Raw genomic sequence first — 72,089 nt, forward strand, 5'->3', positions numbered from 1 at the left:
CAATCTCAACTTAGTTCCCAAAGCCTTCTGCAAACCTTCCCAGAACTTCGATGTAAATCTAGGATCTCTGTCCGAAACAATACTCAACGGAATACCATGCAAACTTACAATCTTCTCAATATACAACTCGGCTAATCTCTCTAACGGATAATCCATTCTGATCGGAATGAAATGAGCCGACTTCGTCAATCTATCAACAATCACCCAAATAGCCTCAAAATTCTTACTTGTCCTCGGCAACCCAGAAACAAAATCCATACTGATACTATCCCACTTCCACTCAGGAATAGCCAACGGTTGCATTAGCCCAGACGGCTTCTGATGCTCAATCTTTGACTTCTGACAAGTCAAACAGGAATAAATAAAACTCGCAATTTCTTTCTTCATTCCCGGCCACCAAAACAACTTTTTCAAATCATGATACATTTTCGTAGCTCCAGGATGAATACTCAAACCACTACGATGTCCTTCTTCAAGAATACTCTTCTTAAGCTCAGTAACATCCGGAATACACACCCGACTACCAAATTTCAAAACACCATTCTCATCAACTCTGAATTCACCACCTTGACCTTGATTCACTAAAGTCAACTTATCAACCAAAAGCATATCGGATTTCTGACCCTCTCTGATCTCATCCAGAATACCACTTGTTAACTTCAGCATTCCCAATTTAACACTATTGTGAGTACTCTCACACACCAAACTCAAGTCTCTAAACTGCTCAATTAAATCCAATTCCTTAACCATTAACATAGACATATGCAATGATTTCCGACTCAATGCATCAGCTACTACATTTGCTTTACCCGGATGGTAATTCAAACCAAAGTCATAATCCTTCAGAAATTCTAACCATCTCCTCTGTCTCATATTCAGCTCTTTCTGATCAAATAAATACTTTAAACTTTTATGGTCACTGAAAACTTCAAATCTTGATCCATACAAATAATGCCTCCACAACTTCAGAACAAATACCACAGCTGCTAACTCTAAATCATGTGTCGGATAGTTCCTCTCATGAACCCTCAGCTGTCTCGAAGCATAAGCTATAACCTGCTTATTCTGCATCAACACACCACCTAAACCCAACAATGAAGCATCACAGTAAACCTCAAATAGTTCTGACGGACTCGGTAATATCAGAATAGGAGCAGTAGTCAACCTTCTCTTTAACTCTTGGAAACCTTCTTCACATTTTGAATCCCAAACAAACGCTTGCCCCTTTCTAGTCAACATCGTCAACGGTAACGCCAACTTAGAGAATCCCTCAATGAACTTCCTATAATAACCTGCAAGTCCAAGAAAACTTCTTATCTCAGAAACTGACTTCGGAGCTTCCCACTTAGACACCGCTTCTATCTTAGAAGGATCAACGGCAACACCACCTCTGGAAATCACATGGCCAAGAAAACTAACTTCTTCTAACCAAAATTCACACTTCGACAGTTTAGCAAATAACTTCTTTTCTCGTAGAACTCCCAAAACCACTCTCAAATGCTCAGCATGCTCTTCTTCAGATTTCGAATACACCAAAATGTCATCAATAAACACCACAACAAACTGATCTAGGTACGGATGGAAAATCCTATTCATATACTCCATAAATACTCCAGGTGCATTAGTCACACCAAAAGGCATTACAGAATACTCATAATGTCCATACCTTGTTCTGAAAGCAGTCTTCTGAATATCTTCAGTTTTCACACGTATCTGATGATACCCAGATCTCAAATCTATCTTGCTGAACACACTTGCACCAACCAACTGATCCATCAAATCATCAATCCTCGGTAAAGGATACCGATTCTTGATCGTCACTTTATTCAGTTGCCTGTAGTCCACACACAACCTCATAGTACCTTCTTTCTTCTTAACCAATAACACTGGTGCACCCCACGGTGACACACTCGGACGAATAAATTTCTTATCCAACAAATCTTCCAACTGACTCTTCAATTCAGTTAACTCAACAGCAGACATACGGTACGGAGCCATCGATATCGGCCTAGTACCAGGTACCAATTCAATCGAGAACTCAACTTCGCGCTCTGGCGGTAATTCATTCACCTCTTCCGGAAACACATCAGGAAAATCACACACCACGGCTAGATCGCCAATCACCAGTTTATCTTTAGCCTCCAAAGTTGCTAACAGCATGAACAACTCTGCCCCATCTGCCATTTCCTCATTCACTTGCCTTGCTGATAGAAACAAACTCTTTTCTTCCTCAACCTCAGGAAATACCACAGTCTTATCAAAACAATTGATAGAAACCCGGTTAAACACCAACCAGTTCATACCCAAGATAACATCAATCTGCACTAATGGAAGACACACAAGGTCTATCCCAAAGTCCCTACCAAAAATACTCAAAGGGCAACTTAAACAAACTGAGGTAGTAGTCACTGAACCCTTCGCAGGAGTATCAATCACCATACTACCACGCATCTCAGATATCTCTAACTTAAGTTTCACAGCACAATCCAAAGATATAAAAGAATGAGTCGCACCTGTGTCAATAATAGCTACAAGAGGAAAGCCATTAATATAACACGTACCTCGGATCAAACGCTCATCTGCAAAAGCCTCAGAACCTGATAAAGCAAAAACCTTGCCTCCCGACTGATTCTCTTTCTTGGGCTTAGGACATTGTGGACTGATATGACCCACCTCTCCACAGTTGAAGCAAGTCACAGTCTTCAACCGGCAATCTGCAGCCAAATGACCACCTTTTCCACATTTGAAACACTTCTTCTCGTTACTGGTACACTCATGGATACGATGCCCAGCCTGACCACATCGGTAGCACTTAGCAGGAGCACTAGAATCTCCCCCACTAGGCCTCTTCATCCCACTCTGCCTCTGAAAACCTTTGCCAGCTGCATACGGTTTTCCACGATCAACCTGATTCTTACCCTTCCTATCAACCCTCTGCTGATAGCTCTCAGCTCTGGCCTTGGAATCCTGTTCAAAAATCCTGCAACAGTCAACCAAATCAGAAAACACCCTGATCCTCTGATATCCAATCGCTTGCTTGATCTCGGGACGCAACCCGTTCTCAAACTTCACGCACTTTGAAAATTCCCCAGCAGCCTCAGCATAGGGAGTATAATACTTAGACAACTCTGTGAACTTAGCAGCATACTCAGTAACAGACCTGTTACCCTGCTTCAATTCCAAGAACTCAATTTCTTTCTTTCCTCTGACATCCTCGGGAAAATACTTCCTCAGAAATCTCTCTCTGAACACAGTCCAAGTAATCTCAGCATCTCCAGCAGCTTCCAACTCAGTGCGAGTAGCAACCCACCAATCATCAGCTTCTTCTGACAGCATATGTGTACCGAACCTGACCTTCTGGTTATCAGCACACTCAGTTACTTTGAAGATCCTCTCAATCTCCTTCAACCACTTCTGAGCACCATCTGGATCGTATGCTCCCTTGAACATTGGAGGATTGTTCTTCTGGAACTCACTCAACTGACGAGCAGCTCCCATTCCCATAACATTCGGATTTCCTCCAAGTACTCCAGCTAGCATACCCAGAGCCTCAGCAATCGCAGCATCATCTCTACCTCTTCTAGCCATCTCTATTCTGAAAACCCAACAACTAAAACAAATAAGTACTGATAGGGTTACACAACACCTATCCCGTACAGGGGAACAGAATAACTACGACTCGACACGACCGACTATGCTCTGATACCACTAATGTAACACCCTTCTAAATACCCCAAATTATTATAATTAAAATACACATATATTCATCAGAGTAATTATGCCCCGAAGGGTGTCACACAATCATTTCACTACATTCATCAAATATCCTGTCATGCTCATTTATTTAAATCAAAATAAGGTCTTTTGCATAATTCGCAGCGGAATCAAATTCAACATCAATGTAAAACATGTAACACTATACATGTAAATCATCCAACAACCAATATCAAATTAATTAAAACATTCCCTCCCGATGTTACATCTATCAGAGCATGACCCATAAGAACTACTCTAGACTCCAAGCATAAGCTTCTACTCAACTCATTTCTCGTTACCTGAAAAATAGGCGTAAGGGTGAGTTCCTCAATCAATATAATAAGCATTATAGAACAACATGTAATGCCAAGTAATTAACACATTAATTCACCCTAATTAGACTACGCATTCAGCAACAGTAATATCCATTCAAACATCATACTCAACAGTACAATCTCCATCATATTCAATCATTAACAACACAACACACAACACAACACACATATGATACTGGAATACATCCATTCATATCATATGCCATACATTCATTATGCAATGAGACTCTATGCATGCGGTACCGACTATTTGTGAACATATAGTTCAACCTCACCGTCCAAATCCAGGCACGGCTACCAAGCTCACTAGTCCCACTCATTTGAGACATAGTGACTCACTCACTAATTCCTCACCATGGGAATTAGCTACCACCCCAAATGGGCCATGAAATGCACGCTAATCACCTAGCATGCAAACATCACAACAACAATCAAATCATATACTCACTAATTCCTCACCATGGGAATTAGCTACCACCCCAAATGGGCCACAACATGCATTCTAATCACCTAGCAATGCAACATCAACAATAATCAAGAATAGACACATGCTCACACTCTAATCCATAATACAGTCTATTCACACATGTATGCATTCACATCATCATGTATACCATCACACATTATCAACATAATTAATCACAAAAGCACATCATATCATGCCACATAATCAACCACAGTATTAGCCCGCTCTACTAATACCTATACCACTCAAAACAACGGGAAATGATCCCTACAACATCATATCTCAGCTAAGTCCATCACTCAGCCTAAACAACCAAAGACTGCACAACAACAGTTCAGGAAAATCCCAACTCTGCCCATACACGTACTGCCCATGCCATACGCGTATTGCCCAAACCTGGCCAACTCCATACACGTACTGCCCACTCTCATACGCGTATTGCGCATTTCCTCGCCCAACTCATACGCGTACCACCTACCCCATACGCGTACGCTACGCGTAACAATATCCCATTACGCGTACCACCAGAGACCAATTCACGTTCAAAATGTCATCTTTCTCTCCCATACGCGTAAGCTTCCCCCCATACGCGTACCAACACCTCATACGCGTATTGCCTAGTGCCATACGCGTATGACCAGAGACCAAAACTCTCAGATCTGCTATGGCTTTCTCTGTTACGAAACCTATCCGATCCAACCTTCCACAGTCCAATTTACACAAAATAATCGTCCATATCATCTACACGAATCATATCCTATTCATCTTCACCAATCCTAACATTATCTCTTCTAATTCCTACGAATTCTTTTCCATTATTATCCAATTTCATTCATCCAATATTTCACAAATTCATCATGCATCAATCAAATCAGAGATACAACCAATGGTTATTACTACCCAGTACATATTATCATATAATACCCTTTAACCGATGATAAACCCCCCTTACCTGAGTTAATCCGGCAGCTTCCGAGCTCCAAGCTTCTCCTTCCTTCAACCTTCGTTCTCTGGCTCTCTTTTTGCCCTTTCTGCCTCTTTTCCCTTTTCACGTGAAATTAACCTTTTTACCAAAAATGGGATTTTTCTAAATTCCAACTTATATATTATTCCAATAAATAATTATCCCAATAATTATTATTCCAAAATAATAATAATAATTCAAATATTCTAATTAAATTAATAAACATATTATTAATTTAATTTAAATAAATACATATTATTATCGGGGTGTTACATGCACGGTATACACCATGTTCCATTTCCATCTTTATTGAAAAGGTGTTTAATAAGAATTAGGTATTTTGAGTTTTGTTGTGAAAATGACTTGACCCTAAATCAAGTATTGATGGACGTTTAGGAGAAATTTGAATGAGTGTTTGAGAGTAAACAAAGTGGATAAATTTGGATGATGGCGAGAGCTAGGATTGGCGAGATATACATCTCGAATCCTAGTCTCAGGAGTGCGCGGTATACACCATGTTCCATTTCCATCTTTATTGAATGCAATGTCTATCCATATGAGGAACATTCTGTCTTTCGATCCTGGTTTCATTGAGACAGATAATAATTTGCCGACAACATTCCGACATCAATCGTCTGGTTTCACCATACATAGCAAAGAATTATGATTTAGCAAAGATATCACCCAACCATGTGTATGCTATGTGAGTGCGCAGAAAAGCAAATAAAGCTTGAAGATCAATCAATGAATGAAAACAACCACTACATACCAAAAGTGCACTACACGTGCAAGAGTCATACATCAAGTCTGATACAAATCAAATTACACTTCTCCAGAATCAGAAAGAAAATACAAGCAAGTGAATTCCGTCAACAGGCCTGACGGTAATCCAACACATGATAACAAAAGTCTACACCAAAGGAGGTCCCACAGAAGGCCCGACATCATCAACCATCTTGGTAAACTTCACGGCGAACCTGAGCTCAGTGTTCTCCTGCTGCAGTCTTCCTATCTCCTTCTGGTGAATCTTCATCTGACGGAAATAATGATCCCTCTCAGCAAGGTAGTGATCTCTCTCAGCAATAACCTTCACGTTCTCTTCTTCCTTAATCTTCAGCTTTGCTTCCCATTCTGCAGTAAGGACTCTGACTCTGGCTTCCCTCTGATTCTTCACAAGGATCTGCCTCCTTTTCTCATCTTCAATGACTCTCGAAGCTCTAGCCAGCTTCTCCTTGGTGATGTCGTGCTCCTTTGTAGATGACTCCAGAGCTTGGCTGATCTTGCCATAATAAGCGGTGTCTATCTCAAAACGCTTCACCACAAGAGCATGTTTCTTATCCTGGTCTTCTATTTTCCCTTTGATTTCCTGATTAGCCATTTGGATTCTAGCAACACTCATCTCCAACTCGGTTTTTTCTGCATGCAACTGATCTCTTTCCCTCTTCATCTCTAGGAACTCTTCCATACTGACAGAAGAATGGGATTCCTTAATCAAAGGATACCAAGGATCACCCATAGGAAATGGTAGATGCGTGAGCTCCACTCTCTTGCTGAGCCAATCATCAAATGGAGGAAAAGACCTGTTATTAGCTCTACCCCAAGAAAACTTGCCTTTCCTTTGAATGCGGCGCCATGCATCAGACACTTGCCTTAACGATGACTGATTACCCTCAATCGGGAAGTAGCAAGACTCCTGAATCTCACACTTGAGAGGAGGAACCTCCATAGCGAATCCCATTTGTCTCTTAAGAAGCGTCGGGTTATAATTAATGCAACCCTGAACTCCTATAAGAGGCACATTGGGAAAACTCCCACAACTGCAAATGAAATCTTGTCCAGCCCCACTATTGTGAGTCCAAGCTATGTCTTTGGCTCGCAAACCCATCAACTTGGTTGCCTAGTTTACAGTATGGTCAAGAAGAACAAAGGCACCCCTGGAAGGCAAATACCCCATGAACCATTTGTACAACAGTTGAGCACAACATCTGATCAATCCCCCACGCCTCTTCTCGTTCCGATTATGGACTAAGTAATAAACATCCCCAACCAGAGTAGGAATAGGATACCTTTGAACGAACACCCGAATGGCATTAATATCCACAAAATTCTTCTGATTAGGAAACAGGATGATTCCACAAATGCTCACAGCAATCAAAGCACAAACAGCCTTCCAATCACCCAAAGCAGCATGCTCCTTGGCTTTAGCCTCCAGGAAACTCAGATGAAAACCAAGCAACTTTCCCTTCTCCTTCAGACCTCCTTTAGTCACTTCGGGGCTCAAATAAAGAGCACGGCAAATCCCACAAACATCAGGTTCTTCCTTAGTAGCATAAAAAGGAACCTGATTTCTGATCTGAATCCCCAGGATACCGGCATAGTCCTCCATCAAAGGCCCCAACAAGTAATCCGGGAAAACAAAGCATCTCAAACCCGGGTCATAAAACTGGAGAAAAGTATGGATGGCACTCTTATCCCTGTCTGTGAGCCTGAAAACCATCTTCAGAATACCACCATAAGTCTCACGGAACAACCCCACATGGTCAGGTGTAATCAATGCTATCATCTCTTTCAGCACATTGATCTCTAGATCAAAGAAACTGTAGACAACATCGTCCTTCAAACCGGGCCTCATATCTGAGTAGAGAAGTCTCTCAACCAGGATCTCAATCAAGAATGTCCCCTGCATATGGATAAACATGAGTTAGATGCGGATAAATGCAAAATGAGAATGATGCTGATGCATGAATGCAATGCATTGTGCCATCCTACAAGCCATCTGAACATCCACTGCACTGAGTTCCGGCCTCTGAACGGATCCCAACCATCTGATGTACTGAGCAACCATAAATCCAACTCGGGAATTCCGAAATAAACGGAACCGGAGAATACATCACCCTCATCACCAGAAAGTCCTCTGAACAGATAACCACAAGACCCTCCGAACCAGCCCAAGGAATCCTGAAATAAACGGATCCCCACTGATAAATACCACGGACAGAACTCCGGCATCTCAGAAATAAATATCCATAAATCTGACTTATAAATAGGACTCTAATCAACGGCTGAACCATTAGTCACCATCACCATCAGAACATGCATCCGTAAGAATCAACCCTCCCCTCACAGGTGAATTCTAATCAGGTCATCCTAAGGTGGATAATGGTCTCGACAATCGGACAAGATACTCAACGGGTTTTCCCTTTCGGGTGTGCCGCTGCAGCTCTCATAAGATCGTCTAAACCAAAGATCCGGGAAAGAACGGTCACCGAAGTCAACAACTCTAAAGAGGTAACCCGACCAAAGTGGAATACTCCACAATGGAAAAGCTCTCTTAGAAGAACCTCGTCCGGCTTGTGGTATGTCACGTCGCAACAACATGCCCAACCAACATGTGAGGAACGCGAGACCACACTAATCCTAGGTGTATACTCGGGCCTGGGTTTTAGCCCCGCTCAGAACACCCACCCCAAATCAAAGGAACCAACCTGTACAGAATCCAGCATAATGATAATATGATGCATGTAAACATTTATGCAAATATGTACACAACATAATAATAATAAATGCAATAAATACAGCAGCACAAGCAACCTAAACTATCCTAGAGAGCGCTAGGAATGACTCGCTTAGGGAAGATGGACCAGCAGAAAGTCAACTTCTTTTGTCCCCAGCAGAGTCGCCAGCTGTCGCAATGCGAAAAATAACCAGCGGAAAAAGACAAACAAACAGAGCCGCCACTGTGCGTTATTTATCCCAAAAGAGGGAAAGGAAACGCTCGAAGTAAACCTGGAAAGGAAATGGTCTTACGACCGGAGATTACAAGGATCGGGAGTCGGTTACGCAAGGGGAAGGTATTAGCACCCCTCACGTTCGTCGTACTCGACGGGATCCATGCTCAAAAGAATAGAATAAGGTTGCTAAATAAACTGCTCAAAGAATGCACAAACACTGGAATACAACACAGGTGAAAGACGGAGGAAGGTAACTCGGCAGGATGTCGCATCCTGGGCCTACGTAGTTTGTCAGAAACAAACATCAGAGTCAACGTAGTTCGGGGAAATGGGAAACGGGCTCGCTAGGATATCGCATCCTATGCCTACGTATCTCATCTGGAATGAGAATCAGAGCTACCGTAGTTCGGCTAACGCACGCCGAAACAAAACACGCACCAAAGACGCTGAGACGTCAGAGCAGACACACAAATGGAAACAGACTGCCAATGGCTGGTCTTACGTCAGACTCCAAACAAAAGAAACACAAACAGGAAACCGAATGCCAATGGCTGGACTTACATCAGACTCGAAACACACCACAAATAGGAAACGGAATGCCAATCGCTGGTCTTACATCCAGCTCCTAACACACACAAAACACAACAAGAAACCGAAGGCCAATAGCTAGACTTACATCAGACTCCATACAAACAAGCAATCGCTAACCAGCGAACACCAAAGGTAGAAAGCAAATTGACAAACTAAAAGGGAGTCTGGAACTCGAGCCTAGAAGTTGTCAAGCAAAACACACGCAAAATGAAAAAAGGGCGCCCGGAGAGATCTCGCACGATCTCCTGCCTACGTACCTCATCTGGTATGAGGATCAGGGCAACATAGTTCCCCTTAACAGGGGAGAAACTTTCTCCTAACCAGAGACCGGGAAATAACAAACTAATAGGGAGACTGACTCGAGCCTAAAAGTTGTCATGCAATCCACAATGGTCCTAGGTTGAGGTATCTGAATCAAAATCTAACTCGCATAGGCAGCAAGTCAATTCAAACATCAAGTAAGCAAACACAAGCACAGGAGAGCAAGCACACACACTATATGCAAACAAGTGGCTCATACAAGGTTGGGCTTTAGTCAAGGGGTCAAATCAACCTCGACAAACAAGCCGGTTCTGTTATGGGTGTTTTGAGCTCTTAACCCTAACATTGAGAGTTAGGGTGAAGCATATGAAAAGGTAATGAGGGTAAGACCTCATATCTCTTAACCCGGGCCTGGGTGAGCTTCAATCAATGAAGGTGTGGGAGTCCAGAATGGGGGACTCTACTCCACAACGACTGACTCTATATACAAGATTTTGGGTGTTTATTCAAAATGCATCAGCACGTAGTGCGAGCAAGATGAAAGACTCAATTGAATAGCAGGGGATGGATTGCACATCCCTTCTATGTGCCAATGCCTCTTCACTTAGGAGGTCTTTACATGTACAAGGCACAAAGATAAACAAGCAAAAAACATTGCCTCTTAAGGAGGGCTTCAGACAGGTGACTGCCAAAATAACATGACAGGTCTTCCAGACTACATGGAGTTAAGGAAGTTACCTAAGTGGTATGCCAACCACAAGCAAAGCAAAGCAACTCAAATAATGAGTTAAAGTGGCTAAAGTACCTGTGAGAAAAGCTAAACAATCAGTACTATGTTCAGACAAACAACCAACAGTTAACAGATAACAACAGACAGACAATCCCAATATGTACAACATGTAAGCCATAAGGCAAAGACTCAAGTGATTCACCAAAGGACCTACAAAAGAACCAAAGGTTAGCAAACATAGCAAATAGCCAAGCTCAAATGATGAGGCAACATCAATCATGGAGATGAATGCTTGAACCTGAAATTCAAAGCTCAAATGTGAGTACAAACCCCTAGGGCAAAGCCTAGGGTCAAAGGTGAATCAAAAAGTCAAAACAGAACTTGATATTCAACATGAAGCAACTACATTCAATCAAGAACATGTCCTAAAAAGGACCAAGTCAAAATCATCAAGCAAAGTCATCAATTGCACAAGATAAGGCAAAAGGTACACAAGGTGATCACACTTGGACATGAAGAATCAAAATTCCATATTAAATCAGAAATGACTCAAACAATTCTGGAAATTTTCATGAGTACACAACACATCAAACACAATCACCATGCCAAAAATTATAAACAGAGGAGCTCAATTGATAAGACAATGAAAATGGAGAAGATCAACATCAAATTGTGTGACACACATTGTCACACCACACATTCATGTGCCTAAAACAGAAATGAAAAATGAGAAAAATACACATCCAAGCCTCAAAAATCCACCAACATGTTAGGAATCAGTGTACCAAATTTCAAGTCAACTGGCCAATGTATGAGCATTTTACAATAGAATGAATGAAGCATGTCACATTTTGCATCATGATCAAATAACAATTCACCAGTCAAAATCCATACATGATAAAATCAGTAAAATCACATGATAAAATATTAGACATCTCAATGAACATTTGGCAAAAAATTGCATTCAATTTGGAGCTATTTTCAATTAGTTATGATTTTTTGGAAGTTTGAAAAAAATATTGAATTAAAATGTGACATATGCATGATAATGGAGGGAAATGAAGTGAATTTGAAAAACGTCTCATGCTGGAATCGAAGTGATGGCGCGCTGGGACCAGAGAAACCCTAGCGTTGGTACGCGTATGGTACGCGTACGGTTCAAAACACAGCATGCCATACGCGTATGGTACGCGTACGGTGCGTGGTGGTTTCCACCGTCTTCTTCGCGAAGACGGTGGCGCTACAGTGATCATCACCAGAATTTTTTTCCAGAATTAGCCAAAATGTACATCATTCGAACCGTTATGCAATGAGGAACATGAATCCATCATCAAATCATGCTAATTCATCACAACAAATGCAGATCGAGCGAAAACAGTTTGATGCACAAAACTTTAATCAAGCATATCTCACTCAATAATCATCCATTTCACACGAATTTTAGCTCAGATTAACCAGCAAGCAAAGATCTACAAGATTATACACATAAAAACAAGAATTATGCTACTCGAAAATCTGACCTCTTGAAGAGCAGTTGTTGAATTCTGGTGATTCAAGGCCTGGCAAGCTGCAAATCCACTCCTGAGTTCTTGTTATGAAGCTTTGTGAAGAAATTGGAGCTTATAGTGGCTTAAATCTTGCTCAAATCTGAACTTCCATGTTTGTGTTCTTGAACTTGCACAGCACGATTCTGGTCCAAATTTGATGATCCAATGCTTGATCTGTACTAAATCAACACCAGAGAACAAGAATATGGAAGAAAATTGAAGGCTTATGTGGAAGAAATTTGAATTTTGGTTGAGAGAAAAAATGGAGGGAAGTTGATTTTAGAACTAGAAATGATGAATAATTCTCCAAATTCTGTTATGATTATGTATATATACTCTGTGCTAATCACATTCTAATCAAAATTAAGCAAGGTTAATTGTGATTAAGTGAAAATAAGGTGTTTGGCCAAAAATGACATTTTGCATGGTGCATGGAGCAAATGGACGTGAACAGTAACCAATGGATGATCAATTTCACTTAAAATCTTCCAATTAACACAATGGCAATGGTGATTTGTTCCCATGATGCACCAATTTCAAATTTAGCATTTTCCCCCTAAAATAAGCATGAATATGCATATGATCATAAGATGAATTTTCATGCAATGTGATGAATGCTTTGGAAAGTTCATGTCATGAGAAGAATTTGGCAAAAAGGAACACTCAATTTGGAGTTATGAGTCAAAAGTTATGCCCTTTTGAAGTTTCAAGCACACTTGGCAATGATTTGATCATATCTCCTCAACCATTCATCAGATGCTCATGATCTTGAACTTTTTGGAAATGAGAGAGAAAGATCTTCAACTTTCATGTTGACCAAAAATTCATTTGAAGCTTCTTTGACGTTGGAAAGTCAAGTTGAATGTGGTCCAAAATCTTGCCATTTTTGGAAACTTTCAATTACAGGTCACTTTCCATTTTGGGAAACTTTTGCCCTGACTTCAAATTCTTCAAGATAGAGGTTTGAAATGACAAATGAACCTCATTTGGAACATGAATGAGATGAAAAAAAATCAATTTCCCAGTTCAAAACCCACAGTTGACTTTCTGTTGACTTTCTGGTTGACATATGACTTAGAAGTGCTCTGATCAGCTTGAGCCTCAACCACTTGAGGAATTTGCTCCAAAATGACACCCTAGCTTTTGTAAGCTTCTCCAAATAACCATGTGATCTCCATCTCAATAAAATACTTCACCTCCTTGAAAATCCCTGATTGGAATAGAAGTCATTGACTAGGGTTGACCAGAGGTCAAAACCCTAATCCAGAGGAATCTGAGCATGAACAGTGAACCCCTTGAGGATGACATAACCATGATGATGATGATGTACCCTTGCAATCAATATAATTCTCAAACTCCTTGAAGAACCAAGAAAACCCCAATTGAATCACAAACCCTCAGATGGCTAGTGATCAATTCAATAAGACCCTCAGGCTTGAACCATACAACCTCTCCATCTCTGACAAGACCTTGGAGGATGACCTCTTATCCACATGATATGAAATATGCAATGACTAATGCCCTAAATATGAAATGCAATATTCTAAACTAGTCCCAAGAAGAGGAGGGCAAATTTTGAGGTGTTACACTAGGAACTTGTTGATAATGCTTGGTGAGAATTTCACACATTTTCCCCTTACAAACACCTTGTAGAACTCCCTGTTGCTTTTTTCATAAATATCCTTAGGGATATTCACAATAAACTCTTTAACTAACCCCTCATAACATTGGGGTAGAGCAACCACAATCTTCATTAGGCCAGCATTTTTTATCAAATCAATTACTTCCTTTACCTCTACAGCCTCTTTTCCAAGCTCTCTATCAACAACTACCCTCCTCTAAATGACAAATTTCTATTTTGCAGCATCATCTTTTAAATGAAAAGAGATATTGTCTAGGTGCACAGCAGCAGCTTTGCCAGGAGACTTCTTAACAGCCTGCATTTTTGCAGGGGAGATGTCCGGGACATCGTTTTCGACATCCTCATCAGAGTCAGACATGTCTCTTTCTTTCCTTTTCCTAACCTCAACTTTACTCTAAGCTTTTGAGGGTCCTACACCAGCAAACTTTTTCACTCTTCTTGCTGTTCTCCTTTTAGCCACACTTTTCCCTTTTCTAGTCCTCAGTTTTTCAACTACACTAGGTTTTACAAGATGGACCAAAGAATCATCCTCTTCTTCAGAGCTTTCTTCCTCTAGGTCAATAATATTCTCCTGAGACATATTTGCTGGTTTCTTGCTAGGTAGGGTTTTACCTGTAGAACATAGCCCTTCAGCAACCACTTCCTTTTCTGATCTAGATGAGTCATCATCTTTCTCAACTTGGGGTTCCTCCTCAGGTGAGGGGTTCCTTCTGGACAGAGGGGTAGAAACCCCTTTGACTTCATGCCCTTCACTTAGAATCCTAGTAACTAGGTTTCTAATGGCACGATCAGCATAATGCATGTCATTTGGAAGAGGAGATTTATCAGGGATATTACCTTGCTTATTCCCAGCCATGGAAGAGGGACCTAGGGTGTCACCTGGTATCACACAAAGAGGAGTAACGTCCAGCACGTCTTCATCTAGAAAGTCCATGGAGGGAGTCTTTTCATGGTGAGAGGGTTTTGAACCAGATGATGATGGATGTTGAGACATGTTGTAGAACTTTTGAGAGAAATTTCTTTGCCCTAGCTGAGTTTCTTTGAGAAGTTGAATGGAGATGGAAATTGTTGTGTTTAGGTAGCGTGTGCTAATGGCATAGATACTATTTTTAATGCTAGGGAATGATTTACATTAATGTGGATCTTTCTTTTAAGAGGGCAAACACTATTTTTATTTCCTTTTCTTTTCCACTTTAATTGCGATAATTTGATAAGAGTCCAAATCCCTAATTTCCCTCTTTTATATTCAAATTGAATATCACCCAAATTTCTTGCAACCTTGTCAGCTAGTTCCATTTCATGCTTTAGACCTATGAATTTGTCTTTCACCAATTTTCTAATGGAGTGATGATAGCAAAAACTGTACTTAGTCCACCTGTGCTGAATATGATTTTTGGACCTAGTTGCAGCATTCAGGTTGTCATAATACAATGTCATGACATCGTGTGTGACATTGTATGCAATCATCAGTAGTTTCATCCAACCCAGTTGAGACCAACTGCTTCTATCTTCTATATATTCATTATGAACACCATTTTCACCTTTCACATGTGTAGGAGCAGGTGTCATCCCAATCTTCTCCACATTGTTCTTGGCATTTTTGCTTTGAGATAAACACATAGTCCCTTGTGGCTTAGTTCCAACAATGCTCTCTCCAGTTCCAGACTGCCTATGACTGGTCACATGTCCACTTATTTGATCTAACCTCTCAGTTGATTGAGCCATCATAACCTTTTCTCCTATGAAGGTGAGGTTAAGTCTGAGCTTCTGGTGTGACATCCTTATCTGACATTTCCCACAGACTTGTCTTTCATCACTCTTGAGGGTTCTTCTAGCCTCTATACTCATCTTCACCCCTTCCTCTTTGACATAGAAACACTTTAAGGAATAATCCATTTGAGAGCTCCACATGTAGCAGTTGTCTTTGGTCCTGATTCCTTTCATAATCACTTCACTATCTTTGTTAAAAATTAGACATTCAGTTTTGGTGAAGTTAACATTCAGACCTTGATCACATAGTTGACTGATGCTTATTAGATTTGCAGTCAAGCCCTTAACAAGTAGAACCTTATCAAGTTTAGGAACTCCAAGACAATCAACCTTACATGTTCCCTTGATTTCACCTTTTGCTCCATCTCCAAAGGTTACATGGCTTATGGTATGATGATGCAGGTCAGTTAGCAGGTCTTGGTTTCCAGTCATGTGTCTGGAACATCCACTATCAAAATACCACTCTTGTTTGGCTGAGACTCTGTTGGGAATGTGAGCTATTAGACTTGTAACATTAGTCTTAGGAACCCATTTCTTCTTGATGATAGGCTTGTGCTATTTGGGTCTGGGTTGATAGTGATTCTGATGATGAACAGGCCTAGGATAACCATACAGTTTATAGCAGAAAGGCTTCAGATGACCAAATTTCCCACAGTAATGGCATCTCCATCTTTGGTGTTTTCCCTTCTGCTGTTTTCTCCTCTGGTGTTGTGACATATGATGTGACATCACAGATTTACTTTTATTATGGATGCACTTAGGTTTGGCTTGAGGTTTGGCACCAGTGTAACTGCTTTCAGGCTTTGAGTCATTTTACCCAATGCCAGATTTGTCTTTTGTTATTTGTCCAGTTTGGAGAATCTTGTCTAAGGAGTCAGATCCATTGCTTAACATCCTTACATACTTGGTCATCTCTTCTAGTTTAGAATTTAGGAACATGGCTTCAGTTTTCAACTTAGAGATGGTTTTGACATGGTCTGCCTTCTCACTTTCCAGCTGTGATATCTTCTGACTTTCAACTTGTGGATTTTCAACTAGCTTGGCATTCAGAACCACTGCTTCTGTTTGTAATTTGGAGATGGTTTCCAAGTATTCTACCTTCTCATTCTCAAGTTGAGTTATTTCCTTCTTCTGGCTGTCAACCTGTTTGCACAACTCTACACTTTTGTGACACATCTTTCTGTAGGTAGAGGCCAATTCTTCAAAGGTTACTTCATCATCACTTGAGTCTTCATCAGATCCCCATCTTCATGTCAAAGCAGTCACAAGATTTGCAGCCTCATCTATTTCACTCTCATCAGACCAAGTGGCAGCAAGACTCATCTTCTGCTTCTTGAGGTAGGTTCCACATTCAGTCCTGATGTGTACATACCCATCACATTCATAGCACTGTACCTCTTTTCCTTCTTTGAGCTTCTCATCTGATCTTGCTCTTCTTCCAGCATTGTTGGATTTACTGATGCAGATGAGATGTTCTTGACATTTGCCTTAGATCTTACATCCATCTTTTTCAATAGTTTATTGAACTGTCTTCCCAGCATTGCTACTTCATTGACCAAATCTTCATCAACCTCCTGACTCTTTTCCTCTTCTGTGTTTGACATAAAGGCCATGCTCTTGGTTTTCTTTTCAAAACCATCATTTAATCCCATCTCAAAGGTTTCGAGGGAACCAATTAGCTCATCAACCCTCATATTGGAAATGTCTTGAGACTCTTCTATGGTAGTCACCTTCATTACAAATCTCTTACGGAGTGACCTGAGTATTTTCCTTACCAATTTTTCATCTGTCATCTTCTCTCCCAGGGCTCCTGAGGCATTAGCAATTTCAAGGATACTCATGTGAAATTCATGAATATTTTCATCTTCTTTCATCCTTAAGTTTTCAAACTTGGAGGTGAGCAGCTGAAGTCTAGACATCTTTACCCTAGAGGTGCCTTCATGAGTGGTCTTGAGAATGTCCCAAGCATCTTTGGCCACTTCACAGTTGTTTACCAACCTGAAGATATTCTTGTCTACCCCATTGAATATTGCATTCAATGCTTTAGAATTTCCAAGGGCTAGGTCATCCTCCTCCTTAGACCATTGTTCTTCAGGCTTTTTCTCAGTAGTGGTTTCCCCTTCTTTAGTAATTACAGGATGCACCCAGCCTGTTAACACAACTTTCCAAGCCTTGTTATCAAGAGATTTTTGAAAGGCTACCATTCGAGGTTTCCAATAGTCATAGTTAGAACCATCCAAAATTGGTGGCCTGTGAACAGATCCTCCATCTCTCTCCATTGTACCAGAAAGTATTGTCCCACGATATCACCCAGAACCAGAGCAGGATGCCTGCTCTGATACCAATTGAAATTCTGGTATCAGATATAAGATGTCGAAGGTAATGTCACGACACTAATATTTGTTAACACAAACAGGATAAAGATACATAATGGTAAAGCACAAGACACAAGCAATTGTTAACCCAGTTCGGTGCAACTCACCTACGTCTGGGGGCTACCAAGCCAGGAAGGAAATTCACTAAAATAGAATCAGTTCAAAGACTCTCCGTACACTTCAACAAGTTACAGTCTTTCTCACCTAATCTTTACCCGTGCAATTTCTACCTAAGCACTCTTAGATATGAGAATCCACACACTTCCCTATAATCACACCTGTGATCTAAAAAAACAATCCCTTGAGAAAAGAAAACACTTTTCAATAACACACTATTGATTTTACTTCACGGTTTCAATCAAGAAGACACACTCTTGATCTTGCTTAACAGCTTTGATCAAGAAGAGACACACTTGATCTTGCTTCACAACTTTGATCAAGTAGACACACACTCTTGCGTAACAGCTTTAGAGTGACAAATCACAACCACAAATCAGTCCAATTCAATCATCAAAAGATGACTTGAATGGCTTACAAGTCTCACGACTAAACAGACACAAACCCTAGCTCTCTCTCTCTATATTTCGCTCAGTATTGGTTGTGTTGTAAAACAGGTTTTCTAAGTCCCTTTTTATAGAAGCTTTCAGCTGGGCTTGGACATCTTGAAAACCCTAAATCTATTTTCCAATTAAATATTTTTATAACAGCTGGTTAGATCTCCTTGGAAAATAAATAAATCAGGTTGTAATCCATGATTGAATGCGCCTGCAAATCAGATCTTCAATCATACATAGATTGCTATTAATTGTGCAATCACAAAACACCAGACATTCATACTGAATGTTCTGTGTATAAGATGTCATCACATCGGGTCTGACATCCTGGAAAAATCCTGCATAATTCCATAATTCCTTTTATAACTTCCAGCAGGTACACAAACATCAGATGTCATGACATCGTGTATGACATCCTGATACAGTCCTGCATAATTATGTTTTTCATTTTAACTCTAGCAGGAACACAATATCAGAAGCCATGGCATTGTATATGGCATTCTGAAACAATCCTGCATGATTATGTTTCTTAAACTCCAGCAGGTACATAGGATATCTTATGTTAAGACATCACACAAAACATCTTGTTAACTCTCTTTGTTTTACCAAAATTGCTACTAACACTTAGAACCAACAAACTCCCCCTTTGGTAAATTTTGGCTAAAACATATATTTGTCCTTTTTGTTCACAAGAAAACTATCAGCAGTTAAACAACAGTTTAAAATGCAGCAGAAGCAACACAATTACTAGATATAGCTACTAGTAATACACACATGCGTAAGGGTACTTCTCCTCCCCCTAAATTTGTGCAACAGAAACAGAATTACTAGTTATGGATGCAACTAGTAAGACACACAAATGCACAAGGGTACTCCTTCTCTCCCTAAATCTGTTCATACATCAAACAACTTCCATGAAAATAACAGCTACTGTAACCACAGCACCTGCAACAGCCAGAATGTCATTCTGACATCTGCTTCAATATCAACACTTGTGCACCACATCAGACATCCCCTTTGACATCTGCAAACAGAACAACATTCTGTTTTAACAACAAGCACATCTCCTTCAATAGTTGTCCTTCTATTCAGCTACATACATCTCACAACTCCACTACTGCTTCCACATCAACACTTCTCCCTCTTTTTAGTCAAAATTGACCAAAGGTGACCAATTAGACAAAATAAATGTCAATTAGTTTATCAGAGAATGTCAGATCAGATGTTATAATATTAAACATGTTAAAACATAATAGTTAGGTAGTACAAACCATCATCATTCACAACTGTGATAGCTGAGATAATGAACAAATCCAAGAAACTCATCAAGAGCCAAAAATATTACAAAACAGGCATCAATGAGGACTGCCACAAATTACACATTTTCCAACAAAAAAAAAAACTTTAGCATCCAAACAGCAGCATCAGAACATCAGTCACAACAGCCACATAGTCTTCACAGCACGCCTCACACAATCTTCAACACAGAGGGGGGGGGAACCATCAATCAGAGGAAGAAGTATTACCTTCACCTTCAGAGCCTTCAGAGCTTTCAGAGTTGCCACTGGATTGGGCTTTTGACCTCTCTCTTGAGGTATTTGCATCTGAATCCTTACCAGCCTTCTCCATTTCTTCCTTTTCCAAGCTACAAATAAGAACCTCCAAAGCTTCTTTTTTTGCCTTGGCCACCCTTATACCATTATCCAATTCCTTGCAGGTTTCTTTTAATTGATCAATTAAGCTCCCTTGAGATGCAGGCTCCCTTTTGGCAGATGTCATGACAACATCATTAACATGACTTCCCTCAAAAATCTTATAGTGAATTGATAAAGGGGACTTTCTCCTGCTTGGAATGTCACTTGTACTCAGAATGCCTGGTTGTTGGCTCAAGATAATGCCACAAATAATGGAAGGGAAGGCAATGGGCAGCTTCACAACATTTGTGGAGGCATGTCTGATGGTTTGATCAAATATAAACCTTCCAAAGTCATAGTTTATTTTGGTTCCAATTGCATGAATGATTCTTCCAAGACCAATGGAGATGGTAGAGATATGATTAATAGGCACCCAGTTGGCTGAACAAATCTTGTGTAAGATGGCATATTTGACAGTGAGCTTGCCAACTGATAGATGATTCCTACTAGGTCATTCCTTAACTTGGCCAGTTGTAATAATCCTACAGACCTAATTGTCTGTAGTCTCTAGATCCACTCCTCCATCAGTTCCTCTTCCTAGGAACTTGTTGATAATGCATTGTGAGAATTTCACACATTTTCCCCTTACAAACACCTTGCAGAACTCCCTGCTGCTCTTTTCATAAATATCCTCAGGGATATTCACAATAAACTCTTTAACTAACCCCTCATAACATTGGGGTAGAGCAACCACAATCATCATTACTCCAGCATTTTTGATCAAATCAATTACTTCCTTTACCTCTACAACCTCTTTTCCAAGCTCTCTTTCAACAGCTACCCTCCTCTGAATGACAAATTTCCATTTTGCAGCACCATCTTCTAAATGAAAAGAGATATTGTCTAGGTGCACAGCAGTAGCTTTTCCAGGAGACTTCTTAACATCCTGCATTTTTGCAGGGGAGATGTCTGGGACATCGTTTTCGACATCCTCATCAGAGTCGGAATTGTCTCTTTCTTTCCTTTTCCTAACCTCAACTTTACTCCAAGCTTTTGAGGGTCCTACACCAGCAGCCTTTTTCACTCTTCTTGCTATTCTCATTTTAGCCACACTTTTCCCTTTTCTAGTCCTCAGTTTTTCAGCTACACTAGGTTTTACAAGATGGACCAAAGAATCATCCTCTTCTTCATAGCTTTCTTCCTCTAGGTCAATAATATTCTCCTGAGACATATTTGTTGGTTTCTTGCTAGGTAGGGTTTTACCTAGAGAACATAGCCCTTCAGCAGCCACTTCCTTTTCTGATCTAGATGAGTCATCATCTTTCTCAGCTTGGGGTTCCTCCTCAGGTGAGGGGTCCCTTCTGGACAGAGGGGTAGAAACCCCCTTGACTTCATGCCATTCACTTAGAATCCTAGTAACTAGGTTTCTAATGGCACGATCAGTATAATGCATGTCATTTAGAAGAGGAGATTTATCAGGGATATTACCTTGCTTATCAGGGATAGTAACTAGGATATTACCTTGCTTATTCACAGCCATGGAAGAGGGGCCTGGAAGAAGAGATTTATCAGATTTATCAGGGATTTATCCTCTGAAACTTTTGCAATAGTTCCCAAGATTTGAGACCTCCTAAAGTGTTCTAACCAGATCGAGCTTCATCAACTTTTAATCACCATCTGGATAAGGTAGTTCTGAGCATCATTTAAACTCAAACAAGTTACCACAATGTAGTCATTCACTCTCTGATGCTTTCCCCTAATTTATCTGGTGTTGATTTATCATGTTCATCATTTAATTTTATTTTTCGTGGCTTGCTAGTTTCTGAAACTTCTTTGAAATTGCCTTTTCTCAGTTCAAACAAATGAATTTGGAGTATGAGATCGAATTCGGGATGAGAAGAGGATCACAATGGCGGTGGTCTCGTATCTTGAATTTACAAAACAATGAAACTCCAGTGAGAGCACACCGGAGAAGACGACCGGAATTTTTCTCAGGTGGTGTGAGTTTGAACCAGACACGTTGGCATTTTAAAATGTTTTGATTGGTTGAATTTAAACTGGATCATGTATTTGGCTTGCAGCATGTTCCACCATGCATCCCAGCCTTTGGAGTGTTAGATATGCCACGTCAATTAATTAGGCGTGACCCAACGCTCCGTTTTTTTCTGATTTTAATTCTTTTTCTTTTATTATTTTAAATTTATTTTTCTTTAAAAGTTCATAGTAATTTCATTTTTCATCCAAAAAATCACAAAATAATTTCTAAAATTCTCTTTTATTTTTCTTCATCTGATTTTTATTTTTTCATATTTTATTTCATTGATTTCCTATTTTTCATGAACTTTCTCATTTCTCCTTTGTTTTAATTGGTTTAAAATTACTTTTCTGCATTTTTAAATTCTGAAAATTTTATTATATGTTTCTTATTTTATTTCCAACCTTCCATAATTTTCTTGGCCATTTGTTTGGTGTTTTTAAGGTCTTTATGAATTTTCCATTTTATTTCTATTTTAAAATTCATTTAAAAATACCTTTGATGCATTTTATTTCATTTAATTTCATTTTATATTTGTGTGACCTTGTGAACTTCTGTTGGCCTTGGATCATGATGGTTTGAACTTCAAGTCTCATCAAACTCAATGGATCTTGGGTGTTGATGGGGTGAAAACCCTAATCCACAAAAATGGATGATTGATTTTGATGATGACTTGATCAAATTTGTGATCCAATTTGGGTGTGACTTCTCTTGATTCCTTCTTCTTCATCTCCTCTTTTCCCTTTTGATCAATTGGATGGCTTGTCTCCATCTTGTTCATGATGTGTGGATTGGTACTTGATGAACTTTCATCATTTCAAATCTACCTCCTAATTGATCATGGATCATTTAAGGTACTTTGGATTATGCATAAGTTTGTCCTAAGTATCATGAAGTGTGGATTGAAGAAATGGATCTTCCTCCTAGCCTTTGTGCTTGATCATCCCCTTTTTTATTTTCTTGTGTGGCATGGCTTTAGGAGAATGATTTACATATCATTTTTCTAGCATGTATTAACATAAACATTATTATTGATCGGCCTTAAATAGTTATGACTTATACATAAGTCCAATTACGATTGCTTAACATAGAGCTAAATTTTTCGCAAAAGAAAAGGCATTTTTATAAGTGAGATTGTAAGTCTCCTATTCCACATGGTATTGTGTGAAAATGTTGCTCCTTTTCCATTTGTGAGAGCTAGTGACATACTTGTTGATTTTTATCCAAGTTGGAGCTCTTCTCATAAATGATTTATAGGTTCATATTTTCATGCTTGTGAGTGGATAGTTGAGTGTTCTCCAAAAATGACCAAAACATTTTTTCATCTTCACTAACATTCTTTACTAACTCTTCACTTGTATTAACTTCTATTTCAAAGTCATTTACTTTATTCCCCTTTATTTTATGTCATTTACTTTATATTTTATGTTTAGCATTTCATATCATATCGTTTATAAGTATGTCATTTTGTTCTTTGTCCATTTGGACCTTTCCTTTATATCATTGTAAAGAAGATACTAATAAAAAAACCTAAAAAGAACTTGTTTCTCCTAACTCATGGACTTGTGGTTACTATCTTTGGCATTATTGTGGATTTATGTACTTAAAATTAGAATCTTGACCTTTGCTTTGGGACTTGTGAGTCTTGAGACTTTGGAATTCATCTGATGCCCTTGACTTTGGACTTCTCTGTGAGAGCTTGGCTTGGTTACTTGGGGTTTCATATAATACATGGATTATCATTTGCTTATTTTGATTTGCTTAAGGCTCAATCCAAAGAAGAGAATTCTTTCTTGACTTATGTAAAAAAGCTTGCTATTTTTTGGTTAGATCTTTCCTCCCTAGCTTTTACTTTGTGCTCTAGGATAGTCTCTTCTTCTCATCCCTTTCTTTAATTTTCAAAATCTTCTCTCTTTTCAAAAATATTCTTGTTTTTCAAACTTGAATAATTTTTCTCAATAAACCTTGACTTTTGTCAAGTGATTGTCAAAATATTTTTTTCTTAATAAATGCTAATCCATCTTAAGCATATTTAGACCAATTTCAAAAGACTAAAAAATGTCTAACTCATTCAAACCATTTTATGTCCTTATGCACTTTTCCTTTTAAAAACTTTTCTCAAGGCATTTGACATGAGTCATTTACATAGTTGAGTTATAATTCTCCTATCTCCATAGTGTTGATGATAATTATTTTCCACCTGTGGGAGCTAGTGGCATACTTGTTAATCCTTATCCAAGTTGGAGCCTTTCTCATGATGATGCAAAGTTATCATACTTGTGGGTGACAAGTTCAGTATTCTCCTTAAAATGACAAAATGTATTTTCCATAAAAAATGAATCAAAACAAACTCCTTTTGTTATTTTTACCATGAACTACGAGGTTTTGATCCTCCATTGCACTTTGTTGGTACGTAGGCATGAGACATCAAAAGTCTTGGCAAACATAAAAATAAAGAAAATATACTTCTTTTCCCATTTCTCAAATCTTTTAACAAACAACATTCTTTTTCAAACCAAAATGTACATATTTTCAAAGAGGTTCCCATGGAGTACCATGGATGTTTAGGGTGTTAATACCTTCCATTTGCATAACTTGCCCTCAGACCCTTGTTCTCTTTTTATTAGTTTTATTTTAAAACTTCTTTGAGTTTTGTTCGTGCTTTTTCCCTTTTCATTCAGAAACAATAAAAGCGCGGCGACGACTCTTGCTTTGCGAGTTAAGTCAATCAATAGCTTAATCTCAAAAAAATTTACTGCTACAGAAAAGTGGCGACTCTGCTGGGGAGTAGTCCCTAGTGAGTTAAGCCTATCTTTGTTTTTTATATATATTGTATGTTGTTGTTGTTGTTTGTTATTGCTTGTTCTGTCTAGTACTTGGTGATCTTTGTGTGGTGAGATAAGTCTTATACCCAAACTTGATAGCTCTTATGATAGGAGGTTGGTATAGTCATGTTTGACTTACGTGGAGTTAATCCTTAATAAGTTGACTTGAGACCCCCCGCTCAGTGGAGGCCTCTTTGGAATTAATGATGTCACACGAGTAGTCGTAGTTGGCCAACACGGGTGGCCGTGTCAGAGCTACTGTAAGTCCCTTTTTTCTTCTCCCGATGGGTTCGAAACGCCTGTTTTGCTTGTGTAACCCTCCGGTGCACTTGTTTATTCCTGAAACCAAAAGAACTACCATAAAAAGACATAAAATGGAGTATGATGATGCATATAACATGTACTCAACAAATAGAGACACAATACCAAACATATAAATAACTAAACAAAGTAATAAAATAAGTGAACTAATGTGTTACCGACTTCTTACAAAGGTGTCAAATGAGTGTCAGAAAACAAGGAGAATTGGAGACTGATCACAACCCCAAACTTATCTTATTGCTTGTCCTCAAGTGATGCTCGAGACATCAGGACAGTTGCCCCCAAATTTTGCATCCAAAGTGCTACTGCGATCTTTCGCGTTCTCCTATTCACTTTTCAATCACAGTTTTACTCTTTCCCAATTTCCTACTTTAGCCACACTTTAACTTTGACGCATCTTTTGGCTTGTAGTTTTTCACACTCTCACCACATCTCTCGGGGTCAAAGTGTTTACACTCCAGAAAACAGAGCATGCAAAGTCAACTCTTAGGTTTGAAATACAGATACTTTCATAAAAGCAACACACAACACACACTATTCGAGGACTTTTTCGGTTGTAGCGGGGCTAAGGTGTAAGGTGGGGAATTAAAACAAAACAAAGGGAATACTAGGGGTTAGGCACAGATTTCATGTTGTTACCCTCGTACTGTTGTTCAAATTTAAAATTCGGTGGTATTACTTTTGGACATCGTTTGTTGAGGTTCATTGGCGCATATATTTTCTTTTATTTCTCTTTTGAGCATGCTTTTTGCCAACCATAATATTTCTAGATAAGTGCTTCATGATTTCTATTTTTTTCTTTCTCTTCTTTTTCTTTGAACTTTCTCATCATTGTGCACTTATCTAAGGTTTGACGGTGTCCCCAAATTTTGATGAAACCCCAAACTTAGGCTTTTCGGCATCTTCGGGGTAAACAACGCTTATCTAAGAAAGGTGTGGTAGTGTATGAGCTTATGGCTATATACAATGGTAAAATAACAAACAAAATGAAATATGGCTCAAAATTGGTGAACGAAGGGTAATAATGACGGGTTGGCTGGAAAGGCTCAAGGTTAAAATACAAAAACAATGCCTCAGTGTGTATAGTGTGCTTATGCAATTTCAGTATTTCTAATGCAAACCCAGAGAGACAAAGACATACCTGAACAACTCTCATGATGACAAGTGTTTGGCTTTTTGTAGTTCTCACCATGTTTTGTCTAGCTTCCAGGCTTCCAAGATGTCTCTCAGTGTGATGTAGCTTCGTCTTCTCTTCGGTTGCGGAGTGTCCCTGTAAAATCCAGTGACAAAGAGTCACGTATGATTTTTCGTGTCAGTAGCATCAACCTTCAGGGGTTTCTAGAAGAGCAAGTAGAGGGGTGTGTTTTCCATCCAATCGCTCCAAGCTTCATCGTTCATCCGGCACGAATGTCCTTTATCTGTAACACATAGAGTACCACACAACTAATTAAAACAAAAATATTAAGAACAAAACAAACAACAAAAACAATAAATAATAACCCCCCCCCCCCCCACACACACACACACACACTTGAACTAAACATTGTCCGCAATGTTTTAATCCAAGATAGAGATGGACTCACACCGGCTCACTGTGGTGGCGGAAATTGCAATATCAGACGTTGCATCATCGCGTGCATCTCATCCATCAGGGTCCCTTAACGGGCTTGCTCTACCCCTTGGTGTGTTTGCTCTGCTCGGAGATCGCCAGTTTCTGTTTGCATCCATGACCATTGGTCCGGCGTCACATATGACAAATCGGCACCTGGGTGCATGGAGTCCTCAGGTGGAGCAGCAAATTGCTCCTGATCCTGCATCTCTTTTTGTACTTCTTCCTCTTGGTGGTCACCTGCAGCAAATGTATCAGCATTGTGCTCGTCCATATCATATTGGACGGCACTTTCATATGGCCAATTGGCCGTGTTGGAGATGCTAATTCGTGTAGGGTCAGGAAGAGCCATAATAAACTGACCCGCACTCATTAAGGCATAATAATCAGAAACTTGTGAAATCATACCTTGCTGGACCAATGCATTCGTGTCCAGTTTTCTCTTACCTGCTACAGGTGTCTCATTAAGTGTAGTCGGGTCATATCCGAAATGGTGGGCAATCTGAGTGATGATGCCTCCTATGGAGATTCCTCCTTGGGTTGCTCTCCCCACGCGACCCAGATAATCTGTAGCAAATGATGAAACACTCACAGCTACCCGGTTTGCCATGCAAACAAAAAGAATAGCTCTCTCTGGGTGGTCACACCTGTACTGTCACCCCTGTTAAACAGTGTGAAAGCTAGCACCTTCTGGGCATACCTGAAACAGGGGTTTTAGATACCTGACGCCTTCCCCCCGTTAGCAACATAGTCATATCCTCCCGTAATGGCCAACCAGAACATCTTAGCATCAAAGCTGTGTGGTACGACTCCAGGGCCATAAAGGGGTAGGCGAAGAATTTCGCCCAACTGCTCCACTGTCAACTCGTGGTCGATATTGTACAACCTGAAAGACATAGTTCCTCCAAAGTACATAGTTGTACCCGTCCAACCCTTTTTAAGCTTGAACTCAATTGTGCTCAGAAATTCTAATGTGATGTGCTCATAGGTTGGCGCTTCACAATGGACAAACTCAAGCATTCCAAGCACATGGAACATCCTATCCAATTCTTCGGACATACCTAATTCAAATAGAGTATCGGAGCAAAGGTACCTTGTCGGAGTGATTTTCTGTTTGACATGAGATGCCTACCCCCGTTCATGCTCCGGGTTGTCAAAAATTATGTCATGTGAATTTGGATGACGGATTGTCTGTTTCCGTGGACGGGATGATTCCGCATCTGCTTGCTTCCCTTTGGATATTCTTTTTGGCGGTATTTTTGTTTCCTGAAATACAATTTATCACCCAATTTTTTTTTAAGGAAAACAGAAAAATATTACCGTAGCTTTGTAGAGGATGGCGAGTAAAACAACTTTCGTGAAGGGTACCGGCAATTTGGACGGGGAATGGTGGTAAAGTTGGGAGCTTTATGTGAGTTTGGTAATGGAGGAATGTAGAGAAAGTGAGAGGAAGGAGAAGGATAATGTGAAAATGAGAGAGAGAGTGCAAGAAAAATCATACTTTATTGGTAGATTATGGGTAAAATATGTTTAAGTGGTGAAAAATTCGGGTGGGGTCCACAAAAACACAAAAAGACAAAATTTGAAAAATATGGTCGTTAGGCCTGACACGGGCCGTGTCAGCTGACACGGGCGGTCGTGTCAGGCCACTATAATTGGAGGTGTCTCCCAAGAGTGCTGACACGGGCGGCCGTGTCAGCCTACTATACAATCTGGTTTTGGCTGCATTTCCTGACACGGGCGCCCGTGTCAGGAACCTGTTTTTCCAAAAAATTTCGAATGTTTTCACTGTTTTCGGATTTATCCATGTTCTTCCGGTGTCCAAAAATCTTAATCAACCATTCTCTTCTGAACTACGCGATGTAACCGTGAACCTAGAATGAACCTGTAAACACACCAAACATGTAAATAATTAGATAAAAACACGCGTGGGTTGCCTCCCACAAAGCGCTGCGTTTAACGTTGCATGGCTCGACGGTCGTCTCCCCCATCCTTGGAGACGAACATTCTCAATCAAATCACTTTCCTGTTCCTGATAGTACTGCTTCAACCGTTGTCCATTTACCTTGAAGGTGTCCCCATTATTTGGATTTTTCAGTTCGATAGCTCCATGGGGAAACACTTTATGAACAAAAATGGACCCGACCACCTGGATTTCAACTTTCCTGGAAAAAGCTTTAATCTGGAGTTGAACAAGGGCACTAGTTGTCCCTCGACAAACTCTTTTCTCTGCATCTTCTGATCGTGTCATTTCTTTATCCTTTCTTTGTATAGCTTAGAATTTTCATAGGCTTGATTCCGAAATTCCTCTAACTCAAGGAGCTGAATGATGCGGGACTCACCTTCTTTAGCCAGATCATAATTCAAGAATTTGGATGCCCAAAATGCTTTGTGCTCCAACTCTAGTGGCAAGTGACAAGCTTTACCATAAACCAACTGATACGGGGACATACCTATGGGGGTTTTGAAAGTTGTTCTGTACGCCCATATTGCATCTTCTAACTTTAATGCCCAATCCTTCCTAGATGCACACACATTCTTTTCCAATATTTGCTTAATCTTCCTGTTGGACACTTCGACCTAGCCACTCGTGTGAGGGTGATACGGAGTGGCGATCTTGTGTTTAACATTATACTTCTTAAGCAGGTTTTCCATCATTTTGTTCAAAAAGTGAGTGTCTTCATCACTGATAAGTTCTCTTGGCACCCCAAATCTCGAAAAGATATTATTCTTCAGAAATGTCACCACCACTTTAGCGTCATTGGTGGGTAATGCCATAACTTCCACCCACTTGGATACATAGTCAACTGCTACCAAGATGTAATTTTTCCCACAGGATGGTGGAAATGGCCCCATGAAGTCTATTCCCCATACATCAAACAATTCAACCTCCAGCATAGCATTTTGCGGCATTTGATTTCTCTTTGAAATATTCCCCGTTCTTTGACATTTGTCGCATTCTTTGACTATGTCCTGGGCATCTTTGAATAAAGTAGGCCAATATAGACCTGATTGAAGAACTTTGGTTGTTGTTCGGTCTCCACTGAAATATCCTCCATACTCCGAATCATGACAAGCTTTAAGTACATCTATTTGCTCCTCCTCCGGGACACATCTTCTGACCAGCCCATCCACTCCTCTTTTGTATAGGAATGGGTCATCCGACAAGTAAAACCTGCAATCATGAACAAACTTTTTCTTTTTGTTAGAATCAAAATCATTGGGGATTACACCCCCCACCAAATAATTCGCGTAGTCTGTGAACCACTGGATACCAATAATAGCTAGGAGGTGTTCATCAGCGAACTCATCCTTTATTGGTCTCTTTTCTTCTGTTTCTTCAACAGGTGACATGCGGGATAGATGATCTACCACTGTGTTCTCACATCCTCTTTTGTATCAGATCTCAACATCAAATTCTTGGAGGAGTAAGATCCACCTGAGGAGTCTCGGCTTAGAGTCTTGCTTAGTAAACAGATATTTCAAAGCGGCATGATGCGTATACACTATAACCTTTGATCCCAACAAATACTGCCTAAACTTGTCAAAAGCGTAAACCACGGCCAACAACTCTTTTTCCGTGGTTGTGTAGTTCATCTGTGTTGGGTTCAACACATGACTCACATAATAAATGACATGTAATAACTTCTCTCTTCATTGTCCTAAGACTTCCCCTACAACAATATCACTGGCATCACACATGATCTCAAATGGTAGAGACCAATCTGGGGAAATAAGAATAGATGCAGAAATCAGCTTGCTTTTCAATGTCTCAAAGGCCATGGTGCATTCTTTGTTGAACAGAAACGCCTTATCTTTAACCAATAGAGTGGTTAGTGGTTTAGAAATTTTTGAGAAATCTCTTATAAACCTACGGTAAAAACCCGCATGTCCTAAGAAACTTCTGATACCCTTCTCATTCACCGGGGGTGGGAGTTTAGAGATCACTTCCACTTTTGCTTGGTCAACTTCAATTCCCTTATACGAAATTTTGTGACCCAAAACTATCCCCTCGCGCACCATGAAGTGACATTTTTCCCAATTCAGAATTAGATTCGTTTTCTGGCACCTGTCTAAAACAAGAGAGAGATTAGTCAAATAGTTATCAAATGAGGATCCAAAAACTGAGAAGTCATCCATGAAAACTTCCATATGCTTTTTGAGCATGTCCGCGAAAATGGAATTCATGCACCGTTGAAAGGTGGCAGGAGCATTACACAACCCAAATGGCATTCTTCGGTAAGCAAAAACACCATACGGGCATGTGAATGCTGTCTTTTCTTGGTCTTCTAGTGCTACAGCTATCTGATTATACCCGGAGTATCCATCTAGAAAACCGTAGTAGTCATGCCCGACTAACCTCTCCAACATCTGGTCAATAAATGGCAAAGGGAAATGGTCCTTCCTAGTTGTTGTGTTCAATCTTCTATAATCAATGCAAATGCGCCACCCGGTTATTGTCAGCGTGAGAATTAGCTTATTTTTTTCATTTCTTATCACGGTGGTCCCCCCCTTTTTTAGGGACAACGTGACCGGGCTCACCCACGGACTATCAGAAATGGGATGTATAAGACCTGCATCGAACAACTTTACCACTTCTTTCCGAACCACTTCCTTCATTTCCAGATTGAGTCTCCTCTGTGGTTGGACTACCGACTTATGGTCGTCTTCCATTAAAATTTTATGCATGCACATAGTAGGTTAATACCCTTCAAATCCTCAATTGCCCATCCAAGAGTATTTTTGTACTTTTTCAAGACTTGAGCTTTTCTTCTTGGATATCGTGAAGGCTTGAGTTTATGATAGCATGACATTTTTCTTCAGGTTCGAGAAAGACATATTTAAGATTGTCAGGAAGTTGTTTCAACTCTGTTTCCTTCTTAGGTTCTTCATTCTCCTCACTAGATTGAGGTAGGCGTAAATCCTTCCACCGGCGTGGTCGAGATCCTTTCCACGGGGTTTGTGCGTCCAACAAGGCAAGCACTTCAAATTCCCCGTTGTCCACCTCTTTATTCGACTCGAAAATGGACAAACTCAACACTCGTTCCAAAGGTGACTGGGTGTAAAGGGTTATCATATGTCGTTACCTGATCCAAAACCTCTATAGTATGACTGGTACAAATATCATCCTTGTACCTCATGGTGTTTCGAACTTCAATTTTCAATTCTTCATCATAAACCTTCAGTGTCATTGTTTTTTCTTCTATGTTTATCAGGCACCGTCCCGTCTCCAAAAAGGGTCTCCCTAGAATGAGAGGGATCTCTTCATCTTCCGACATTTCAAGAATTACAAAATCCACCGAAAATACAAACTTATCAATTTTCACCAGAACGTCTTCAACGATGTCATACGGTTTCTTTACCGAATGATCGGAGAATTGGAGTGTCATTATGGTATCTTGCACAACCCCTATACCAAGCTTCTTGTAAATAGATAACGCCATGAGACTTACACTAGCTCCCAGATCAATTCGAGCTTTGTTGAACGACCTATATCCAATAGTACATGGGATAGTGACAACTCCTCAATCCTTTTTCTTTATCGGAATCTTCATACCCTGAAAAATAACACTACAAGTTTCAGTTAGAATAATTAGGTTAGTGTCGGTGGTACACCTCTTTGAAATGATATCCTTTATGAACTTAGCATATGTAGGCATTTGTTCAAGTGCCTCCAACAAAGGAATGTTAATTTCCAACTTCTTGAACAACTCTAAGACTTTTTCAAAAAATTTCTCATGTTGCTCTTTTTTCTTGTTTCTAGTGGGGAATGAGAGCTTAACAACCGAATTGGGCTCAATGATTATTTCTTTCGCAATCGGTTTCGGTGCTGCCACTTCTTCTCTAATAACTTCATTTTCTTTGATCTCAAGGTCCACTTCGATCAATTGGTCTTCCTCTTCATCCACTTCCTCAACAACTTCCTCAGCTTTACCACTTCGTGTTATCACCACACTCATATTATTATGCTCTTTAGGATTTTTCACGGTTGCACTAGGTAGAGCACCTTGTGCTTGAGAACTCGAAGCTAGTTGCTGAGAGATTTTCCCCATTTGGACTTCAAGATTCTTTATAGATGTCGTGGTGTTTTTCTGATTGTTCTGGGTTTCTTCTTGAAATTGAACATTATGGGAAGCCATTATTTCAATTGCAATTTACTAATCAGCTTTCTTAGGGGCATGTTGTTGTTGTTGTTGTTGATATTGAGTTTCGTACTGACCATGTTGAGGAGCGGTTCCTTTTTTATCTTTCCATGAGAAATTGGGATGATTTTTCCAACCCGGATTGTACGTGTTGGAATAAGGATTATTCTGCTTCAAAAATTTGATTTCCCCCACTTGTTGAGGAGTTGCAAAATAATAACAAGTTTGGTGCGGACCACTACAAATTTTACAGCATACAATAGGGACCGGTTGGATCTGTGCCACTGGTTGGGTGCCTATATTCATTGCCTTCAGCTTCTTATCAACTTCAGCAGCTATAGTATCTTCAATACGGATTTTATTAGTTTCCAGCTTTAAATCTATAACCCCTTCTGGTTTGCTTTGACACCTATCATACAACTCCATGTGCTTATTAGCAGCAATAGCTTCAATGATCTTCTTGATACCGGTGGGTGTTGAAAAATTTATGGAACCACCGGCTGCGGTATCAATCAGTTGTTTGGTCTTTATTTTAACACCGGTCACAAATATCTGCATTTGTTCAGTTGCGTCCATATTATGGGTTGGGCAGGCTACCAAGACTCTCTTGAATCTCTTATAGGCGTCTCCCAAAGTTTCCCCGTCCTTCTGCTTAAAATTCAGAATTTCATACCTCTTCTGCAGAAATATCGACGCTGGAAAATACTCATTCAGGAATGCCTTTTCCATTTCTTCCCAAGTTGTGATGCTACTAGCAGGTAAAGAATAAAACCATTCTTTAGCTTCTTCTACTAAGGTAAACGGGAACATTCTCAATTTCTTGGCTTCTTCAGTGTGAACCTCAATTTTGAGAGTGTTGCTCATGGTCAGAAACCTCTGCAAATGCTTGTTTGGATCTTCATTCACTTTTCCTGTAAAATGCTTCCTTTCAAGTTGATTAATGGTACTCGGGTGCAACTGGAAATTAACCACATTCACTGGTTGGTTGACAATAGTTAATCTGTTGGTTTGTGCATTGGCACCTCCGTAATCTCCCAATAGTCTTTCTGTTGGCGCTGGAACATCAGCCATAGTTTCGATCTCTCTATCAAAACCTGAATCTGAGCTTGAATGGATGGAAAGTTGTTCTTCGTCTGATTCCAATATGGCTAATCGAGCTTGTCTGAGTCTTGCCCGCAAGGTTCTCTCGATTTCTGCGTCAAAAGGAAAATCAGTTGAGGCCTTACCTCGCATACAAATATCAGACACAGATTAGTTGATATAATCGAAATAAAATATTCAAAATACGATAAATAAATTTTAGTTGCATAGCAACAAAATTTCAATTGAGATAATTTTAAACTTATATTTGGGAATCCCCGGAAACGGCGCCAAAAACTTGATCGGAAAAATAGCAAATGTACTATTTTTGCCGATGTAGTAATAAGAGGTATGTTTCCCAAAGACCGATCTCGAGGATTACGCAACAATATGGGAGTAACAGTCACTCAATTGAACAAAAGTAAGAGTTTTGGTTTGGTAAACTTCACTGTAAGGAAAAATAGAGCAAATAAATATTTTCACAGATTAATATGATATGCCAAGGAAGGTGTATAAAAATCTCCTGTGATGACTCTTGAGTGTATATCTCCTTAATACTGAACATTGTTTCAATTACCGGATCTTAAGATTATCTCTCCCTAAGACCTTGGAGGGAAACCTTTCGTATTCAATCTAACCTCTAAGTCCTTAGGTTATTATAATGAAACCAAGCATTTTAAATTAACAAGAATAATCTGGTAACCATGGGGTATCCCTAGTCCTAAGTGATATATAGTATGGTTTCACTATATGGAAACCTTAACCATTGCAGTCCTGCTAATCGTTAACCATACATCAATCTTAATTTTTGCCAAAAAGAAAGCATTACGCAAATCATATAGTGAAACTGAAATCAAATAACATGTATTAAGGGAAATCAAACATCAGAGTCATTACATGATCAATTCAGGGACACCCCCCTGGCATTGAGGGGTTTAGCCTGTCATATTATTCAAATCGGATACAAATTAAAATTGAGACATTACAAAAAGGTCGGAATTCCGTTGATCTTCAATCGTGTCTGCTCTTGAAGGATCTCCGTTCTTCTTCGCTTTTCACTGCTTCAATCTTGATCGTCTCCAATTTTCTATCGTCTAAAAAGTCCCCTTATCGATATTCAAATCCACTGTAAATAGTTCCTGATGACAATTTTCCTTGCGTAAAAGTCCAAAATGCCCTCCGGGATAAGCTGTGCCAAAAACAACACAAAACTGGAAAATCAAGTGCCCAAGCCAACACTGGTCGTGTCAGGCAACACGCCAGGCCGTGTTGGCTTCTGGGACACAATGCCCTTGACACTCCCCTTCGGGAAGGCTGACACGGGCCGTGTCAGCTAACACGGGCACCCGTGTCAGCTCCCTGTTTTCCATTTCCATGCCTCTTCTCCTGACATGACCCGTGTTGGTCAACACGGGTGGCCGTGTCAGGGCTACTGTAAGTCCTTTTTTCTTCTCCCGACGGGACCGAAACGCCTGTTTTGGTTGTCTATCCCTCCGGTGCACTTGTTTATTCCTGAAACCAAAAGAACTACCACAAAAGGATATAAAATGGAGTATGATGGTGCATATAACATGTACTCAACAAATAGAGACACAATACCAAACATATAAATAACTAAACAAAATAATAAAATAAGTGAACTGATGTGTTACCGACTTCTTACAAAGGTGTCAAATGAGTGTCAGAAAACAAGGAGAATTTGAGACTGATCAGTACCGCATGCATATGAGTCTATAATGTTGTTGAGAGTCACATTGCATATTGATTATGTATTGTTGTGAAGTTGGTGAAACTTGAATACATGTGTTGTGGTGTATAATGGATTTATGTGCCATTTATTATTTGAATGTATTACTCACCCCCTTTGCTTGAATGTTGTCCACCATGGACATCTTATAGATACTTAGGAGTAATTGTTGCAGTAAGTGAAGTTAGCTCATGGAGTTTCTTCCTTAATTTTATTATTTTAGAAGTCTTGCTCTGATCTTGTAACATCAGGATCAGGAATATTTTATTTGGTTATTCTGTTAAAGTTGAATAGTACATTAGATTATGTTGAAGTGCTTAAGAGTTGAGTTTAATAACTCTTGTTTTTTAAGAAGTTTTATTTAAATGAGTTTTAAATACTAAATGTTAAAGGTTATGTTTATTTATCCAATTGGGAACGATACCGCCACAATGATACCCTAAGTGAAGGTGAGCATACGATGACGAGTATTGTATGGCGTTAGTATATTTTGCTGCATGTTTATTAATTATTGAATTACTTGAGAGGTTTGTCGTTATTGACATCTTAAATTGTCATATAATTCTTAATACCTATGTTTTGGGGTTTAGGGTGTTACATCTAACATCTTTTGACTTTGATCCATTTGATGTGTGTGAATCATGTTTGATGGGTAAGATGAAAAAGTCACATTTTTACTGGAAAAGGTGAAAGAGCCATTGATCTTTTGAGCCTCATCCATACTAATGTATGTGGACCAATGATCACAAAAGCTAAGGTAGGATTTAGATGCTTCAATACCTTTACTGAAGATTTAAGTAGATGTGGATATGTCTACTTAATGAAGCATAAATTATAATCCTTTCAAAAGTTCAAAGAATTTCATAATAAAGTCAAAAATCAACTCGACAAGACAATTAAAGCACTACAATTTGATCGCGGCGGTGAATATTTGAGCCAAGAGTTTGATGATCACTTGAAGGGTTGTGGAATTATTTCACAACTAACTCCACAGGGTACATCGCGGTTGAATGGTGTTTATGAAAGGAGGAATTGGACCCTACTTGATATCGTTCGGTAAATGATGATTTTTAACCTTCCATTATCCTTCTAGGGATATGTTCTCGAAACTTCTTCTTTCACGCTTAATAGAACTCCACCAAAGGCCATAGAAAATATGTTGTATGAGATATGGAGTGGAAAGGTTCCCAGTTTGTCTTTCTTACGAATTTGGGGTTGCGAGGCCTGTGTAAAACATTCACTCTCAGATAAACTTGCTCCCAAATCTTATAAGTGTTTCTTTGTGGGTTATCCCAAAGAGACCAAGGGATATTACTTCTATAACCACATCAAATGAAAAGTGTTTGTTGCTCATCATGGTGTCTTTTTGGAAAGAGATTTCATTTCTAAACTGTCAAATGGGAGTAATATCTTGAAGAAGTTTGAAAGAGAAACAAATGGACGTAGTTTAGTGTATGGCAGAGGAAGTTTCACAAGTTCCAGATGTTAGGGCGGAAGTAGTGCACCCAATGCATGAATATTCTCCCATGTTTCACCGTGTATTTGAGTAAGTGCATTCAATGCACGAGCCATCAACTGTCCCAATCGAATCGAATCTGCATGAAAATTCTCAATATGTTGAGAAGGAATTCTCATGTTGTTTTCCTCGTAGGTCTAGTAGATAAAGAAATTCCCCTAAGAGGTTTGTTGATTTCTTGTTGAGCGAAATATCTGAAACCATGGTTTTAGAATTTGAGGAGTCCACTACCTACAAAAAGGCTTTGATGAGTGAAGACTCTGAAAAATGGCTAGAGGCTATGAGGTACGAAATAGCATCCATGTCTGAAAATGAAGTATGAGACTTTGTTGATTTTCCTGATGGGGTTACACCTATTGGTTGCAAATGGGTTTTCAAATTAAAAACATAAAAGGATGGAAACATTCAAGTTTACATAACAAGTCTGGTTGAAAAAGGGTAAAAGCAAATCATGGCATTGACTATGATGAAACCTTTTCTCCAATAGCAGATGGATGTCAAAACTGATTTCTTGAATGGATTCTTGAAAGAGGATGTGTATATGACACACAACCTGAGGTTTTTGTGGTTTCAAAAAATCCTTGAAGGGCATGTAAGCTTCAGAAGTCCATTTATGGACTGAAGTAGCATCCTAGAGTTGGAGTCCCCGTTTTGATTAGGCAATCAAACAATTTGGTTTTTTCAAAAATGGAGAAGAATCTTGTGTTTATAAGAAAGAAAGTGGGAGCAATGTAGTGTTTTTGGTATTATATATGGATGACATACTTCTCATAGGGAACAATATTCAAATGCTTGAGTCAATCAAGGGATGCTTAAAGAAATGTTTCTCTCTAAAAGACCTTGGGGATGCTGAGTACATTTTGGGCATCAAGATCTATAAAGGTTGATCTAAGAGGATGATTGGGCTTAGACAACAAACTTATATTGATAATATTGTTACTAATTTCAAGATGGAAAACTCCAAGTGAGGGTTCCTTCCCATGCAACATGGCACATCGCTAAGTAAAACTTAATGTCCTTCTAGCATTGATGAGATTAAGTGAATGAGTAATGTTCCTTATGCATCTGCAACAGGATCCATTATGTATGCATGATATGTACATGTCTAGATGTTTCATATTCTTTAAGCATGTGTAAAAGATTCCAATCAAATCCAGGTGACGCACACTAGTGTACAACTAAGAATATCTTGAAGTACTTGAGAAGGACTAAAGATAATTTCTTAGTAAATTGAGGTGAAAATGAATTAGATGTTGAGGGTTGCATAGATGCGAGCTTTCAAATTGACAAAGATGACTTCCAATCTCAATTTGGTCTCATCTTTTTTCTAAATAGAGGAGTAGTGAGTTGGAAGAGTTCAAAGCAAAGCATTGTCGCAGATTATACAATAGAGGTTGAGTACATTGTTGCAGCAGATGCAACAAAGGAAGATATTTGGATGAAGAAGTTCATTTCAGAGGTAGGTGTAGTACCTAGTGTTACAAATGGAAATGTTTTGTATTGTAATAATAATGGTTTCATATATCAATCTAAAAAACCAAGATCACACCAAAGGTGAAAACACATACTTAGAAAGTTTCATCTCATTCGAGAAATCATTGAGAGAAAGGATGTAATAGTTAGTAAAATTCATACGGATAGCAATGTTGCGGTCCCGTTGACTAAAACATTGCCTCAACACAAGCATGAGAGACATGATAAGGCTACAGGGCTTAAGCATATTGGTGAAGGGATTTAATTATGCACTATTTACTTTTAATTAGTTCACAATTGCAAAATCACTTGATTATGTTTTTATATATCTATTTAGCGAATAAGAGTTATAACATACTTGAGTTCCAAGTTCGAATCATTCAGTTGGACATAAATGATTCAATTTCATGGACTAGATTATAAGTTAATTGATAACTCAGTTTCATGGGTTATTGGAACATGGCGTTGTCTAGTCAACTACTTAGGCGTGCATGGTTGATACACGCCACACATACCCAATAAGAATTCATCAAAAATATTTTGAGAATTTGTTATTATATTTAGTGAATTCCTTACACATGAGCATGACATTAGTCTCATTTGAGGATTGGTATATTTTTGACACTGCTAAATGTCGTGCCGTAAAAGGAGACTATATAGGCAGTGATCGGAGTTGCCAAGAATTAAGTGGAAGTCTTAGTTATACGAGATTGGATAAGTCCTCCTAAAAAGTCAAGATTGGTGTCTCGGGCCTCTTGAAGAGTGAGAATTGGAAAATGAATGGTCATACTCAAAATGGATTAAGGAGTTAATCATTTGTTTTAACAATTCAAACTCAGGTTTCAAGAAATGACTTAAAGGCTGATATGAGTGACATTAGATGTCATCATATCATCAAGTTGAACATTGAGCGACTTAAGGAATTTGAAGATTACACACTTGTTCTTAAAGAAGTGAGAGATTGAAGGATTTTATCTTTCAATCAAGTGTATTAATCTAAATATAAATTAGACAATTTATGGAGATAAAATATTTAATAATATTAGGTGATCATAATACTTTGCTAGAAGCCAATTATGTTTTATTTGACAAAGATATTTGATCAAATACTAATATTATTGGGTCCTATGAGGTCACACAAATAGTAACTTAATGACTAAATTGGGAGGCTATGGTGGAAGAGAAATTTGGAGGTTATGGATTGAAAAAAATGATCTTAAAAGGGATGATTAAGTCACATAATGTATGGCATTATGGACTTAATCAATCCTCCTCCATTTAAATCTATATAAGATAGAGGTTACATGGTAAATTTTCATCATTCTATTATAATTATTCCATGAGATAAATTCTAATTTTGGAGAATATCTCCTTGCATTCTCTTCCTCCTATCTTTCGATTCTCCCTAGCCACAAAAGTAAGGAGAGAAATTTGTTTCCTTCTTCTATACTATCATACGTGGTGATCCGGTTGTTGCTCGTGGACCTACACTAGAGAAACAATGCGTGACGTTCTCGAAGATCTCCATTAAAAGCAAACACCTTCGTGGATTATTCTTGTATTTTATATAATTTATACTTATGTATGCATGATAATTTCGGGATTGGATATAAAAAAATGAGATTCTTGAAATTATACTATAAACAACTAAATTTCTACCGGATTTAATGAAATCAGTTTTAATTTTTTAATGAATTATATGATTAATTGAAAAATGTAATTAGATTATTTAAATAATTTGAAAAAGTGATATAAATTAAAAATTGAGTTGGATTCATTTAAAGAGCTCATATAAATATGATGGATGTGATTGCTTTTATGTTATGTCTTATTAATATCTTATGTTGCGGCAATGATTGTGCAAATTAAACGTGACAATTTTTTTATCCATCTTTAAAAGTTGAGTAACGTATATCCAACAAATTATTTAATACTATTTAATTTTATTATACTTAATTCCCTATTAAATTATTTAAATTTAAAAAATTTATAATATAATTTATTCTATGGGTAATTCTATCCTAATTTTTTTGATAAATAAATAAGAATTTCCCAAATCATATTATACAAATATAACATTCTTTTCAACTAACACATATTCGTGTAATATTTTTAATAGATAAACATCTACAAATTTTCTAAAAAAAATCCTATATTGATTGACCCAACTAATATAACTTTAAAAATATTGGTTAAGAAATATTATTCTCTCCACCACTTGTTATTAATTGCAATAATAAGTTGTAAAAAAAAAGTGTTAATAATATTAATTGTGTTATGAATGCTCCCCAACTTTTCCCTACAAAAACTCACACTAATTAAAATATATACAAGTTGTACCAATAAACTTATAGAAAGTGTGTCTTTTCCATAAATGCGTTATTTATTTTCTTCACTAGCACAAGAAATAATAGCTGGATCATGGTCGTGAAGCTGACACACTTAAAGGAGAAATTTATACTTTTGTAATTTAAAAAAAAGTAAGACCAAAGAATATGTGTTTTATAAATTTAATAAATAACTCTGCACTCACAACTCACAAGGAAAAAAAGAGTACTATAAGTTTATGGTAATTCAATAGTATATTTGTTGCTTCTCACGGAACTTAAAATTGAAAAGGTGTCAGGTGGATTAACAAAAACCAGTGCGTAATGCAATGCATGCTTATGATCGACTTTACTGTTATTAGTTTGAATAATAATAATAATAATAATAATAATGTAATTAAATGAAATACAGTAATATTTTATATTAAAGTTTATATAGTAGTAGCAGAGTACAAAAGAAAGAATGTTGATATAGAATAGTAGTAGTATAGAAACTTATCTTGATGAATCTGCTGAAAGATATCTGCAGCGGGATATACTGGTGCATGCTTGTATGTATTCAATGTCATTTCTTCGACACTTGTATGGGTCCCACTCAAACGAGGAACATTAGTACCAGAGGATTTTAATGAAAAGCTGCATCATACAAATTCTGACAGAGAGAAAAAAATGGCATCATTATTGGGATGAGACATAGTAGTGAACAATAACAATTCAAATATACATTACAGTAGTAAACAAAACTATTTAATTTTTGTGAGAATTAAATTTGAGGTAACAGTAGAAAGTACAAAGGATCCGTTAAGACTGGTGCAATTTGCAGCGCACATTCATTCTATTCCATTCTTTGCTTTTTCCCGCTACTTTTCTTTTTTGACACGTATACTTGTTTTTCTACTGTAGGATATTATTATTGCCTCTGATGTTCTTTAAGAATTTTTTACTGCCTTCTCCTTCTTTTGGGTAAAATACTATATACCATTTTTTTTATAGTATATACCAATATGTCCTAGACAATTTAATTATAAATAAATTAAATTTTAATTATAATTAAAATTAAAAATGAATTAAATTAATTATAATTAAAATAATATATAAATTTTAATTTATAACTATTTAGAATTAATTGTTTGTCTAGATAATAAAATATATAAATATTTTATATGATTATCATAAATAAAATTACAATAAACGACATTTAGTGATGATGTTGATTTTGATCCGGTCGTGGTAAATCATTTAATGGCTGAGTAGAAGGCCCCGCGTAATCTCTTCGATTCATTAATTCTCTGACCATTTTTTCATTTAAAAAGTCTGACGTTGTCGCACCGTCATAACTTAATCTGGTTCCCTCCCAATTTTGTTGGGTTGTGGTAGGCATTGAGCTATGCAGGAAGGGGACGTAACAATCTTGTTACGTATTAAGGGTAAATTGTTGTGACTGGAAAAAGGGATTTGTGTTTGGGGTGTTTGATAGTTGCGGGTGGTGAATGGTGTTTGTGGTTGGGAGTGATCGGAAAAATAGCAAGTGTACTATTTTGCCAATGTAGTAATAATAGGGATGTTTCCCAAATATCGATCTCGAGGACCGCGCAATAATATTAGTTTAAATTGTGATCCAATTAAACAAAAATAAGTAGTTTGAAGGTTTAGAATAAATCGCTCTCTAATTGAATTAGACAGAATACAAAATACAGCTTCTACACAATTGAAAAAATTATGCCAAGGACGGTGTGTGATTATCTCCTGTAATGACCTTGAATGTATATCTCCTCAAACAGTTCAAATATGCAATTACCAGGTCTTAAAATTGTTTCCTCCTAAAACCGTAGAGGTAAACCTTTGGTCATTCATTCTAATCTCTAAGTCCTTAGGGGATTATAATGAAACCAAACCTTTTGAAATAACAAGATATAACCAGTAACCATAGGTATCTCTAGTCCTAGGTGATATCTACTACAATTTAATTGTGCAAAAACCTTAACAATTGCAAGCCCGCAACTTGTTAACCATATAACAATCCTTATTTTTCTAATAACGAAAGCGTTAAAAACATTGCACAATGAAATTGAATAACAAGCATAATATTGAGGGAATTACAAATTCAGAGTCATTACACAATCAAATCAGGGACACCCCCTGGCTTTGGGGGGTTTAGCCTCTCATATTATTCAAAGAAAATATAACATTTAAATTAGACATTACAAGAATAAGAGGATTTCGTTGATCTTCAATCGCATCCGCTCTTGAAGGACCTCCGTTCTCCGCAACTCTTGATCGTTCCAATCTCAATCGTACCAATTCTTTGTCGTGCAAAAATTCCCGTTCTCTGTCTCCAAAAGTACCCTAAATAGTCACCGATTAATTATTCAATGTAGCAAATACCCAAAATGCCCTCCGGGATCAGCAATTCCAAAAATCCAGAAAAATTAGAAGATGAGGCCTCCAAGCCAACACTGGCCGTGTCAGGCAACACGGACGACCGTGTTGGCATACTGCTGCCAGCTTCCCAACACGCCCATGCCAGACTTGTTGACACGGGCACCCTGTAAGCTCCTTGTTTTAACCTCTTGGCATCCTCTTTTTTCCTTCCCCTGACACAGGCCGTGTCAGGCAACACGTGTGACCGTGTCAGGGCTACTGTAACTTCAAAAACTTCTTCCCGTGAGCCCGGAACGCCCGAGTCCCTTAGCGAGTCTTTGGGCGTTCTTGCTTGCACCTGAAAACCAACCAAACTACCAAAAGGAAGCATAAAATGTAGTACATTGACGAAAACAAAGATAATAACCAAACTAGAATGGAAATGCGAACATCTAATTTTCATAACAAAATAACACAAACAGGTAAAATAAAGTGTTACCGACTTTGTGAATTAATGTCAAATGAGTGTCAGAAAACAAGTAAAATTGGAGATCGACCAGGGAGTATGGTGTTGAATGGGTAAAACTTGAATTTTATTATTGGGTGTTGTAGGGGTTAGGTTAAATGAAGGGTTTTGTTGGTAGAAATTTTTTATTTGTTATTAATGGTCTTGAATGCTCTTGTGTACGTGAAACGCATGTATGTAGAGTTGATGCAGGTCCGGTCTCCCAACGTGTGGAACTGATGCTTTTTGTTTGACTTTCGCACCTGCAATGGGCATAAGTGTATCATTTATAGACAATTGCATTAAGGTGATGAAAGAAGAAACAACAAAATCCAACACGCATCAGGTAAGAAATTTTTACTGCAATCAAAATACTTTCCCGGGTGAAAGAGACAATGAAACATGGTGAGGGGAAGCCTATGGGACATTACAAGGTCAACCTAATAAATGTTTGGTGTAACTGCGGAAAGTTTCAGGCATACTATGTTCCTTGTTCACATGTTATCATTGCATGTTCTATGGTGTGCCAAGATGCCTATGCTCTTTTGTCCAATGTTTACAAGGTCGTAAACCTATTTTGGGTTTACAACACAAGCTTTCTTGTGCTACCATATGATGAATATTGGCCCATTTACGAATGGAATCAAAATTTCCATAATCCAAGAATGCAGAGGAACAATAAAGGCCGCCAAGTGAGGACACGTATTAGAACATAAATGGATACTGATGATAAGTTGGAGAAAAAATGTTTCATGTGTCGTCTTCCTGGTCACAACCAAACTTGATGTCCCACTGTTGGAACTAGTAATAATTAACTTTTTATTTTGTTATTAAGTATAATTTTAGATTTCCATCAAGTTTCTCAATTATTTGAACTGTTACTAATTAACTAAAAAATATAAATAACAATAATCCAGATAACACAAAAAGAAAAACAAGTCTTAAAAAAAACACATACAACGGATAACAAAATAGATAAAAATACTTAACCATCAAATTTAAACACAATATTTCTAACTGACTACAACAATCAAACTGATAACATTTGGTTAAAACATCATTTTCCTAGCATCCTTATCATTTCTAACTCACACCCACCCACGCTGGGCAACATGTCTCTTAATACTTCTAATTTTTCCCCTTCAAGCATGTCTCCGCCTAAGAAATGAATCAAGTTCCTTTGTAGTTGCTCAAAACTTTGGATGTTCCAGAAGAGCATCTCCATCACAAGTTTGTCTCTCGAATAAATCACATTCCTTTTGCGGAGGCGAATCATGTTAGCACTATTAGAATAAAATGAGAAAAAATGTGAAAAAATGGATCACACCACACCTTTGTTTAGATCAGAATCCGCCACGTGGATCCTCCAAAACAATTGGTAGGTCCATTATAAAATAATCAAAACATTTGTCCATTGTAGTGATGAAGTGTACTTAAATAATAAAACAATCAAAGTATTCACTCAATGTAATGACGAAATTGTACTTAAATAATAAAATAATCAAAGCATCTGCCCATTATAGTGACGAAGCTGTATTTTTTAAATAAAATAATCAAAGCATCGGCCAATTGCATTGACGAAGTTGTAATTTTTAATAAAATAATTATATACATTTAAATCAATTCAAATTATTTGATATTAATTTATTCTAATTAAAATACAATTTATATATTTATTATTAATTATAATATTCAATTCTAATATTTATTTTAATAAATATTATTTTTAATATTAATTTAACTATTTATTCATTTTTAATATTAAATTTTAAAAAAAATGTTTTATATCGCTCTGCCCTTCCAATGGACGGAAGCTTTGAAAAGTTAAGAGGGTCCGTCCATTCAATGGTCAGAGGTAGTCCACATTGCTTCGTTTTTTTGTTTGAAAATATGGAAGTTTGATATATAGTGTTGAAATGTAGTGTATATTGAAAATTTGCTTCAAAAAAGATGGCATAATGGTAAAAAAAAATCGTTCTTTAAGATCATTTTCAAAAAATATTTCACTTTGTTTTAAAATGTTACTCTCTCCGTTGTCTTAAAATAAATGACTTAATTCAATTTCTAATACATTTTTTCCAATTTTACCCTCTAATTAATATTATTTTTATCATTCCCAATACATGATTATTGATACTTTAGTAAAACTGTCATTCTCTCTCTTTCTTGTATTCATTTTTTTAATCTGTGTGAAATAGTCAACTGAGTCATTCTCTCTCTTTCTTTTACATTTTAAATTCATTAATGACTTTTTATTAAAATATTTGTATTACTTTATATTTCTTTAATAAGGAATTAAGAGAATTTTCTATTTAGGAGTTTGGAATGAAAAAATTTAATAAAAAATTATCTTTCACAATTGTATTTTAAAGTGTGAAATGTACTAATATTTAATCACAATCATTTATAACAACTGTAGTGAAAAGTATAACTTATATTTAAGTAAAATCTCGCTCATTCAAGACAGAACGCAACCGTCTCTCTCTCTCTCTCTCTCTCTCTCTCTCTCTCTCTCTCTCTCTCTCTCTCTCTCTCTCTCTCTCTCACGCCTCATCCTAACTCCATGAATGACTGCATATTACTTCTTCATAAAGTTCTAACATACCTTCTTCATTGCTTATGGATTAAGGAAAGATGTTACACGAAACTGTAACTCTCTTTCACGCCTTATCCTAACTCCATGAACGGTTGCATACTTCTTCTTCACAAAATCCCAACATATCTTCTTCATCTCTTATGAATTAAATAAAGGTGTTATACAAAACTCATTTATTTCACTTCCTAGTCACATTTCAGGTACATACATGTTTCCATATTTTATGTTGTTGTTGATTTTGTTTTTTGTTTTTATATATGTTGCATGTTGTTTAAGGTAAGTTGTTTTTTATTTTGTTTATATATGTTGTATGTTGTTGATGATTTTGATTTTGTTTATATATGTTGTATGTTGTTGTTAATGAATATTGTTATTGATAGATGTTTTATTTTGTTTATGGTATGTTGTTGTAGATAAAAGTTGTATGTTGTTGGTAATGTAAGTTGTTTATGGTATGTTGTAAGTTGTTTGTGGTATGTTGTAAGTTGAATGTTGTTGAAGGTATGTTGTTGTTGATAAAAATTATATGTTGTTAGTAATAAAAGTTGTATGTTGTATGTTGTTTAAGGTATGTTGTTGATGATTTTATTTTTGTTAATAAAAGTTGTATATTGTTATAATGTGTTGTTAATAAAAGTTGTATGTTGTTGTTGATAAAAGTTGTATGTTGTTGATGTATGTTGTTGTTAAGATTTGTTTAATGATATACCTTCTAAATTGCAGCTACATTACATTCAGTCAACATGTCATAGAAGATGAGTTTATTATCTATGTGATTTGAGTGTTTTTTCAATCCCTTACCAAATATATAACCTTTCGAATTGAATTCGAAAATTATAATATGAGATATTAAGTTATACTAGAAAGAATTACACTTATCAATGTTATAAAAGATTTCTTTAGCCCATTATCCGCATTTCATTCTTTAACAGTTATAACTTGGTTTAATGCTTCTAATTCTTCAACCGTCCCTTGCTTCACCTTCAATTTTTTGTTTGCAGAGTAAATAATATTTTGCAAAATAAGCTAGAGGTGAAGAAAGGGGTGTTTGAAGAACTAGGAGCATTGAAATAAGATCTAATTGTTAAAGAGAAAAATGTAGATTTTATGGACTGCAGAAAGCTTGTACAACATTGATTAGTTTAACTCGTTCTTCTAATATAACTTCATATCTCATATTATATTTTTCCAAATCAGATTGAAAGGTTATGTGTTTAGTGAGAAGTTGGTGAAATAAGAATTCCACATAAGTTATAATAAACTCAAACATTTATATCACCATAGTTGTTATCAAAAACCGTGGTGATATGTTGTGTGTTAAGTCTTTCACAATGGTTGGATTCTAGGACCATGGTGTAAAGTGTTGAAATAAAAAAAAATGCAGGCGTTGGGAATCAAACCTCATACCATAACCTTTTTACTATAGTTTTTTAAAACAACTGTAGTGATATGTTACACATTACAACCTTTTTACCAAGGCTAGTCGCCTGTGGTTGTAAACAGGGCTTATGCAACCACAAGCTCCCTTACCATGGGCCACCATTCTTAGTAGAACCTTTCCATCAACCGTAGTTATATATGTATTCTATAGTAGTGCATAAACTACAATGTTTCATTTTGGCCTCACATGTCTCGACACCACACATCATTTACAAACATAAGATATATTTATTAAATGGATCATTATCCAATATACTCTCTATTAGAATATAAAATATTTATTCTATCCATTATTAGCATCTTTTATATTGATTAGGCACTTCTATGTACATTGATGTATACAACTAGCTTGGCAGCACATATCACGCATTACCTATATTTACCATAAATTAACCAACGCATCTCATTCCTACACCTAACACGCCACAAACCACGACCACCCCTCAAACCCACCCCTCACCCCAACCTAAACCCCCGACCTCACCCCTACACACCTCACCTACATCACACTAAACCCCAACCCATACCATCAACAACACAAAATTTCCACTGGCCAGTACTTCTAAGATGCCTTCCACTGACCACTACTTCTAACACAAATGACCACCAGAGTTCAACATGATATTTTCAAACCACACCAACTTTTTAACCTCCACATCACTAATTCATTTTCATTCAAAGTTTGTGGATTTTCAGGCATAAAAATAAATCAAATGGTTCATTTGAAAGATACAAAGCTCGCATAATAGGAAATTCATCTAATCAACAAATTGGTGTAGATTGCGGTGAAATTTTTAGTCTAGTGGTAAAACCCAAAACTATACGGACGATTCTAAGTATTGATATCTCAAAATCATGGTGTCTATATCAATTGGATGTTAAAAATGCTTTATTAAATGGCAACATTAATGAAATAGTCTATACGTATCAACCTCTCATTTTTTGGGATTCTCAACATCACGATTATGTATGCTTACTAAAGAAGTCTCTATATGGCCTTAAACAAGCACCTCGTGCTTGGTATCAACCTTTTACTGAATTTGTTGCAACCTTGGGCTTCTCACACAATGCATGTGATCATTCCTTGTTCATATATCACAGTGGCAATAATATAACATACATTATCCTCTATGTAGATGACATTATTCTTACTTCTTCATCTGATCCTCTTCGTTGGCCCATCATGTCTAAACTCAGTTTTGAATTTGCTATGAAAGATTTGGATCCTCTTAGTTACTTTTTGAGTATCTTAGCTACCAGACAATCAAGTGGCATATTTATCTCAACGTAAATATGCCGAAGAGATAATTGAGCAAGCTACCATTTCATCTTGAAAAGTAGTTTCTACCCCATTAAACACTAAAGTAAAACTTAGCGGACTCTCAAGGCCTGATGTTTAACTTTCATGACCCCTCTGAATATCGAAGCCTTGCACGTGCACTGCAATATTTAACTTTCACAAGGCCTGATATATCGTATGTCTTCCAACAAGTGTGTCTCTTTATGCATTATCTTCGAACACAACACATGATTACCTTAAAGGAATTGTTAGGTACATTAAAGGTACAATTACAAACAGTCTGCAATCTCTTCTTCCATAGTTGATACACTCACCACATGTATTGATGCTGACTCAGGAGGTTGTCTAGAAACTAGAGTATCCACATTTGAATATTGTGCCTATCTTGGGAATAATTTGGTTTCTTGGTCTACAAAATGACAACCAGCCTTATACAACTCTAGTGCTGAAGTAGAGTATCGCGATGTTGCTAATGTTGTTTCTAAATCATGTTGGTTTCTAAACTTATTGTTAGAACTCTAGTGTCCGGTCACGAAAGCCACTTTAGTATACCGTGACAATGTTAATGTTGTCTACTTGTTAGGTAATCCTATCCAAAATCAACGCATAAAACATAATGAAATGGATATCCACTTTGTGCGTGAAAATGTTGCTAAAAGATCAAGTATGTGTTCTACATGTTTTGTCTCGTTCCCAAATAGTTAACATTTTCACAAAGGGCCTCCCACACAATAATTTAATGACTTCAGAGATAGTCTCAATATTCGTCAACCTCCAATTTTAACTACCAAAACGTATTAGAATATAAAATAGTTATTGTATCAATTATTAATATTTTTTATATTGATTAGGCATTGATGTATATTGATTAATAAATTATATTAATGAGTCATATGTGACTAATCATAATTCTATCAAAATCTAACTCTATTTAAACTCTTCCTAATTTCCATAATTTTAAAATCTAACTCTATTTAAACTCTTTCTAATTTCCATAATTTTAATCACGTGACATATACTATTATTATATTATCTTAGATCATGTTTATTTTACAAATTCAAAAAATTTTCAAAAGTTTAATACAATAATCTTGAAATTGAATATGTGCTCCAGCAATTACATGTCATTGCACAGTTATCAAGTGTGAGATGAATACTTTATAAGCATTTTATATATCTATGATGTGGTTGCAGAATTATTATCACGGATGATATTCTTACACCATTTTCATAAATCAATACTTACACCATTTTCATACACCAATATTTACACCGTGCACTGTTCACCGTATTTAAACGGTGAATAAAGTTTTTTTTTTAAAATAAAATAATAATATTTATAAAAAGTATTTTTTTTTCAAAAAATATTTTTTAATATAAATATTTACATTAAATATATATATATATATATATATATATATATATGTGTTTTTATTTTACTTATAATTTATTAATAAAATTTACTAATTTATTTACCAATAATTTACACAACATTAACCAAATTCTGACATTAAAAAATATCAAATATAATAATTAATCTATATTTTATAATTTAATGTCAGAACTTGGTTAATATTGTGTATTTTATTGATTAATAAATTATAAGTAAAATAAGTGGTAAATTACTTATATTTTTTATGGTTAATCCAATAATAAAATTGATTAATAATAAATTTTAAAATTTATGTTGAAAATATTATTTTAAAAATAATATATTTAAAAAGAAATATTATATTATATTTATTAAAAAACACTGTTCACCGTATAAATACATGAATGAGGTGGAAGATATGGTATAGCCATATCATTCTTATATGTATATAACTGGAAAATTAGTCATATAACTCCAATGGTAATTAAACTCTTCAATAATTATTACAGCAATAAATCCTTGATTTAAAAAAAGAAAGTAATTAAAGAAGGTTAAATATTGGGAAAGATGGAAATTTTGATTTTATTCCCATCTAGGATAGAAAGTGTCTCCTTGTCTCTATTCCATGCAAATAATAAAGCTGGTGTTTTTTCTTTGTCTGATGGATTAATTTGTTCTTCAGTTTGTCGAGAGAAATCTCTTTTCTGTAAATCAAATGCCTTCTCTGCGCCTGCTACTTCTTCAGCTCTCTACCAGTACACCGTCATTTTAAATTGACCGGATATATGTTTCTATAATTGACCGGATATAAGGAAAATGTCCGAGACCTATTTCAACTCGCATTGATTTCTATATATGATATCAGATATAGCAGATGATGTTCAGCTATCATGCATGCTTGTTTAGGAGCAATGCTTTGGTAACATCAAATGATATCATGCATTCGTTTTAAGCTAAAATAAACAACAAGGTTTCATTTTAACGTATCATATCAATAAACCCTAAAATATATATTTAATATATATAGATATATATATATATATATTAGATATATATATTATATATATATATATATATATATATATATATATATATATATATATATATATATATATATATATATATATATATATATATATAATATATATATATATATATATATATATATATATATATATATATATAACAATAAAAGTAAGTTATATTAAAAATGGGAAATCCTATTTTTAACATTCTAAATTAGGAAGCCATCACCACTAACAACGGAAGAACTTTCACAATTAATAGGCAATGCCAACAACTATCTCTTTAGCCACTACCTGCTACAAGAAATTGCTTAATTAGTCGGTGATATTTGTGAGATAAAAAATCTTTCACTAAATTTATATATTGTATGGGGTTTGTCCCCTCGCAATGCATAAAAAAAATAAAATTAATAAATCAAATAGTGTGGAGCAATCTCTCGTAAATGTTATATGGAGATAGATTTTGAATTTTGAAGTTAATCATTTGCGAGTGGACACCCATAACTATTAGTTTCAATAAAATTTGCGAAGGACAATCCCATGTAGATTTCGAGATCAGACTGACACTTGTCCTATCACAACTATCTTGTGTCAGTCACTTAAATAAAGCTTTTACATTTGCAAGGGGCACCCCAGTCATATATACTCCCTCTGTCTCATAAAAAATGTCATATTAGAGCTATACGTGGTTCTTAAGAAAATGATTTAATATTTTGATTTTAATGATAAATTTACTATTATTTACTAAAATATCCTTATTAATTGTAGTTAATAAAGTTGATGAGTAAAGTAAAAGTTAACAAATAGGGTTATAGTAGGAAAAATAATAATAAATGTTGCATTGGTATTGTAAAAGAACAATTATTTTGAGACTAAGAAAAAGTGTAAATGAGATACTTTTTATGAGGCGGAGAGAGTATCTATTAAATTTGTGAGGGGCAACCCCTCAAAATGTTTGAGACGTGTCTGCACATTGTTCCATCACCTGAGCGCGTGTCAGCCGCTTTAATAAAATTATTACAATTTGCGAGGGGTTGCCCTTAGCTAATTTTGACTGTTTAGCTGGCGTGGGGACCCCCTCGCACATTGCTTCCATATATTTGCATCGCCCCTTCCATTTTCCCAATCACCGCTTCAGTGCAAACTTTCTCTTTCTCTGGTTTTTTATTTTCTCTCAAATTCGCTACATTAACCTTATTCATACACCATTAAACTCGAAATTTTCATCAAAAAATCTTCAACAAACTTGTCATTTGGAAGGTAATTTAATAACTTTTTGATTTGTATTCTTTTTTTGCTTCTGATTTTTAGATTATATCAAACCCCTAATTTTAATTTATTTTGTTCATTTTTCATTTTTTCTATAAAGGTTTAAACTTTTGCAAGGAGAGTAAATCAAAGGTTTAGAATTGTTTAATTTTTCATCCAAGGTACACGTTTCTTCTCTATTTTTTTAAATATGAATATTTGTTGTTATTTGTTGCCCCTCGCAAATATTATTGAGGGAATTTTTTTTATTTTTGAAATTGATTATTACGAGGGATCACTCATCGCACAATGAAATGGTGTCATTACTTTTTTTATTGGATAGACAAATATGCACATTTGTGAGAGGTTTAATCCCTAGCAAAATATTACTTCCATTTGCTAGGGCCAACCCCTAGCTAAACTTTGACTGTGAGGTCAAATCACGTCATGTTGTTAGAAGTAATCCATATTCAGTAATAACATTAGTTTTGGTTAAGCTTAACCTAGTTAGTGCAAGTTAGCATTTTTGCCTACGTGGCATTATTGTTTGTGTATATAACAAGTGTAGTTGTCAATACTGGAGTGAGTGTTTGTTGTAACCGTTTTGGAAGAGTAGTGGAAGTTTGTTATTTCAATTCTCTCTCTTCTCTCACTTCTTCATCTTCATCTTATTCATCTTATTCACTAACAATTGGTACTGATTCAGATTCATATGGAAACACGAGTGAACGATGAGTCATTGTGTGATTGATTTCATTTCTTGAATTCATGTTGAATCTTTTGATCATAATCGTAACAAAATCACATTTCTTGATTATGCGGGATTGGGAAACACTATTGTTTAGTGAGATCTGAGTGAATCACACAAGGTTGAAGATGAACGTAAATGATGATATGAGTACTAAGCTTCTAGTGTTTGATGGAAAGAGTTGGAATTGATGGATGATTCAAATGTGTGTGTTGTTTGGTGCTCAAGATATTCTTGATCTCGTCAACAATGGTTACATTCTGGTTCAACTTCTGGCAAATGCAACAGATGCGCCGAGGAATGTTCAGCGTGATATGAGGAAGAAGGACCAGTAGGAGTTGTTTTACATTCATTAGTGTGTGAATGCAAACATGTTTGAGAAAATTGTTGATTCGACGACAACGAAGGTTGCGTGGGATGCATTGGTATAGTGCAACGAGGATGATGCATCAATGAAGAAGGTGAAACTTTAGTCTCTACGTAAGCAGTATGAGAATCTCAGCATGAAGAACAATGAGAAGGTACCTAACTACATCTCTTGAGTGATTATGGTCACAAATGAGATGAAGTCGTGTGGAAAAACTCTCTCTGAAGAAAGGGTCATTGAGAAGGTACTTAGATCTCTTACTCCTTAGTTTGATTACATTGTTATAGAAATTGAACATTATAAGGATCTTAGCACCATGAGAATTGAAGACCTGCAAAGCAGTCTAGAGGCACAAGAGTTGCGTCTGACTGAAAGAAACTTTGAAATTGAGGTAGATCAGCAGGCTCTGAAAGCAGCTTTTGGCAAGAAATATCATAAACAGTCTTGGTCAGAAGCCAGGAAGAAATTTGATGGTGTTCAAAAGTAAGAAACCTTAACTTCTGAAAGGAAGAAGAGTGCTCAAAAGGAGAAGAAGAAGTATGTCAAGCGGAAAGTTCAATGCTACTATTGAAAGAAGTTTGGCCACCTCGCTACGGATTGTTGGTCAAACAAGGAAAGAAATTAAAAAGAAGCAAAGATAGCCATATGAGATTCCGATGATGAACTTATTCTATTAATGGATTCTGAGTCTGATATTTCCTCTTTGGAAGACTGGTAGTACATGGAAACTGGTTGTTCAAATCACCTTATTGGAAATAAGAAATGGTTGGTTGAGTTCAACTCTAGTAAGAGGTCCAGGATCAGATGTGCTGATGATAAGTATCTGAATGTTGAATGAATGGTAAATGTTAGAGTAGTTTTGAATAATGGTAAGACTGCATTGGTTCAGAACGTGTGGTATGTTCCTAGCATGAAAAGCAATCTAATGAGTGTAGGTCAATTAATTGAGAACGGATTTTCAGTTACCATGAAGGATAATCTTTTGAAGTTGTATGACTGTAATCAGAAGTTGATTATGAAGTTAGAACATGGAAGGAATAGAATATTTAAAGTAAATTTTAAAACTACAAACCCTGAATGCCTTAGTGCAACAAGTGTTATAAAGGAAAGTAAGTTGTGGAAGATTTGGTCCTCTGAACTTCATAACCTTAAGGCATCTGAATTCAAATAAGTTGGTACATGGAATTCCTGCAATAAAGAAGCCAGAGAAGTCATGCAATGTGTGCATGAGAGGGAAGTAACCAAGATTTCCATTAGCATATGAAATTCCTCTAAGAGCAAATCATGCTCTAGGTGTGGTGCATTCTGATGTGTGTGGACCATTTCCAATACCTTCACTTAGAGGAAATAAATACTTTGTGTCATTTGTTGTTGAGTTCACAAAAATGACGTGGGTATCCCTTATAAATTTCAAACACAAGGTGTTTACTGAATTTAAGAAATTCAGAATTAAGACTGAGAATTAGAGTGGTCAAAAGTTAAAAGTTCTCAGAACTGATGGTGGAGGTAAGTATAACTATATAAAGTTCAAAAAGTTTTGTGAGGAAAATGGAATTGAGCTTGAGGTGACTTCTCCATACACTCCTCAACATAACGTTCTTGCTGAAAGAAGAAACCGATATTTGCTTGATATGACAAAGAGCATGTTGAAGGAGAAGAAGATCCCTCACACCTTGTGGCGAGAAGCTGTTGCCACTGCAACATATGTGCTCAATAGATGTCTAACCAAAAATATGAAGGAGAATTTTCTTGTAGAGAAGTGGACTGGAGATAAGCAAAGTGTGAGCCATCTGAAGGCGTTTGGTTTTGTTTGTTATAAACATGTTTCAGACGGTAAGAGAAGGAATTTGGATGATAGAAGTAGAGTTATGTTTCTTTTAGGGTACCACAACAATAGTGAGTATAAGCTTTATTGTCTAGTCACTAATAAGGTTTAAGTCAGCAAAGACATCATTGTAAAGAAATCAGAAGTATGAGATCGGAGTAAGTCTCAATCCAACTCAGGTAAGTTAACTTCTGAAGATACTTCAGAATCCAAAGGTTCTAAAGACGAGTCAGAATCAGAAGGTGACTCTGAAGGAGAATCTGCTTCTGAAGGGGATTTTGCCTTAAAAGATTAGTCAGAGTCTGATAGTGACTCTAAAGACGAGTTTGACTGTGAAGGTGAATCTAATTCTGATCCAGATTCTGATGGTGATTCTGACTCTGGTCAAGATCTAGACTCTAGGAATATTCCATACTCTAAAGGTGATCATGCTTCTAAAGGTGGTACTTCTAGGGTTCCAGTATCTGATATTGTTCCAACGTCCGAAGAAGATTCTGAACAAATTCAGAGACCACAAAGAATCAGACAAATACCAAGAAGATTTATAGAGTTTGACATACTACAAGATACTGAAATAGACTTTGAAGGGGAATTCATTTAGTGTTCCATATTAGTAGACTATGAGCTAATGAGTACTGAAGAAGCTCGCAAGAAGAAAGTGTGGCTGAAGGCCATGCAATATGAACTTCTTAAGAGATTTGAACTTCTAAATTGTAAGGATGTTGTCACACCTTTAAAAACAAATCAAAAATTGGATTCTGATCCTAAAGGGGATGATGTAGATGTGTAAGACCCCAATTTTGACCCTAAGATCCCTCATGCAATTTCATCATATGCATTAGTATTGGGATTATACCTTGGCATCCTCCTTACCCCTCTTTCATTGGGTTTGTTTTGGGAGAGATCACGAAGCACTATGTGATTGTATCATACATGTATATCATCATTTTACTAATTAAAATACCAAAAATATGTCATTGCATTTGCCTAACTCTTTTGTAGGTGGGGCATGATCTCCATTGATCTATGAAGTTCATATCTAGGGTTTAAGACCCTCATGACAAAGAGCACAACCATGAATTGATCCAATAATGGTTATAAGCATCATATATGAGTCCCCATGATTTCTACATGTCATATTGATCAAGTTTTCTTCAAAAGTTTAAGGGTGATTTGCCTTGGAAACCCTAGTTTGACTGGGTATCTTAAGTGACTTCTCCAACAAGCTATCTCACCAATTGATCAAATTTATCAAGGGACACTTCAAGATTCATCATCTTATGCATATAGTATCTACCATGAGCCTAAAAAGTCAAGAGAATTGAAGGTTAGCAAGTTGGTTGATGGTGGTTGGCCAGATGAATTCATCTGATCAAAACCCGGTCTCCCTAGACCCTATCTCCTACAATTTTCACCATATGAAAATTATTCCAAGAGAAAGGTTACTCCAAATGACATTCTAAACAACTTTCATGTTGAGACATAGAGCTGATTTTGCTTGAAAAAATCATTTTCTATGTTGAAACATTATAGGTCATTTTGTCTAAACCCTAATTTGAAAGTCAACTTCCCAAGGCCATAACTTGCTCAATATTTATGAGATGAACGATTTCCAAGTTGAACAATTAAATTTAAGATGTTTAATTCAAATTTTATGTTTGGAGTGAGAGAAATTTCAACTTTTATGAGCATGTGATATGAGGTTACATTATAGGTCATTTTTGACCTATACCATTGAATAAGTGATTTTTCCAAACTTCAAAAATGCATAACTCTATCATTCTAAATCCAAATTACATTAAATTGGTGACAATTGTTATGGTCTTTGAAAGATATACAACTTTGAAGAAGACACTTTTCTCATTTGAAGCTCACATAAAAAGTTAAGCAAGGTGGAATATTGAGGTATATGGCTTGACACTTAGACAAATTTTCAACATGTTAAAATTTCCAAACTTCCACCTCAAAATTATTCATGTTCTAAGCTCCAAATGAAAAAGTGTTGAACATCAAACTTGTTCCCTTTGATCCATGCTTTCCAAAGAACCCAAGTTCATGCATTTTGGATGAAGATTGCTAGGTCTGCGCATGGATTTAACATGGCTGCATCATTGAAAAGAATCAATTGTACAAATTTCAGTTCACATTTCCTTGCCATTCAAGCTTCATTCAGACTTCAATTGGAATCATTTTGGACCTTAATGTATTGCATCATGGGCCTGTACATGCCCATGCACTCGTGCCATCCACATTGCCGATTTTGGACAAATTTTGAAGTGTGCAAATATCATTCCCTTTGGCTATAAATAAAAGGATTCTGAGCTCATTTGAACAACACTTTGCACGCCAGCTTTCCCCCCATTGAAACCCTCTCATTCTAAAGGAAAACCTGAGAAATTTCAATTTAAAATTTGAGTTTGAATCTCAACTGTTGGAGATTCAAGAACTCTAGGATCCAAAGCCTTGCAACCTCTCTAATCACTTCCTGCTAGCTTCTCAAGTGTGATCAGATCGTGTTTGGAGCAAGCAACATCAAGAATTGCACAACATTGAAGGTAATTTTCAGAAAACTTCATCTCTTCGATTCTCACTCAATTCTACTCAATTCTCTTGGATCTTTGGTTGTCTGAAGTCCTACCAATGTAGGCAAGAAGATTGAGTTGCTTAGAGGTCAAATCGAAGCAACTCAGTTGACACACCTCAAAATTCAACTCCTCATATCTTTCTATATATGTTGAGTTAGTTAAAATTGAGGTCAGATTCGTGCTCTATACCATTTTTTCTTTCAGATCATGTCCTCCTTTTTTATTTTGGTGATGGTTGAAGGTGGACCAGTCTGGTGAGGTCACTTGGAGAAGAAGACCGGAGCTACAACTCCGGCGATGTGTTGACATCTCTTCAGACCACAAGATCCTTTTCAAATGTTTTAATCTTACGCGTTGGTTCTGATTACCATCCCTGTAGCGCATTGACTAGTGTCCATTGTGGAACGCGCGCTGAGGACCACTTGATCTGCCACCTCAATTAATGAGGTAAATCAAGTGGTCCACGTTTTTTGCTATTTTCTGATTTTCATTTTAATCCTTTTATTTTCATTAATTCATATTAATTTTAATATTGATCCAAAAAATATGAGAGTTTCACTAAAAAATTTCAAATAATTTCCTCTTTCATTTTTTGAATTAAAATTATTTTTTGGATCATTATTAATATTTTTCATGATTTAATTGATTTTGTATTTGTTTTTAATTGTTTAAAAATACTTTTAAGTCTTTAAAAATTATGAAATTTTTTCTCCAAGATCCTTTGACCTTGTTTGACCTATGATAAATCTCATTGCCATTTCTTTGGTGTTTTGATGAGGTTTTAGGAATTTGACAAACCATATTTAATTTAAATGTATTATTTTAGTCTTTTTAATTTGAATAAATGTCAATTAATTGCGTTGACCAATTGTGATGACTTGTTTGAGTTTGACTCTTGTTGTTGGGCCTTGGTCATGTATTCTATTTGTATTGGATAATTGGTAAACATACATGTCACAACCTCATGTACCTATACCTCTTCGAGTGGGTTTGATGATACTTCGACTAGTCATTGTTTATATTGATGAAATGTCATGGGTCAGGATATCCTTGACCAATGAAACACATCGATGATCTTTGGAAATCCTACAAGATAAAATGTAGAAATGAATCAGGCTTAGCCATGGAGAGAGCCCTACCTCATGGTTAATTTTGAAAGGGTTTCCAAAATCCTCCTTATAACATGTACTTGCTTTTAATTATAGCCATAACCAGACCTCATGGACATTAGTTGGTGTATCATAATCTCATAATTAGTAAAATCAAAAGGTTCTTTTGGATCTAACTTAAGCCCACTGGTAGGCCTATGTATAAGAATTATTATCCTAACTGGATGGATAAATTAGGTCCTCTTACTATACGTAACGAGGTTCGTGACTTCACTACATTTTTCGGGGAAGATGGAAAGTCAACCATGTATCATATTAGAAGATTTATCACGTAGTGCAGTGTCAGAAATCAGAATGAGTCCCACAAAGTTGTAGTTGTTCCTTTTTCTTTGAAAAAAACAATGATTTCGTGGTGTTGTTCTCTCCCATAAATTGGATACAAATACAAGAACCCATTGTAACACCTCAAAATTTGCCCTCCTCTTCTTGGGACTAGTTTGACACATTGCATTTCATTTTAGGACATTAGGCATTGCATTTTGCATATCATATGAACACAAGAAAAGTCATCCTCCAAAGTTTTTTTCAGAAGATGGAAAAGTTAAGTGATTCAAGCCCGAGGGTCTTTATGAATTGATGATCAACCATCTGAGGGTTTGCACTTCAATTAGGGTTTCTCGGCTCTTCAAAGGTCCTGGGCATTATCTTATTTGCAAGGATATATTACCATCATCATGGTTCTTTCATCATCAAGAGTTGCAGAGTTTATTCTCAAGTTCCTTTGGATTAGGGTTTTGACCTCTGGTCAACCCTAATAAATGCAATTCTTTTAACCAGGGCTTCTCAAAGAAATAAGGTATTTGCTGATGAAGAGGATCACATGGTTGCCATGAGGAGCTTATATGAGCCAGGGTTTCATTTCTGAGCCATTTCCCCAAGTGGTGGAGGTTCAAGCTGATCAAGGCATGTCAAGGTCATCTGAGGACCAAAAAGTCAACTGTGCAGTCAACTGAGGGCTATGAGGTGGGGAAATGAGTTGAGACACCTCAATCATGTTCAAAAGAAGTTCATTTGTCATTTTAAACATCTATCTTGAAGATTTTGAAGTCATGGCAAAAGTTTCCAAAAATGGAAAGTGACCTGTAATTTCAAGTTTCCAAAAATGGAAAGTTTTCTAATCCATATTCAACTTGACTTTTCAATATCAAAGAAGTTTCAAATGGATTTTTGGTGAACATGAAAGTTGTAGATCTTTGTCTCCCATTTTGAAAAAGTCCTAGATCATGTCCATCTGATAAATGGTTGAGAAGTTATGGCCAAGTGATCACAAAGTATACATGGAATTTCAAAGTGGCATAACTTTTGATACAAGACTCCAAATTGGTCCATCCTTTTTGCAAAATGCTTGTCATGACCAAGAGATTCCAAATCAAGACTTGCCATGCATGGAAGAAGATCACATGATCATGTGCTCATACATGTGCAATTTAGAGGGAAATTTGATAATTCAAAATTGGTTGATCACACAAGCAAAATGCCATTCAAATGTTGATTATGGGATAATTTTAAGTGAATTTGTACCCTTGCATGGTACTGTTCACGTGCACATGACCACATGCTAAGCACACTTGTCATTTTTGCAAAACACCTCACATTTCCTTAATCATGTTTAGCCAAGGCAAATTGTGATTAGCAAAGTCATTAACAGGTGGTATATAAGCTAAATCATAACTGTTTTGCAAAGAAACAACAGAATTTCAGATCTAGAATTTTCCATTTTCCCTCCATTTTTCTCTCACTTTGATTTTCAATTTTCTTCACATAAACCTTCATTTTCTTGGCATAATCATGATCATGGAACATCACTGAGTAGGAATCCACGTTTGGTTTGAAGAATTGAGCAAGAATTCATGCAGTGTAAAAGCTTCATCAAGTAAATTGGATTTTGAAATTGGAGTGGATTGAGGAAGTTTCAGTGGATGCTTTGTGCATAAAGCTTCATAACAAGGTTGAGGAAGAAGATCTGGAAGTTCTAGAAGCTGGAGAGCACGATTTTTGATCACTGCACTTCAAGTAAGTTGAAATTCGACCATCTCTTTTTGGTGTTTTCTTGCCATAGATGTGTAGATCTATCCTTGCTGAGCATGCTGATATGTGTAGAATTGAAAATGATCAAGTATTGTGCATGTTATGGTGATTTAAAGTTTAGATCTAGAATTTGTTCTTGCTCGATTTGAAGAATTCATGATGAATTAGGATGTTTGAGTATGATATTTATGATCTACATGGAGAGAGCTTTCGATTGATATAGATTTCATTGAATTCTGGAAAAAATTTGTGTTGCTCCGCCGGATTCCCACCGGAGAAGACGACCGGAACTACTGTTCCGGCGTCTGCAACTGTTGCTAGGGTTTATGTTTTGAAACGCAGCGTTTCAAGCGCTGTTGGACCTGGCGAGCGCGCGTTCGAATCCTGGTGTATGCACTTTGCTAATTTAATTTTTGAAACGCTCGTTAACCTTGGATGCGTGTGCTCGATACCAGGCATATGCATGTTTCTGAAATTCGATTTGAATGTTCTCATTATCCTTCAACGCGCATGTTCGATCCTTCGCTAAGGCATTTTTCTGAATATTAATGTGAATTCTCATAATCCTTCAGTGCGTGTGTTCGAATCTGGCTGTGTGCATATGCTGATTTACTTCAAATTTTGTTTTCTTCCATTATTTCATATTATTTCATTTTATTTCTTCATTTTAAAAAATCATTAAAAAATAGTAGAATGCTTCAATTTGATTCCAATATTTTTTCATGATCTTGTTTTAATATCTAGTTTTTTATAGCATTTATTTCATGATTTGTGTGTTTCTGGATTTTTAAATTGTGAATTTTTTATTGAACCTTATGTCAAATTGATATGTCATGATAAATGCCTTGTGAAATGCTATGTGTTGATCCAATTGATCTGAAATTTGGTGTGCTTGATCTTCACATGTGATATGATTTTTGAGCTTTGATTTGGAATCTTTATCATGTTCTATCACTGTTTTGGACACATGATGATGTGATGTGACAATTTGTGTCACATCTTTTGCCTTGCATTTGTGCATTTTAGTTCACCTATCATTTGAGCTTTTCTGGATCTAATTTTTTTCATGATGTATGTTTATAACATGATGAGTTCACATAAAAAATCTCAAGGTCATTGGTTGCTTTTCTATTTTGATTTGGATTTTCTAATTTGGATGTCCACTTTGTGCACCTTTGCTTGCCTTTGCTTTACATTGATCATTTGATGCCTTTGCCTTATGAATTGATGTTGGTCCTTTTGAGGACCTTTTCTTGATTGATTGAATGTGCTTTATGCAAAATATTGAATTCTGTTTTGCTCATTTGACTTGCTTTTGAACCTAGTCTTGGTACTAGTGGTTTGTACACATACTAATTGTGCTTTGTGTTTCAGGTTTGAGCATTTAGCTTTGATGGTTGGTGTGGTCTCATTATTTGAGATGCAAGATGCTTTTGATTACTAACTATTGTTGTGTTGTAGGTCCATTGATGTGATGAACTCATTTGAATGCTTGCACTTGTGACTTGCATTGTGTAGATATTGAAAAGTTCCACTGTTGTTTGTTGGTTTTCTGAATACAATATTAACTGTTTGGCTTTTTGTACAGGTACATTAGTTGCTAGCTCTTGCTTGAGCTTTGCTTTGGAGTGTGGTTGATACACCACTTAGGTAGCTATTCTCTTACTCCATGTAGTCTGGAAGTCCTGTCACCTTTTTGGCAGGCATTTTGGCTGAAGTCCTCCTTAAGAGGCTCTGATTGTGTATGCTTACATTTGTGCCAAATACCTCCAAGTGAGGCATGTTACTTTATAAGTCCTCCTAAGTGAAGAGGCAATTGACAGATAGAAGGGATTAGCAATCAATCCCTTGTTATTATGTGAGTCGTTCATTATGCTCGCACTACGTGCTGATGCTCTTGAACAATGTACCCAAGATCCTTGTATAGAGTCAGTCAAGTGGAATAGGGTCCCTCTTTCTGGATCCCCACGCTTTCTTTGATTTGAGCTCACCCAGGCCAGGGTTAAGAGCATGAGGTCTCATCCTCATTACCATCTTTGATCAGCTTCACCCTAACTCTCAATGTTAGTGGTTAAGAGCTTCAGAACACCCCTACAGTTTTGGCTTGTTTGTCGAGGTTGATATGACCCCTCTTGACTAAAGCCCAACCATTTGTCTGAGCCTCTTGTTTGTATATAGCGTGTGATGCTTGTTCATTTGTGTTGATGTTTATTTGCATTCCAATTCTCATCTCCTTTTCTGTAGGAGTCATACGATTAACTTCTGAGGATGTTGAACGTATGTAGAGTTTAGACTTGAGTTGACTCGCTTCCTGTGTGAGTCAAATTCTTGTTAGAGACCTCAACTTAGGGATATTGTTTGCATGACAACTATTAGGCTCGAGTCAGTTTCCCTATTAGTTTGTTGTTTCCCTAGTCTCTGGTTTGGAGAGAGTTGTACCCCTGTTCAGGGGAACTACGTCGCCCTGGTTCTCATACCAGATGAGATACATAGGCAGGAGATCGAGCGAGACCTCTCCGGGCACCCTTTTGTTTTTTGAGTGTGTTCACCCTTTTTCTTTCAACCTTTTTTGTTTCTTTTGACGTCTCAACGTCTCTTTCAACCTTTTTGTTTCTTTTGACATCTCAGCGTCTCTGTCAACCGTTTTGTTTCTTTTGACGTCTCAGCGTCTCTTTCAACCCTTTTGTTTCTTTTGACGTCTCAGCGTCTCTTTCAACCTTTTTGTTTCTTTTGACGTCTCAGCGTCTCTTTCAACCTTTTTGTTTCTTTTGACGTCTCAGCGTCTCTTTCAACCTTTTTGTTTCTTTTGACGTCTCAGCGTCTCTTTCAACCTTTTTGTTTCTTTTGACGTCTCAACGTCTCTTTCAATCTTTTTGTTTCTTTTGACGTCTCAGCGTCTCTTTCAACCTTTTTGTTTCTTTTGACGTCTCAGCGTCTCTTTGTGTTTGGGTAACAACTATTAGGCTCGAGTTCCAGACTCCCTATTAGTTTGTCAATTTGATAACCTTTTTCTTTGGTATTCGCTGGTTAGCGTGTGCTATTGTTTGGAGTCGGATGTAAGTCCATATATTGGCATTCTGTTTCCTTGTTTGTTTTGTTGTTTGGAGTCGGATGTAAGTCCATGTATTGGCAATCTGTTTCCTTTGAGTGTTTCTTTTGACGTCTCAGCGTCTCTTTTTGGTGTTTAGTTTCGGCGTGCGTTAGCCGAACTACGACAGCTCTGATTCTCATTCCAGATGAGATACGTAGGCATAGGATGCGATGTCCTAGCGAACATGCCTCCCTTCCCCGAACTACGTTGACTCTGATGTTTGTTCCAGACAAACTACGTAGGCCCAGGATGCGACATCCTGCCGAGTCCATTTCCTCCATCTTCTTTCACCTGTGTTATTATTCCAGTTTTTGCATTTTCTTTGAGCAGTTTATTAGCAACCTTTTCCTATTCTTTTGAGCGTGGATCCCGTCGAGTACGGTGGACGTGAGGGGTGCTAATACCTTCCCCTTGCGTAACCGACTCCCGTACCTTGCAATCTCTGGTCGTAAGACCGTTCCTTTCCCCTTCTTAGGTTAGTCATGTGCTTCCTTTCCGTCATAGGATGAATAGCGTCGGTGGCTTCTCTGTATTTTTTCCGCCGGTTGTTTTTCGCGTTGCGACAACTGGCGACTCTGCTGGGGATGAAGTTGACCTCTTGCTGGTCCATCTTCCCTAAGCGAGTCAATCCTAGCGCTCTTTAGGGTAGTTTGGGTTGCTTTTACTGCTTATTTATTGCATTTGTGATTATTATACTGTGATTATGTGTATATATTTTCATATATGTTTGCATGCATCATATTATCATTGTGTTGGATTCTGGACAGGTGTGGTTCCTTTAATTTTGGGTGGGTGTTCTGAGTGGGGCTAAAACCCAGGCCCGAGTATACACCTAGGATTAGTGTGGTCTCACGTCTCCTCACATGTTGGATCAACATGTTGTTGCAACGTGACATACCACAGCCGGACGAGGTTCTTTTGAGAGAGCCCCTCCTTGTGGAGTATCCACTATGGTTGGGTTACCTCTTCTGAGCTGTTGACTTCGGTGACCGTTCTTTCCCGGATCTTTGATTTAGATGATCTTATGAGAGCTGCAACGACACACTCGAAAGGGAAAACCCGTTGAGTATCTTGTCCGATTGTCGAGACCATTATCCTCCTTAGGATGACCTTGTTAGAATTCACCTGTGAGGGGAGGGTTTGATTATTATAGATACAGGTTCTGTTGGTGACTCTTTGATGGTGACTATTGGTTCAATTATTAATCTGGGTCCTATTTATGAGTTGGATTTACGGATATTTATTTCTGATACGCCGGAGTTCTGTCCGCGGTATTTATCAGCGGGTTCCGTTTATTTCGGATCCCCGGGTTGGATTTGAGGGTACTTGTTCAGAGGATCTTGTTGTTATCTGTTCAGTGATTTTCCTGCGATGATGGTGATATATCCTCTGGTTCCATTTATTTCGGAACCCCGAGTTGGATTTATGGTTACTTGGTCCCTCGGATGGTTGTGATCAGTTCAGAGACCGGAATTCCCGTACAGTTGGTGTTCAGACGACTTAGAGGATGGCACTATGACTTGCATTCATGCATCTGCATCATTCCCATTTCGTATTCATCCGCATCTAACTCATGTCTATCCATATGCGGGGTACATTCTCGATTGAGATTCTGGTTGAGAGACATCCTGATGTCAGAATGTTATTGTCAAATTATTATCCGTCTCGATGAAGCTAGAATCAAAGGACAGAATGTTCCTCATACGGATAGACATTGCATTCATGCGTGAGTCATAATAACCTGTCTTCTGTTTTGCAGGTGTCAATTTATAACATGTTTGATCGACTGAGGAATCATTGCTTGCGCATGCAGAATCATTCCCTTGTACGTAGCTCGTCCGCACAGATACCCTACCAGACGCGACAAACCTAAACTGATGGATTCATCCAACGCTGACATTCTCGAGCTGAAAGAGAAGATGGGAGAGTTAATCAGTGCCATGCAAGGGTTCGCCTTGGGGCAGAAAGCACTTGCCGATAAAGTGGAGAAGCTTGAGCGGGCTTCGGCTACCAATAGTGGCAATAATCAAGAGGGTGTCTCCAACAATGGTCTCGGTGGTTCTAGGGATGGTGGTGACCTCAGAAGGAAGGAAACTACTGCTGGTGTAGTCGTCAACAATGGTGGTGGTTTTGGTTTCGCTGCGGGCGGTGGGTCAGGTCCTGTGAAGGATAATCAGTTTCCTCCCTTCTTTGGGGCCGTGGAGGATAAAGAAGAAGATCAGTTCTCTGTGTTGAACGAGCAATTTGGTCAGTATGGTGTTCCGCCGCCAAACAAAGAAATTCAGGTACTAGTAGAGAAGATCAGGGCTCTGGAAAGCCATGCTACTCTTGGGGCTATCAATATGACAAACATGGGGCTGGTTGAGGGGATTGTGATCCCACAGAAGTTTAAAGCACCCACGTTTGATAGGTACAATGGGAGTTCTTGCCCGGAAACTCATCTTCAGGTCTTTGTCCGAAAGATATCTGCCTACACCATGGACCAAAAGCTCTGGATGTACTTCTTCCAGGATAACTTATCTGGTGGGTCTCTTGAGTGGTATACCAAGTTGAGATCATTAGATATCAAGAGCTGGCAGGACTTGGGAGATGCTTTCTTTAAATAGTACCGATAAGGAGAAGAATTGTGATGCTCTATCTTGAATTCCCGGCACAGTTCTGCCATCATCTTGTTATTAAGATTAGAACCATTATCAGTAATGATTCTTTCGGGAATCCCATATCTGCATATGATGTCTCTTTTCAAGAATCTAGCCACGACCTGCTTCGTCACATTTGCACAAGAAGCTGCTTCCATCCACTTGGTGAAGTAATCGATAGCCACTAATATGAACCGGTGCCCATTCGAAGCCGTAGGCTCGACCTTTCCGATCATATCAATGCCCCACATAGCAAACGGCCACAGAGACGACATTAAGCTCAACAGATTTGGAGGCACGTGCACCTTGTCAGCATAAATCTGGTATTTATGACACTTCCGCACGAAATTGAAACACTGGGCCTCCATCGTCATCCAATAATATCCGGCTCTCAGCAGCTTTTTCACGATTGCATTCCCACTGGCATGGGTACCAAACGACCCCTCGTGTACCTCTTTCATCAATTGGCTTGCTTCTTTGTCATCAACACATCTAAGCAAAACCCAATCGAAATTCCGCTTGTACAAAACCCCATCCTTGTTCAGATAGAACACCATGGCCAACCTCCTCAGAGTCTTTCGGTCCTTCTTGGATGCTCCCTCAGGATATTCTTGGGTTTCCAGATAGCGCTTGATATCATAATACCATGGCTTCTCATCATCAAGCGCTGTGTCGACAACAAACACATAAGCCGGTCTATCCAGTCGTCCCACCTCAACACTAGGGAACTGATTCCACCACTGCACCTTAATCAAGGCGGCCAGAGTAGCCAAAGCATCTGCCAAAGGATTCTCTTCTCTCGGCACATGGTGTAATTTCACCTTGGTGAAGAACGTCAACAATCTCCTCGTATAGTCCCGGTATGGAACTAAATGAGATTGATGCGTATACCATTTTCCGTTAACCTAATTCACAACCAAAGCTGAATCTCCATAGATAACAAGGTTCTTGATCCGCAAATCAATAGCCTCTTCAATACCCAATATACAAGCTTTGTATTCAGCCACATTGTTGGTGCACTCAAATGTTAGCCGGGCAGCAAAAGGAATGTGGGATCCTTTCGGCATAACCAAAACAGCACCAACTCCACTACCATTCACGTTAACGGCCCCATCAAACATCAGAATCCATTCGGATTCAGGGTCAGGCCCCTCCTCCGGGATCGGTTCCTCACAATCTTTCGATTTGAGAAACATGATGTCCTCATCAGGGAACTCAAACTTCATCGATTGATAATCCTCAATGGGTTGTTGGGCGAGATAATCAGACAATACACTCCCCTTTATTGCTTTCTGAGACGTATATTGGATATCATATTCAGTCAAAATCATTTTCCATCTCGCAACCCGTCCGGTCAATGCTGGCTTCTCAAAGATATACTTGATCGGATCCATCTTGGAAATCAACAAAGTGGTATGAACCAGCATATACTGTCTCAGTCGGCGAGCAGCCCATACCAAAGCGCATCAAGTTTTCTCGAGCAGTGAATATCTTATTTCACAGTCGGTAAACTTTTTGCTAAGGTAGTAAATTGCATGCTCTTTTCAACCGGACTCGTCATGCTGCCCCAGTACACACCCCATAGACCCCTCGATGACCGTTAAGTACAGAATTAACGGTCGTCCCTCCACAGGAGGCATCAGAATTGGAGGCTCCTGTAAATATTCTTTTATCTTTTCAAATGCCACTTGGAAATCATCATTCCACCTGACCGTTTGGTCTTTTCTCAATAACTTGAATATGGGTTCACACGTGGCTGTTAGATGAGATATGAACCGTGAAATGTAGTTCAATCTCCCTAAGAAACCACAAACCTCCTTTTCGGTTCTCGGTTCAGGCATTTCTCGTATTGCTTTTACTTTAGTAGGATCAACCTCGATTCCTCTTTCGCTTACAATAAACCCCAGCAACTTACCGGACCGCACTCCGATAGTGCACTTATTCGGATTCAACCTCAGTCTGAATTGTCTCAACCGGTCAAATAGCTTGGCTCGATCTACCAGATGCCCCTCTTCTGTTTGGGACTTTGCTATCATGTCATCAACATAACATTCAATTTCATGATGAATCATATCATGAAACAAAGTCACCATGGCTCTTTGATATGTGGCACCGGCATTCTTGAGACCGAATGACATCACCTTATAACAAAAAGTGCCCCACGGTGTGATGAACGTTGTTTTCTCCATATCATCTGGCGAAATTTTGATTTGATTATAGCCAAAAAGCCATCCATGAAGGAAAACACCGAGAATTGAGCTGTATTATCTACCAACACATCAATGTGAGGCAATGGGAAATCATCCTTCGGGCTAGCTCTGTTCAAATCCCGGTAGTCCACACACATCCTTACCTTCCCATCCTTCTTTGGGACTGGCACAATGTTCGCGATCCAAGGCGGATAATTAGTGACAGCTAGGAAACCAGCATCCAACTGCTTCTGCACCTCTTCTTTAATTTTCATGGCCATTTCGGGTCGAGTTCTGCGCAACTTCTGCTTCACTGGAGGACAATCTGCTCTCAATGGTAACTTGTGCACAATGATATCGGTATCCAACCCTGGCATATCCTGATAAGACCAGGCGAAGATATCAACATACTCTTTCAACAAGGCTACCATTCTGCTCTTGACATTCACTTCCAAAGCGGCCCCAACTTTCACTTCTTTCCTGACCTCCTCGGTACCCAGATTGACAATCTCAACTTGCTCCTCGTGCGGTTGAATCACCTTCTCCTCTTGCTTCAACAACCTGGCTAATTCCTCCGGCAGTTCACAATCTTCTTCGCCTTCTTCTTCGGCATGATAGATCGGATTGTCGAAGTCATATGAGGGTGTAACAGGATTGTTATCAATGAGATCCGGAGAAAGATCGCACCTGCATGAATGTTGATTCATGCATTGCTTTAGAACCGGAGCGAAACAATTTAAAAGGAAAATGAAAACAAACATTGCCATTTTTATTTTTGTTTCATTTTAAACTGCAAAAATAACTGAAAAACAGGGAACACCGCTTTTAATGAAAAACATCCATTTATTGATGATGCAAATTTTACAAAATGAAACACATGAGGTGGCCCTTACAATGAACCATTACGTTTCGGGCAAAACGTATGGCTTTCATGCATACAGAATTGAAAAACAGAAATATTACTCTTCACGTAGAGTGACAATGATGATCTTTTCGGCCTTCCAGTTCTGGATCTCCATCCCTGGTACGCACGGTTTTATCCACGAGTCGAGCTTGCAGTCTCTGTCGATCTCTTCACCCACCGCACAGATGCGATCTGGATCCAGCATTCCAGCACTGGTGAACGTGAATGGCTGACGACGTCCTTTGCTCTGTCCAGACGAGCCTCGGCCCGGCTGATGACCAACCCCAAACTTGTCTTCCTTGGCGGCGATGTCAATCATCCTTCCCCAACCAGGGGCTTCTCCACTCTTCACCACCTCAGCAGCCTGTTTGTACGAAGAAATGGACGGCTTCTTCTCCTCCTTGGCAAAAAGAGCATTCTCCACCTTGACGGTTTCGAATGCCTGACTCGGTGTTTCCCATATCTCACCGTCCATCTCTACGTACTTGAACGATGATAAGTGGCTGACCAAAATGTCCTCCTCTCCGCAAACCGTGACGACCTGCCCGTCCCAGATATACTTCAATTTCTGGTGCAAAGTTGAAGTCACTGCCCCAGCAGCATGTATCCACGGGCGACCCAACAAGCAACTGTATGCCGGCTGAATATCCATGACATAAAATATAGACTTAAACACCTCGGGCCCGATCTTCACAGGGAGCTCCACTTACCCAAACACAACCCTCTTAGAGCCATCAAATGCTCTAACTACCAGGTCAGTGGGCCTCAAGATCACCCCTTCACAATCCAGCTTTGCCAGGGCCTTCTTAGGCAATACATTGAGCGATGAGCCAGTATCCACCAAAACGTGTGACAATACTTCTCCTTTACACTCCATTGCAATGTGTAATGCCCTATTATGATTACGCCCATCCACCGTTAGATCAAGATCAGTGAAACCCAGCCCATGGATGGCATTAACATTGGACACCACTGTCTCCAGCTGATTGATCGTTATCTCCTGGGGAACATAGGCTCTCTTCAATATCTTCAACAAAGCCTCTCTATGCCCCTCGGAGCTTAACAATAATGACAGGATTGAGATCTTAGACGGAGTCTGCTGCAGATGGTCAACAAGCTTATACTCAGACTTCTTGATGATCCTCATAAATTCTTCAGCTTCATCATCAAGTTCTTTTTCCGACCCTACGGGCGCCGGTGTCACTACAGGAGTACCCTCGCTTACCACCTGCTTCCCTCTTGCCCTGGCTAAAGCCTCGGCCTTA

This window comes from Lathyrus oleraceus, chromosome 2, assembly GCF_024323335.1.
Source record: "Lathyrus oleraceus cultivar Zhongwan6 chromosome 2, CAAS_Psat_ZW6_1.0, whole genome shotgun sequence".
Classification (NCBI taxonomy): Eukaryota; Viridiplantae; Streptophyta; class Magnoliopsida; order Fabales; family Fabaceae; genus Lathyrus; species Lathyrus oleraceus.